This window comes from Heptranchias perlo, chromosome 15 (assembly GCF_035084215.1).
Source record: "Heptranchias perlo isolate sHepPer1 chromosome 15, sHepPer1.hap1, whole genome shotgun sequence".
NCBI lineage: Eukaryota > Metazoa > Chordata > Chondrichthyes > Hexanchiformes > Hexanchidae > Heptranchias > Heptranchias perlo.
This window is the reverse complement of record NC_090339.1, coordinates 57,988,350-58,049,297: the sequence shown is the minus strand read 5'-3', so window position 1 is coordinate 58,049,297 and position 60,948 is coordinate 57,988,350. Positions and strand designations below refer to the sequence as shown.

The 60,948-nt window shown below is 39.6% G+C and overlaps 1 protein-coding gene across 1 annotated transcript; it reads left to right on the top strand.

Moving 5' to 3' along the window:
* Positions 1–5,997: 5,997 nt before the first annotated feature.
* Positions 5,998–34,258, top strand: fam199x (family with sequence similarity 199, X-linked). Its single transcript, XM_067997297.1, has 7 exons — positions 5,998–6,108; positions 20,409–20,607; positions 23,144–23,372; positions 26,874–27,026; positions 29,393–29,554; positions 30,915–31,169; positions 32,118–34,258. Exons 2-7 carry the CDS (start codon positions 20,441–20,443, stop codon positions 32,286–32,288), a joined length of 1,137 nt encoding a protein of 378 aa, XP_067853398.1. The 5' UTR covers positions 5,998–6,108; positions 20,409–20,440; the 3' UTR covers positions 32,289–34,258.
* Positions 34,259–60,948: the final 26,690 nt, after the last annotated feature.

Below are 60,948 nucleotides of genomic sequence, written 5' to 3'. Positions count from 1 at the left end.
ATGAAAAGAAAACTATATTTTCTCTCCCAGCAATTGATTATTTGCTGCGAGAGAAATAAGTTACAATACAAAGATATGTAATTAACTCCCGAAGAACCAATAGAGAGTAATTTTGGATAAAATTCAGAAAATGTCTATTTTTAAGTGAAAAAAAATTGCAACGCCAGCGTTTATTGTGGACTGCTCCTTAGGATGTTTTACTACATTAAAGGCACTATAGATGTTGTTGTTTCTAACATAAAGTATCAAACAAACAGCCTTAGTTACAGTGTTCATTGTTTTCACATGTTATGAGTTGATAATCAGGACACTTTTGAGATGTCCATTTTCTTGAAGCTTTTTCTCATTTTCCAGGTTGACCTATTGTGTGGGTTGGACACTACATGGAATGGAATGCAACTTTGGTCTAAACTTTGCTCAAGGGAGCCATTGCGGCCTCCAGTACTTTACCTGTAACAAGCTACTGCCTGTTTTGTTCCTCGTCAAGGTACTGCAGTTGATGTTACAGTTCCCATTTATTCCCAGTACTTTTAACTTGTTGTCATAGCAGCCAGGCAGTTTCCAGAAGCAGAGTGAATGGAAACTGTGTGCTACAAGTGGGATAGCATGTGACAGGGTTAACAATTCTACTTGGAATTATATTAGGTGTCAAAGCAAGCCTCTTTAAGGATCAAATGATTTCTTCTCAGGCACTTAAGGTGTTAAGCAGTTTAAGTAGATAAAATGTGAACTGGAGCCTTCTGACCATGGAATATCCATTTGTTTTTAAAACCTGACAACAATACAAACTAACTTCATCAGATTGGCATGAGATGGTGTTAACATACTTTAATGGACAATGGCTATTTGTATCAATGAAAGAAAAAGAACTTAAATATGTAGTGTCCTTCGTACCCTCAGAATTTCCCAAAACATTTCGCAGCCAAACAATTACTTTTTAAGTTTAGTCACTGTTATTATTTGTGGGACCTTGCTGTGCACAAATTAGCTGTCTGTTTCCTTTATAACAATGACCACATTTAAGAAATACTTCATTGCGCTTTGGGACATCTTGACGCTGTATAGTGATGAAAGTTCTTTTCTTCCTGCCACATTTGCTTAGATGTCAAGAGTGAATACGCTTTAAAAGTAATTAATTAGATGTAAAATGCTTTGTGATGTCCCGAGGGTGTGATAAAGCACTAAATGTATGCAAGTTCTTTCAATCTATATATTTTAGGTAAGGATTGTACATTTTGGTTGCAACAGCTTGTAGGAGAAGTGGATGGATGAACTGGACTCTTGCATGAAGGATTATTATTCTTGCATTGGTTATTCTTGTATTAAGGATTCTTGTATTAATGATTATTATTGTATTGGTTATCCTTGCATTGAGGATTATTGCATTAAGGATTATTCTTGCATTAGTTATTATTCCAATATTAATAATTATTCTCGCATTAGTTATTATTCCAATATTAATAATTATTCTTGCATTAGTTATTATTCCAATATTAATAATTATTCTCGCATTAGTTATTATTCCAATATTAATAATTATTCTTGCATTAGTGATTATTCCAATATTAATTATTCTCGCATTAGTTATTATTCCAATATTAATAATGATTCTTGCATTAGTGATTATTCCAATATTAATAATTATTATTGCATTAGTGATTATTCCAATATTAATAATGATTCTTGCATTAGTTATTATTCCAATATTAATAATGATTCTCGCATTAGTTATTATTCCAATATTAATAATGATTCTTGCATTAGTGATTATTCCAATATTAATAATTATTATTGCATTAGTGATTATTCCAATATTAATAATTATTATTGCAATAGTGATTATTCCAATGTTAATAATTATTCATGCAATAGTGATTATTCCAAAATTAATAATTATTCTTGCAATAGTGATTATTCCAATATTAATAATTATTCTTGCATTAGTGATTATTCCAATATTAATAATTATTCTTGCAATAGTGATTATTCCAATATTAATAATTATTCTTGCAATAGTGATTATTCCAATATTAATAATTATTCTCGCATTCGTGATTATTCCAAAATAATATTTATTCTCGCATTAGTGATTATTCCAATATTAATAATTATTCTCGCATTAGTGATTATTCTCATTAATAATTATTCTTGCATCAGTGATTATTCCAATATTAATAATTATTCTTGCATCAGTAATTATTCCAATATTAATAATTATTCTCGCATTAGTGATTATTCCAATATTAATAATTATTCTCGCATTAGTGATTATTCCAATATTAATAATTATTCTCGCATTGGTGATTATTCCAATATTAATAATTAGTCTTGCATCAGTGCTTATTCCAATATTAATAATTATTCTCGCATTACTTATTATTCCAATATTAATAATTATTATTGCATTAGTGATTATTCTAATTAATAATTATTCTTGCATCAGTGATTATTCCAATTAATAATTATTCTCGCATTAGTGATTATTCTAATTAATAATTATTCTTGCATCAGTGATTATTCTAATTAATAATTATTCTCGCATTAGTTCTTATTCTAATTAATAATTGTTCTCACATTAGTGAATATTCCAATATTAATAATTATTATTGCATTAGTGATTATTCCAATATTAATAATTATTCTCGCATTGGTGATTATTCCAATATTAATAATTAGTCTTGCATCAGTGCTTATTCCAATATTAATAATTATTCTCGCATTGGTGATTATTCCAATATTAATAATTATTATTGCATTGGTGATTATTCCAATATTAATAATTATTCTCGCATTGGTGATTATTCCAATATTAATAATTATTCTCGCACTAGTGATTATTCTAATTAATAATTATTCTTGCATCAGTGATTATTCCAATATTAATAATTATTCTTGCATCAGTAATTATTCCAATATTAATAATTATTCTCGCATTAGTGATTATTCCAATATTAATAATTATTCTCGCATTAGTGATTATTCCAATATTAATAATTATTATTGCATTAGTGATTATTCCAATATTAATAATTATTATTGCATTAGTGATTATTCCAATATTAAAAATTATTATTGCATTAGTGATTATTCCAATATTAATAATTATTATTGCATTGGTGATTATCCCAATATTAATAATTATTATTGCATCAGTAATTATTCCAATATTAATAATTATTCTCGCATTGGTGATTATTCCAATATTAATAATTATTATTGCATTAGTGATTATTCCAATATTAATAATTATTATTGCATTGGTGATTATTCCAATATTAATCATTATTATTGCATTGGTGATTATTCCAATATTAATAATTATTATTGCATTGGTGATTATTCCAATATTAATAATAATTATTGCATTGGTGATTATTCCAATATTAATAATTATTATTGCATTGGTGATTATTCCAATATTAATAATTATTATTGCATTGGTGATTATTCCAATATTAATAATTATTATTGCATTGGTGATTATTCCAATATTAATAATTATTATTGCATTAGTGATTATTCCAATATTAATAATTATTATTGCATTGGTGATTATCCCAATATTAATAATTATTATTGCATTCGTGATTATTCCAATATTAATAATTATTATTGCATTAGTGATTATTCCAATATTAATAATTATTATTGCATTCGTGATTATTCCAATATTAATAATTATTATTGCATTGGTGATTATTCCAATATTAATAATTATTATTGCATTAGTGATTATTCCAATATTAATAATTATTATTGCATTGGTGATTATTCCAATATTAATAATTATTATTGCATTAGTGATTATTCCAATATTAATAATTATTATTGCATTGGTGATTATTCCAATATTAATAATTATTATTGCATTCGTGATTATTCCAATATTAATAATTATTATTGCATTAGTGATTATTCCAATATTAATAATTATTATTGCATTCGTGATTATTCCAATATTAATAATTATTATTGCATTAGTGATTATTCCAATATTAATAATTATTATTGCATTAGTGATTATTCCAATATTAATAATTATTATTGCATTAGTGATTATTCCAATATTAATAATTATTATTGCATTCGTGATTATTCCAATATTAATAATTATTATTGCATTCGTGATTATTCCAATATTAATAATTATTATTGCATTAGTGATTATTCCAATATTAATAATTATTATTGCATTCGTGATTATTCCAATATTAATAATTATTATTGCATTAGTGATTATTCCAATATTAATAATTATTATTGCATTCGTGATTATTCCAATATTAATAATTATTATTGCATTCGTGATTATTCCAATATTAATAATTATTATTGCATTAGTGATTATTCCAATATTAATAATTATTATTGCATTAGTGATTATTCCAATATTAATAATTATTATTGCATTCGTGATTATTCCAATATTAATAATTATTATTGCATTCGTGATTATTCCAATATTAATAATTATTATTGCATTCGTGATTATTCCAATATTAATAATTATTATTGCATTAGTGATTATTCCAATATTAATAATTATTATTGCATTAGTGATTATTCCAATATTAATAATTATTATTGCATTAGTGATTATTCCAAAATTAATAATTATTATTGCATTAGTGATTATTCCAATATTAATAATTATTATTGCATTCGTGATTATTCCAAAATTAATAATTATTATTGCATTCGTGATTATTCCAATATTAATAATTATTATTGCATTCGTGATTATTCCAATATTAATAATTATTATTGCATTAGTGATTATTCCAATATTAATAATTATTATTGCATTAGTGATTATTCCAATATTAATAATTATTATTGCATTAGTGATTATTCCAAAATTAATAATTATTATTGCATTAGTGATTATTCCAATATTAATAATTATTATTGCATTAGTGATTATTCCAAAATTAATAATTATTATTGCATTGGTGATTATTCCAATATTAATAATTATTATTGCATTAGTGATTATTCCAATATTAATAATTATTATTGCATTAGTGATTATTCCAATATTAATAATTATTATTGCATTAGTGATTATTCCAAAATTAATAATTATTATTGCATTCGTGATTATTCCAATATTAATAATTATTATTGCATTCGTGATTATTCCAATATTAATAATTATTATTGCATTCGTGATTATTCCAATATTAATAATTATTATTGCATTAGTGATTATTCCAATATTAATAATTATTATTGCATTAGTGATTATTCCAATATTAATAATTATTATTGCATTAGTGATTATTCCAAAATTAATAATTATTATTGCATTAGTGATTATTCCAATATTAATAATTATTATTGCATTAGTGATTATTCCAAAATTAATAATTATTATTGCATTCGTGATTATTCCAATATTAATAATTATTATTGCATTAGTGATTATTCCAAAATTAATAATTATTATTGCATTAGTGATTATTCCAATATTAATAATTATTATTGCATTAGTGATTATTCCAAAATTAATAATTATTATTGCATTAGTGATTATTCCAATATTAATAATTATTATTGCATTCGTGATTATTCCAATATTAATAATTATTATTGCATTCGTGATTATTCCAATATTAATAATTATTATTGCATTCGTGATTATTCCAATATTAATAATTATTATTGCATTCGTGATTATTCCAATATTAATAATTATTATTGCATTAGTGATTATTCCAATATTAATAATTATTATTGCATTAGTGATTATTCCAAAATTAATAATTATTATTGCATGATGATCACGTGTTCCAGTATCTGGTTGGCGAGTGAGAGCGGAAGTGAGGGAAGCAGCGGGCGGAAGTGAGGTGTGTGTGTGTGTGTGTGAGTAGTGGGGGGACGGGCCGGAGCCGGCGAGGGAGCGGGAGCGGGAGCGGGGGCTCGAGTCGAGTCGAGGGAGAGGGAGAGGGAGAGGGAGCGGGAGCGGGGGTTCGAGGGTTCGAGTCGAGGGAGGCGGCGGGAGTTCGGGGTGAGGGAGCGGGCGTGGGTTTTACTTCGAAGCCCAAGGTGGAAGAAGAAGAAGAAGAAGCGGTGCGGCCCCGAGTGGGAGGCTGCCGGCGGCCCGAGGTCAGTGTGTGTGTGTGTGTGCGCGGGCCCGGGGTGGGGAAGGATCCTGTCCCTCTCGCCTGTGTGAGGTGAGGTGAGGGGGGGGAGAGCTGCAGCCTGTAGCCCGAGGCCGGGCCGGGCCCTGGGGTCTCAGCAAATGTCGGAAGGACCGGGGGGGGGGGGGTGGTCAGTCAGTCACCTGGTGTGACTGGGTCCACAAGCCATGAGACTGGGTCCACAAGCCATGAGACTGGGTCCACAAGCCATGAGACTGGGACCACAAGCCATGAGACTGGGTCCACAAGCCATGAGACTGGGTCTTGGCAGCAGTTGAGCGACATTTACTGAGCTCAGCTCCAGCCTCAGACTCCAGCTGCCCTTTTTAGTATCGAGGAAAAAACAATTTGGTGCGCCGGGCAGTGAAGCTGATGGTGTGGGTGGCAGCTGCTGTCGTCCTTGGCTCAGTGGGTAAACTCTGAGTCAGAAGGTTGTGGGTTTACAAGTCCCACAAGTCTGGGGCGCAGGAGAAAGAGCAGGGGAGTGGGACTAATTGGATAGCTCTTTCAAGGAGTGGGCACGATGGGCTGAATGGCCTCCCTCCGTGCTGTCGGATTCTGTGACTGCGACTTGAGCGCGAAACCCCGGCTGAGACTCCAGTGCGGTACCGAGGGAGTGCTGCACTGTCAAGAGGTGCCGTCTTTCGGATGAGACGTTAAACTGAGGTCCTGTCTGCTCCTCTCGGGTGGATGTAAAAGATCCCACGGCCACTATTTCGAAGGAAGAACAGGGGAGATCCCCCGGGTGTCCTGGCCGATATTTAGCCCTCAAACAGCAACTGAAAGCTATGATCACCTTTATTTCATTGCTGTTTTTGGGACCATGCTGTGTGCAGAATTGGCTGCTGCATTTCCTACATTACAACAGTGGCTACATGTACAAGTTTCCTGCACTTGCTCAGAGGCTGGCTTCAAATTATGACCAGATTTTCAAATACAGCAAGAAAGTCACTTTTCTGGTGTTTGCAATTTATTTGAGCATTTTCAAAAATTGATCCTCACTGAGACCTGATCTGTGTTTTCTGTTTCCTTGAATGTATTCTTACGGCATAAGTCATCTAAAAAATTGTAAAGCTTCCCCGATTGCAGGTTCCTAAACCTGCTGTGCCTAATGTACATGATTGTAAACAATTTTACAACACCAAGTTATAGTCCAGCAATTTTATTTTAAATTCACAAGCTTTCGGAGACTTCCTCCTTCCTCAGGTAAATGTTTACCTGAGGAAGGAGGAAGTCTCCGAAAGCTTGTGAATTTAAAATAAAATTGCTGGACTATAACTTGGTGTTGTAAAATTGTTTACAATTGTCAACCCCAGTCCATCACCGGCATCTCCACATCATAATGTACATGAATGATGGTTAAATGTGTTGAAACTTAAACTTCCATACTTAAGGAAGAAATATATGCTGTGAGTTTGGCGCTTTTCTTGGGCCTCATTTGTTTACGCTGATTTACACCCCTTTTACAATTGGGCATTTTCTAATAGAATTTGAATGTAACTTGACGTCGGCAGAATGGGCGCACTTTTGGGTCTAACTTTGGGTTGTGCCCACGGAGGAAATTCCAGGCCATTAAATCTACCTGTTACTAGCAGATTTCCTGTGGTGTTGCTCGTGGTGACTCCGAATAGGCCAAAATGTGACTGGAAGTAATTGTGACGCTTACAAGAAGTGTGCACTCGCTGCAAGACTTATAATGTCCTAAGAGATATAGAAGGTGGATAGATGGGAGGGTAAACGTCGATCTGGTTGCTCATTAACTTTTTACCAAGAGATGCAATTGTGAGCAGGTGTGGTGTTTTTTCCTCTCTTGAGTTTGATTTGGGGATACAGGTGAGAGGAAAGTGAACCTTAAGTTGCTTTCTTGAGATTTACTGGTCTAGAAGGAGTTCACTGAAAATTTCTTTGAGAAGTGTTCCGATTTTATAATGGGCAAAGTGCTTATGGAATATTAGTGAGGTTATGTTCAATCCTTATCTGGATGTGGATAAGGAATTAGCTGAAGGAAGGAAGGAAAGTAGTGGGTACTTATTAGGGAGGGGTGGTATCGGGGGAGTTGGGTTTAGGGTCCTAATCTGCATTAACAACGTGGAGTTGGAAACTGAGCAAATTGGTCAAATTCGCAGATGATAAACCGAGGAGAGGCAGCCAATCTCAGAAGCAATCACAACAAAAGGAGTTAATTAAAATCTGCAAATGAAATTCAACAACGGTTCAAATGGCAAATGAAATTCAACACTCAGTACAAGGGACTGCATATTTAAAGGGAAATTGGGTGTCATAAGTGTACAACGGGTGTTAATAATGTAGCTAAAGGTGAAATGGAAAAGTGGCACTTTGCACATCAAATCGTTATTGAACAGCGATAAACAAAGGTACTTAATATTGCTGGATCAGTAGATTAAAAGGCAGAAGATGTTATGCTAAAACTGTACAGTGCCCTGGCCAAAAACAAACCTTGAGTAATGTGTTCCGTTTTAGTCACCAAGGCATGAGAGAAACATTCAAGCCGTGGAGGCTGTGTAGAGGAGAAACAGGTCAGCCGTGGCTCAGAGGTAGCATTCTCGCCTCTGAGTCAGAGATTGCAGCTTCAAGTCCCACTTCAGGGATGTGAGCACATAATCTAGGCTGACACTCCAGCACAGTGCTGAGGGAGTGCTGCACCTTCTTTCGGATGAGACGTTAAAACTGAGGCTCCGTCTGCCCCCTCAGGTGGACGTTAAAGATTCCACAGCACTTTTTGAAGATGATCAGGGGAGTTCTCCCCGGTGTTCTGGTCAATATTTATCCCTCAACCAAAACCTAAACCAGATTATCTGGTCATTTATTTCATTGCTGTTTGTGGGAGCTTGCTGTGCTCAAACTGGCTGCTGCATTTCCTACATTACAACAGTAACCACACTTCAAAAGTACTTTGTCACTTGAAAAGTGCTTTGGGACGTAGTGAGGTCGTGAAAGGTGCTATATAAGTGCAAGCTCTTTTTGTTTTCTTTATGTGCTTGATCCCTGGCATCATAGATTGAGTTACAAGAGAGAGACTGTGACTGTTTAGACATGAAAGGAAAGATTTGATAGAAAAATGTATGATTTTAAATGGTATAGATCAGGTAAATCTGGAGCCCTACTTCAAGGTGAGAGTCAAGGAGCCATTGGTTAAAAGCTGAAAGGTCAGTTTAGGACAGGTGGCAGGAAGTACTCCTTCATACAAAGAATGATCAGCAGTTGGACCGGTTTTCCAGATAGGATGGTGTAGATGGAATTCCTAGGGTTCAATTAAATGAATTGTTTGGGCAGGAGAAATGTACATTTATTCCAGCTGGTTAAATGGGCTGAATGGCCTCCCTCAGCTGGATGTAGCTTGTGATCAACGGTACCCCTCTCCCCTTAAAACAGTGGGCCGCAGGTTGTATTGTGCCCAGAGCTCGACGCACCTGATTGTTCACAGTCAGCTTGTGCATTTCTTCAACTCAGAGCTTGAGACCATTAATTGCGCAGCTTCCTATTCTTTCCCCATTACCTTACTCCCCATGCCACTAGGCCATTGCTCTGAACCCATGTGTTGCACAAGATTAGCCTCATGGTACTGGGGGTAATGTATTATCATGGATTGAGAATTGGTTAACAGAAAACAGAGTAGGGATAAAAGGGTCATTTTCGGTTTGGCAGGCTGTAACTAGTGGGGTGTCGCAGTGATCAGTGCTAGGGCCTCAGCTGTTTATATAAGAACATTACAAAATAGGAGCAGATGTAGGCCATACGGCCCCTCGAGCCTGCTCCGCCATTCAATAAGATCATGGCTGATCTTCCACCTCAACTCCACTTTCCCACCTGATCCTCATATCCCTTGATTTGCTTAGCGTCCAAATATCCATCGATCTCAGTCTTGAATATACTCAACGACCGAGCATCCACAGCCCTCTGGTAGAGAATTCCAAAGATTCACAACTTTCTGAATGAAGACATTTTTCCTCATCTCGGTCCTAAATGGCCGACCCCTTATCTTGACCCCTAGTTCTATACTCTCCAGCCAGGGGAAACAACCTCTCAGTATCTACCCTGTCAAGCCCTCTAAGAAATGTATATGTTTCAATGAGATCACCTCTCATTCTTTTGAACTCCAGAGGATGTAGGTCCATTCTGCTCAATCTCTCCTCATAGGACAACCCTCTCATCCCAGGAATCAATCTAGTGAACCTTCGTTGCACCTCCTCCAAGGCGAGTATATCCTTCCTTAGAAAAGGAGACCAAAACCATACACGGTACTCCAGGTGTGGTCTCACCAGAGCCCTATATAATTGCACCTTATCTATCCTGCTAGTTACACCCTCCTTACTCTTATACTCCAACCCCCTTGCAATAAAAGCTAACATACCATTTGCCTTCCTAATTGCTTGCTGTACCTGCATGTTAACTTTGTGATTTCATGTACAAGGACACCCAAATCTCTCTGACTACCAGCATTTCTTAGAATTTTTTTAAAAGATGAAAGACTGCTTTTCTATTCTTCCTACCAAAGCAGATAATTTTACATTTCCCCACATTATACTCCATCTGCCACCTTCACGCCCACTCACTTAATCTGTCCATATCCCTTTGCAGTCTCTTTGTATCCTCCTTGCAGCTTACTTTCCCACCTAGCTTTGTATCGTCAGCAAACCTGGATACGTTACACTTGGTCCCCTCATCTAAGTCATTGATATGGATTGTAAACAGCTGAGGCTCACGCACTGATCCTTGCAGCACCCCACGAGTTACATCCTGCTAACCTGAAAATGACCCGTTTATTCCTACTTTTTTTTTGTCCGTTAACCAATCCTTAATCCATGCTAACATGAGCCCTAATCTTGTGTAACAACCTCTTGTGTGGCATATTACCGAATGCCTTTTGAAAATCCAAATATATTACATCCATTGATTTCCCCCTATATACCCCGGCTAGTTACACCCTCAAAAAATTCTAATAGATTTGTCAAACACTATTTCCCTTTCATAAAACCATGTTGATCTGCCTAATCATATTATGATTTTCTAAGTGCCCTGTTACTACATCCTTAATAGATTCTAGCATTTTCCCTACTACTGATGTCAGGCTAACTGTCCTATAGCTCTCTCTCCCTTCTTTTTTGAATAGCGGGGTTACATTTGCTACCTTCCAATCCACAAGGACCGTTCTAGAATCTAGGGAATTCTAGAACACCAAAACCAATGCATCCACTACCTCTACAGCCACCTCTTTTAAAACCCTAGGATGTAGGCCATCAGATCCAGGGAATTTGTTGGTGTTTAGTCCCAATAATTTCTCCAGTACTTTTTTCTTTTCTAAAATCTTAATTACTTTAAGTTCCTCATTTTCATGAGACCCTTGGTTCCTCAATATTTCCGGTATGTTTTTTGTGTCTTTTTCAGTGAAGACAGATGCAGAATATTTGTTTAACATCTCTGCCATTTCCTTATTCCCCATTATAATTTATCCTGTCTCTGTCTCTAAGGGCCCTGTGTTTACTTTCTCTAATCTATTCCTTTTTACATGCCTGTAGAAGCTCTTAACTGTTTTTATACTTGTGTATTCATTGAGAATTATGAATTATTTCTTTAGATGTTCGCCATTGCTCATCTACCGTCATAGCTTTTAATCTAATTTCCCAATCAACCTTAGCCAACTCGCTGCTCATATCTACGTAATTGGCTTTGTTTAAATTTAAGATCCTAGATTCGGACTTTACCACATCACTCAAACTCAATATGAAATCCATCATGTTATGATCAGTCTGCCCCAGAGGATCCTTAACTATAAGATTACTAATTAACCTTCTCATTATACAATACTAGATCTAAAATAGACTGTTCCCTAGTTGGTTCCTCGACATATTGTTCTATAAAACTGTCTTGAATGCATTCCATGAACTCTTCCTCCCATCTACTTTTGCCAATTTGGTTTGTTCAGTCTATATGAAGATTAAAGTCCCCCATGATTATTGTATTAGTCTTGTTACATGCTCCTCTAATTTCCTGATTTGTACTTTGCCCAACACTATAATTACTGTTCGGGGGCCTATAAACTTCTCCCACCAGTGTTTTCTGCCCATTGTTATTTCTTACCTCCACCCATCCTGATTCTACATCTTGATCTTCTGAGCTAAGATTCTTTCTCACTACTGCCTTTTATCTCATCTTTATTATCAGGGCTACTACCCTGCCACCCTCCTTTTCCATTTTGCCTATCTTTTCGAAAAATCAAGTACCCTGGAATGTTTAGTTCCCACTCTTGGTCACCCTGCAACCACGTCTCAGTAATGGCTACTAAATCAAGCCCACTTATCCCTATTTGTGTCATTAATTCACCTATCTTGTTACGAATGCTTCGTGCATTCAGATAGAGCGCCATTAATTTTAATTTTCTACTATTTTTCCCTGATGTGACCTTAGTCATTAATGCCTTATTACCTTTGTTAAACTCTGTCCCTTCCTGACACACTTTGCTTGTTTTTATCCAAACCGCTACTCTGCTCATAGCCTTGATTTTTCCCTTTAGACTTATAAAATTACCCTTACCTGAGCACCCTTCTCCCCCCGCCCCCCCATTAGTTTAAAGCCTTATCTACTGCCCTAGTTATTCGATTCTCCAGAACACTGGACCTCGCCTGGTTTAAATGGAGCCCATCCCAACGGAACAGCTTCCTCTTTCCCCAATACTGGTGCCAGTGCCCCATGAATTGAAACCCCTGTTTCCCACACCACTCTTTCAGCTACACATTTAACATCTAATCTGTTTGTCCCTATGCCAATTTACATGTGGCACAGGTAGTAATCCAGAGATTACTTCCTTTGAGGTTCTGCTTATTAATTTAGACCCTAGCTCCTCAAATACCCTCAGCAGAACCTCATTCCTATGTTGTTGGTTCCTACACGGGCCACGACAATTGGATCCTCCCCCTCATGCTCCAAGTTCCTTTCCAGCCTCAAGGAGATGTCCTTAACCCTGGCATTAGGCAGGCAACACAGCCTTCGGGACACCTGGTCCCCTGACTATACTATCCCCAACATGACTACATTCCATTTTACTCCCCCCCCACCCCCCCCACCCCACTTGAATGACCCCCCCCCCCCCCCACTTGAATGACCCCCCACTGGTGCCATGGTCAATTTACCCATCCTCCCTGCAGTCTTTGCTCTCATCCATACAGGTAGCAAGCAACTTGTACCTGTTGGACAAGGTAATGGCTGAGGCTCTTCCACCACTATCTGGGATCCCCTTACCTGCCTGACTCGCAGTCTCATCCTCCTGTCCCTGACCACTAACCAAATCTGAACAATCTATACAAGATATACTAATGACCAAATCTATACAATATATACCAGTGACCAAATATATACAATATACATCAATGACTTAGATGAGGGGACCGAGTGTAATGTATCCAAGTTTCCTGATTTATGCAAAGCTTGATGGGAAAGTAAGCTGCGAGGAGGACACAGGCTGCAAAGGGATATAGACAGGTTAAGTGAGTGGGCGAGATGGCGGCAGATGGAGTATATTGTGGGGAAATGTGAAATTATCCACTTTGGTAGGAAGAATAGAAAAGCAGAATATTTTTTAAAAGGTGAGACGAAGAAATGTTGGTATTCAGAGGGATTTGGGTGTCTTTGTGCATGAATCACAAAGTTAACATGCAGGTACGGCAAGCAATTAGGAAGGCAAATGGTATGTTGGCCTTTATTGCAAGGGAGTTGGAGTATAAGAGTAATGAAGTCTTGCTGCAATTATATAGGGCTTTGGTGAGACCACTTCTGGAGTACTGTGTACAGTTTTGGTCTCCTTACCTAAGGAAGGATATACTTGCCTTTAGAGGGGGTGCAACAAAGGTTCACTGGATTAATTCCTGGGATGAGAGGGTTATCCTATGAGGAGAGATTGAGTAAAATGGGCCTATATTCTCTGGAATTTAGAAGAATGAGAGGTGATCTCATTGAAACATATAAAATTCTTAGAGGGCTAGATAGGGTAGATGCTAAGGCTATTTCCTCTGGTTGGGAGAGTCTCAGGGTAAGGGGTTGGCCATTTAAGACCGAGATGAGGAGAAATTTCTTCACTGAGGGTTGTGAATCTTTGGAATTCTCTACCTCAGGACTGTGGATGCTCAGTCATTGAGTATATTCAAGACTGAGATCGATAGATTTTTGGACATTAAGGGGATCGGGCGGGAAAATGGAGTTGTGGTAGATGATCAGCCACGATCTTAATGAATGGCGGAGCAGGCTCGAGGGACCATATGGCCAATTCCTCCTATTTCTTATGTTCTTGTATGACTTTACAACTGCTCCTGAAAGCCAAGTGCTCTCATATCATTGATGGTTTATAGTCTTCAATCTGACGCCACCTTCTCTATCTTTGAAGACTGTTTCCATCATCCCTCTTGTCAAAAAAAGGACCTATGACACCTCTTCTCTCAACCTATCGCCAATATCCCATTTTTTTCATGTCCTCGAATGTGTCGACACTACCCATTTGTGCCTACCTCTCCCATCACTCCCTGTTCAAATCCCTTCAATATGGTTTCCCATTCTCTCTGTAGCACCAAGACTGTCCTGATTAAAGTCACCAATGACATCCTTTGTGTCTGTGAGCCTCTTGTGTTATCCCTCCTTGACCTGTGAACCCATTCCATCCTTCTCCACCATTGGTCCTTTTTGCCATTGCTTTTGCTTGGTTCCATTCCTCCTTGTTTCGACACAACTAGTACATCTCCTGTGAAGCTTTCTCCTCCTGCTACTGCGGTGTCACCTTGGGTGCCCTAAAGCTCCATCTATAGGCCCTGTCTTTTCGTTGTCTGCGTGCTGCCCCTTAGTGATAGCATTCATAGACATGGGTCAGCCTTCACATGTATGCTGATGACACCCAGTTTTAACTCTGTACCATCACCCTGAACCTCCTCGACCACCACTGTGCTGTCCGTCAGCTTAGCTAATATCAAGTCCTCGATGAGGAAGAACTTCCTTAAACTCAACATCCATAAGACCAAAGACAGCTTGTCTGACTCCCACCAAAAACTCTGCACTTCAGCCCGTGACTCCATCCCTCGGCCTGGCTGCTCACTCAGATTGAGGCTGACAGTTCACCATCTTGCTGTCCTGTTCGACTCTGAGTTGAGCTATAAATCCTGCATTCTAGCCACCACTAAGATCTCCTATTTCCACTTAGAATAATGGAATCATACACCACAGAAGGAGGCCATTCGGTCCATCGTGCCGTGCCGGCTCTTTGAAAGAGCTATCCTATTAGTCCCACTCTTCTCCCCCCCCCCCCCCCCCCCCCCCACCCTCTCACTCTTTCCCCATAGCTTTGTAAGTATCTCCTTTCCAAGTATTTATCCAATTGTCTTTTGAAAGTTACTATTGAATCTACTTCCACCACCTTTTCAGGCAGTGCATTCCAGATCATAACTACTCGCTGTGTTTAAGAAAAAATTCTCCTCATTTTTCTCCTGGACTTTTTGCCAATTACCTTAAATCCGTGTCCTCTGATTACCGACCCCTGCTGCCTGTGGAAACTGTTTCTCCCTATTCAATCTGTCAAAACCTCAAACTTTTGAACACCTCTATTAAATCTCCCTTTAACCTTCTCTGTTCTAAGCAGAACAACCCCAGCTTCTCCAGTCTCTCCACATAACTGAATTCCCTCATCACTGATAACATTCTGGTAAATTTCCTCTGCACCCTCTCCAAGGCCTTGACATTGTTCCTAAAGTGTGGTGCCCAGAATTGGACACAACACTTTGGGAATATTGCCTAATTCCATCCCCTACTTCACCATTACTGCAGTTGAAATGCTTGTCTACATCTTTGTATCTAAAGATTCAATTACTCCAATACTCTGCCGGCCTCTTGGGTTCTGCCCATCACTAATTGCAGCTCATCCAAAACTCAATCTGTCGTGCTGTAAGCTCTATTTTCCTGTTGCCCCATGTGCTTGTCAACCTTCATTAGTTTCCTGTCCCTAAATCTGTAATCTCGTTTAGCCCTGTACCCTCTGCTATTCCAACTCTGGCCTCCTTTTCACCCCCTTCTCTCCGCTCAAAGCCACCAACTGCCTCGGCCCCTCGCGCTGGAAATCTCTCTTAAACCCCTCTGCCTTGCTTCATCTCTCAACTCCTCAAACCTACCTCTTTGATCTTGCCTTCAGTCACCACCCAAATCCTTCCATCTAGACTGCTTGATGTCTGGCTATTTTTTTTTTTTATTCGTTCACGGGATGTGGGTGTCGCTGGCAAGGCCGGCATTTATTGCCCATCCCTAATTGCCCTCGAGAAGGTGGTGGTGAGCCGCCTTCTTGAACCGCTGCAGTCCGTGTGGTGACGGTTCTCCCACAGTGCTGTTAGGAAGGGAGTTCACCTCTGTAAAATGTTTTGGATTTGTTGTGTGCCTTAGAGGTGCAGTATTGCCCGTCTCTGCTATTCCAATGATCACTTGGCCGGTCTCCCATCTTCCACCCTCTGTAAACTTGAGCTCATCCAAAACTCTGTTGCCTGTATCCTGACTAGCACCGAGTCCCGTTCACCCATCACCCTTGTGCTCACTAACCTACATGGGCTCCCGGACCAGCAAAGCCTCGATTTTAATGTTCTCATCCTTGTGTTCAAATCCCTCCAATCTCTGCTCTCCTATCTCTGTAACCCCCTACAACCCTCTGAGATCTCAGCGTTTCTCCAATTCTGGCCTCTTGTGCATCCCCAATTTCCTTCCCCCTCCATTGGCGGCCATGCTTCAGCTGTCTAGGCCCTAAGTTCTGTAATTCCCTCCCTAAACCTCTCTGCCTCTCTACCTCTCCTCCTTTAAGTCACTGTTATAAACTCCTTATGTGGCTTGGTGTCAGTTTTTGTCCGAACGCTCCTGTGAAGTGCTTTAGGATGTTTTACTACATTAAAGGCAAGGTGTATATATATTTTGTTGAGCAAGGAACCCGTCATATAGTAATACCTCCCCCGCCCCCAAGGAATTGTTTGATGCACATTTACCTGCCTGCAGTTCTGAAGAGTACTGTGTTCTCAATCAGACGTTGTCTGACATTCCCTACTCTCAAGATAGGAATCTATTCTGCGGATTGTATTCATTAATCTCCCTTATGAACAAATTTGGGCTGTCATGTCTCTAATGCAGTAATCTAAAACATAGATATGGTTCCTGAACGGAAGAAATCAAAGTCTCATTTTTAACAGTAAATGTGATGCCATATCTTTACAAGTGGAAGCAACACATCAACAGAGTGTACAAATGGACTTGACACTGAAATCTAACTATAAAAGCATAATAAAGTCTGGCACGTACAAAGTCCTGATCTTTTTCTGTTGTCATGTTCAACCCGGACTAACCCTTTGTTTCTTGTCCATCAACACAACTTTGCATCCGTGCTGCTTACATGATACACAATTGATGTGGGTTACATCTAATTTCACTAAAGATGTTCCCACTAACGTAAATACTACTTCTTGATCATTACCAGGTTATTTTTGGAGGCTGTGCAGAGAGAATTTCATGAGATTTTTGTAAACATCACCTTTTTATGGAAGTGGCTAGATGTGCAATGTAACACTAATGGTGCAATAGAAACTGCAGCATGTTACAAGTGTTTTCAGTTTGATTTGAAACAAATATAAGAAATCATAGAATCGTTGCAGCACAGGAGGAGGCCATTCGGCCCATCGAGCTCATGTCGGCTCTTTGTAAGAGCAATCCAGATATTCCCATTCCCCCGCTCTTTCCCTGAAGCCCTGCAATTTTTTTCAGTTCAAATGTTTATCCAATTCCTTTTTGAAAGCCACGATTGAATCTGCTTCCACCACCCTTTCAGGCAGTACATTCCAGATCGTAACTACTTGCTGCGTAAAAAAGTTTTTCCTCATGTTGCCTTTGGTTCTTTTGCCAATCTCTTTAAATCTGTGTGCTCTGGTTCTCGACCCTTCCGCCAATGGGAACAGTTTCTCTTTATTTACTTTATCTAAACCCTTCATGATTTTGAACACTTCTATCAAATCTCCTCTTAACCTTCTCTGCTCTAAGGAGAACAACCCCAGCTTCTCCAGTCTATCCACATAACTAAAGTCCCTCATCCCTGGAACCAATCTAATAAATCTTTTCTTCACCCTCTCTAAGGCCTTCACATCCTTCAAATGCGATGCCCAGAATTGGACACTACTGCAGCTCTGGCTGTACCAATGTTTTATAAAGGTTCAACATACCTTCCTTGCTTTTGTACTCCGTGCCTCTATTTATAAAGCCCAGGATCCCGTATGCTTTTTTAACCACTTTTTCAACCTGTCCTGCCACCTTCAAAGATTCAAAATAGGAGCAGGAGTAGGCCATACGCCCCTCAAACCTGCTCTGCCATTCAGTAAGATTATGGCTGATCTTCTACCTCAACTTTACTTCCACCACCGCCCCCCCCAAATCCCTTGATTCCCTTCCAAAAATCTATCGATCTGTCTTGAATATACTCAACGACTGAGCATTCAGAGCCCCCTGAGGTAGAGAATTCTAAAAATTCACACCATCTGAGTGAAGAAATTTTTCCTCATCTCGGTCCTAAATAGCCGACCCCTTACCTCGAGACTATGACCACTAGTTCTGGATTCTCAACTTTGATGAAAGGATTTCATTCAGTGGAGAGGGAGAGAAATGAATACATTATAGCCACCGATTTAGACACTGAGCTTTGTCTTAACTGTAGATTGATATCAAGAGAACATGCGAAACAGCCTTGCATAGTTTGATGGAGACTGAAGATTTTTGGCTTGATGTGTATTTACTCTGACTTGCCGTGCCATGGGGACAGCGCCATCTAGCCAGGCACTGCCCCACAGAATGAGGGGCAGGGAACATTGTCAGATGAGACGTTCAAGGCCACCCTCCCAGTAGATGTTGGTAACTGAATAATTTTAGCATGGGTTTGGGGACAGGACGCCTGCTCTCTCACCTTTTCGGCCTTGATATGTTTGGCATGGACAGAAAGCATAAAAGAACTTGTAAACAAATAACTTTGTTTTCTTTAAAACCATGTCCAGTGCAGCATTTTAAATTAGCAGTACAGCTTACCCCTCTAGTCCTTATATTTTGAAAACCATTTCTGTTAAAGGGAAAGTCTGGGAGGGGCAAATAGTTTCCCAGTGTCTGTTTTTAAAAAGAAAACAATTTTTTTAAAAATGTAAATTCCTTTCCAGACCTGCCATTTTGGATCTCCTTCACTCTGTGCTGGCAATGTGGGGAGGAGCAACTTGCTCCTGGAGTGTCTCCATTCTTTTTTAGTGGTTGCCCCTGGAGTGTCTCCATTTTTTTTTGGTGGGTTTGGCAATTTTTGGGCTGGCCTGGGAGCTGATCCAGAGCACCTAACACTGAAAAGCGCACTATTACTGTACCTTGATTAAGACTAGTGTTGCTTAGAATACATGATTGGCCTACGTGATTCAATGGGACTGAATTTCTGAGCAAGTTATTCTCAGTAGAGGCAAAATAATTTTTTAAATTTCCAATGTAGAAACTGAAAGCTAGACGACCAGAATGATATGGGTGATATGTCTAACTGCTAAGAATGTGTGATCCAATACGTGCTTTCTTACAGAAAGACTTACATTAGTATAGCGCCTTTCACAATCTCAGGATGTCCCAAAGTGCTTTATATCCAATGAAGTACTTTTGAAGTGTCGACATTGTTGTAATGTAGGAAAGGCAGCAGCCAATTTGCGCACAGCAAGGTTCCACAAACAGCAATGTGATAATGACCAGATCATTTGTTTGTGATGTTAGTAGAGGGATAAATATTGGCCAGGAGACCGGTGAGAACTCCCTGCTCATCAAATAGTGCTGTGAGAGGGCGGATGGGGCCTCGGTTCAACATCTTATCCGAAAGATGGCACCTCTGACAGTGCAGCACTCCCTCAGTACTGCACTAGAATGCCAGCCTAGATTATGTGCTCAAGTCTCTACATAGACTTGAACCCAGGACCAAGAAAGGTGCTAGTTCACTTATTCGGTGTCAAGAGCTTGGACACTTTCCCAACAAGGTCAAATTGCAGGTCAGAAGGCTCTTTTGAAATTGGTGCATAAGCGTATAATCATGATAGTGGGAAGGAAATGAGCAGGAAGATGGTTGTGGATCCTCATGGTCTTTTATTGTAAAGTGGCAAATGTTTTGGAATTAACGTTAGCACCTCAAGGCTGCACGTTAACAGTTACAGCATCAATGCAATGTATTAAATAATCACTTTTTTTTGGCAGGTTTTATAGCCGTATATCACTTCTTATAAAAGATGTCAGATGATTTATATGGCAAGTTCCTGGCACCAGATGAGCCATTCCCCTTGTTACCACAGAGGGGGCACACCAGTGATGTCGCCAGTCTCGACGTCAGTGATTTTGGCTGCCAGCTTTCATCGTGTCACAGAACTGACCCGTTGCACAGACTCCATACCAACAGGTGGGTAATATCAATCAAATGGTGGTGTATTACCTTTGGCTATAATAGGAGTGATTTTATTGCTCCGCTGATTGTCCATAATGTGAGTTGTCGCAATTGTTTGGTGCTCATTTAAACTGTGACCTTGTGTAGTGTTGTCCTCCTTTCTTCCCCCACCCCCAAACAGAAGAAGTGACTTTTTTGATATTTAAAATCCACTGGGAAATCTGACTTGTCTGAACTGTCATTCACACTAAAAGTGTTCCTCTAAGGCAGAGTTACTTTTTTAAAAAAAATTCTCACTGCTTTCTCATAAAGCTTATTTTCTCACCCCTGGAAAAATGGCTAGCCCTTGAGAACATATTCACTGTAAAATATTTTAATTTGGAAAGGTTTTTCCTTGCCTTCCCACCCCCCGCTCTCCCCCTCCCCTGCCCCCCCCTTTGAGTTGAAGTTATTATTTCCCTGTGGTGTTCATTGGAAAGGTTTTCCCCCAACAGTTTGAAAGATGGATTTACATCAGCACACTTTGCTTCTTCCTTTGGCCCCTTCCCAGTTTGTGTGGGGAGAAGGGGTTAAAAAATGTTCATGCAACCTCAACTTGAAACATAACTTTTGTAAAAAAAAAATCTTTACTGAAGCTTGGCAATATGCAAAACTCACCGATCAGAAAGCAAGGAAATTGCAATGCAAGTAGATCTTGGCAATAAGTCATAAAATTTATCACTTACCATTGCTGCTTTCTACAGTGACTATAATGCATTTCCACTCTCCCCTTCAGAAAAGAAAGCAACTTTCAGTGTAATCAGGGGTCCCCACAGTGTAACTTAAAGTTAAAAGCTTATATCCAAGACTATTTGTTTAAAGTGACAGAATAAGTCAGTTCCATTTCTGTTACATGGATTCCAGGATTTTTATTGGTGTTTTGAAGTTCACATTCCATGGATCTATTTATAATGAGGCCCATTGCTTTATTGGAGCGTGACAAAATCAAATCCCATTTTTGATACATGAGATTGAGATTCTCCATGGTTTTGATGTGGTGTTTTGGGGGTCACATTTTGCACTTCCGTCCATTTTCCGTGAAAGTTGCGAATCAATGGCCTGTCTTGTAAGCACACTGTTGAGGAAGGATTAACACTGAGAATGTTTCTGCTTATACATCTTGGTAACTGTTAACCATGGAATATTTGTTCTGAAATCCACGTGCATCCAAAGCTACGAAATGTGCACAGTAAAAAAAAAAGTCAGCAATTGTGTTGCTTCTGACCCAGTTGCTGAATTGGAGCTACAACAGGCAGTCCAGCTCACTTATGAAGTATTTAGCTCGGGCATTGTATTGTGGAACTGAAGGCATATTTTGGATGGCCCACCACAGACCTTTCATGGAGCTTGCTGATTTGAGCCAGCAGATCAGATGGTCTCGTGTGGTCTGTCTGCCTTGAGCCTTGGTCCACTTCTCACTGGCTTGCAAGGATGCCCTAAGTGGTGTGACCCATCTTCGTGGCGTGGGGTTTCCTGGGTTCTGGAATAAGATGGCATCTTTGACGATCCAGCAGTTATCTTTGCTTTCTGGCCCGGAGCTGTTTGCAGCAAGAAGAATTAATCTGTATTGGTTGATGTCACTTTTTGGAAGCCTTTGTGAGCTTTGTATTCCTCTGAAAGCTGCTGGTGGGTACACATTGCATTTGGGGAGCTGTATTTGTGGTGAAGAGGTGCTAGTGCCCAGCACCACATGTTGGAGCAGAACCTTGTAGATTGGGGGTAGTTACTTTTTCCAGCTTGATCATGGAACCCAATGTATGCTGGTCGGTACAGGGGTTTGTGGTGCTTGTTCCTCGAGTAGCAATGTGGTTTCTGTCCTTTTCTGACTATTGGTGGCAGGCAAACGTGGCCTACGGATCACTGCTATAGAGGTTGAAGCTGTTAGCGAGCTTGGTGTACAGGGGTGACGACAGTGCGATCAGCATTGTGGAATCTGCTGATGGTAAGTGAATATAGAATGTAATTAGTGCCATTGTTTTTGCTTGAGACTGCTCCACCTGGCAACAGTGCTGTGCTGCACACGCACACTGCAGCTCTGTGGTAACGGTGGCTGATATTGCGATCCAGTGCAGTGGGCTGAGAGCAGCAAAGATTCCGCACTTGACTCTTGCTTTAGTTTTATAGGGTGGCGTCTCAGTAGTGATCTCTAGATCCTTGGGTGCAGGATTCAGTGAGTACTGGACTGGGTACGTCGTGTGAATTATGAGGGAGAGGAAGGAGAACAGTTTTTTCGAGTAACAGCAAAAGGGAATTCCCACTTTTTTTCCGTGCTCTCCTGGACGGTTCTTGGCGTAACTCTGGCTTGTACTTTTATTCTTGTTCCTCCTCTCTGGATAATATTGCAAGGGAGTTGTTGGCAGAATCCAGAGCTCCTGTTTTAAGCACCTGACCAGGTCATGACCAGAAGCAAGCTAATGCATTTAAGCTGCATTGTTTTTTTTTACTGCATGACACTGACTGTCTTTTCATTAATACTTCCAAGAAATTAAAACACTTTTCTGTTCAAACGCAGATGGAATTTGACTTCCTGTGGAACAAGTGTAGCGAGCTCTGAATGCAGTGAGGAACTCTTTTCATCTGTTTCATGTGGCGATCAGGAGGACTGCTATTCCCTGCTGGACGATCAGGAATTCACTCAGAATGCATCCTTCGACCTCTTTCCAGAGGGTAGTGTTTGTAGCGACGTGTCTTCATCAATCAGTACCTACTGGGATTGGTCGGACAGTGAGTTTGAATGGCAGGTGAGCTTAAGTAGTTTCTCTTACCTGCGATCATAGATTCGTACAGCACAGAAGGTGGCCATTCGGCCCATCGTGCCTGTGCCGGCTCTTTGAAAGAGGTATCCAATTAGTCCCGCTCCCTCACACTTTCTCCATATTTTTCCTTTTCAAGTATATATCCAATTCCCTTTGGAAAGTTACTATTGAATCTGCCCCCGCTACCCTTTTAGGCAGTGCATTCCAGATCATAACTTGGTTTTTTAAAAAAAATTCTCCTCATCTGCCCTCTGGTTCTTTTGCCAATTATCTTAAATCTGTCCCCTCTACTTACTGACCCTCCTGCCAGTGGAAATAGTTTCTCCCTACGTACTCAATCAAAACCCCACATAATTTTGAACATAATATCAGTCAAATTTGTTGATAATCAAGTAGGCAGGTCAGAAAGTTGTGGCTTGCCGAACGTTAAGTAATATAGCAACTTCCTGGACGTACGTGAATTTTGTTGGTCGTTTTGTGAAACGTTTATTTTCTGCAATCTACCACCTGAATTCTTTGTAAACACACATCTTGATTCATTTTCTAAATTGTGCTCAGTTGCACTGATGCTATTACTAGGTCAGTGTCTTGGTGATCTGTGATTTTGGCCTCTTGTGCTCACATTGATGAGCTCAGTAAAATGAAACCAGAGCTGAGAACTGTAAAAGGACCAGAGGGGCGATGAGGAATTTTATCCACAGAGTTGTTATGATTTGGAATGCACTGCCTGAAAAGGAGGTGGAAGCAGATTCAGTAGTAACTTTCAAAAGGGAATTGGATAAATACTTGAAGGGGAAAAATTTGCAGAGCTATGGGGGAAGGGCAAGGGCCTGGGACTAATTGGATAGCTCTTTCAAAGAGCCAGCACAGGTATGATGGGCCGAATGGCATCTTTCATTGCTATAATTCTAAGAGGATAACCAGGAAAGATAAAGGGGCCAGATTCAGATAACTGGTTTGGGGGGAGGGTCAAATGGTGAAAGTAAAAACAAACAAATAAAGGGGAGAAAGGTGTGTGTGCATTAGCATTGTCACAGCAGTGGGATGCTAATACATTATATGCTGCAATAAATCCTTCCAATATGGTATACTTTTGTTTTTCGCTGTCACAAGCGTGAAAATTTCAGATTTTAATTATAATCTATTTTTGTTTGTGTGTTGCTGCAATGTGGACTAGACACAGAGTTGTAGTGTTACTTTCTCCCTAGTTGGGAGTGCAAGAAAGAAAAAGCTTGTATTAATTCAGCATTTTATCATGTTCTCAGAAAGTCGCAAAGCACTTCACATCCAATTAATTACTTTTGAGTTGTAGACATTTGTGAATAAGCATAGCAGTCAGTTTATACACAGTAAGAATCCACAAACAGAAAATGAGATGAATGACCAGTTAATCTGGTTTTGGTGCTTGTTGAGGGAAGAATGTTGGCCAGGGCTTTGGGAGAGTTCCCTGCTCTCCTTTGTAGTGCCAGCAATGAGAAATTACTGCTATGAAGAAGGGCTTGAAAAATTGACACTTTTTTCATAAGGGGATTAAGAGACTAATAGAAGTTTTCGGTTTTGAGAGACTAAGCGGTGAATGAATGGTTCCATTGGTTGGTAAATCAGTAACTAAGAGAATAAACTGAGAATGAACACTGGTAGGGCAAAGGGCACAGTCAGAAGAAACGTTTTCACGAGGTTATTCGAGCATGGAATGCTTTCAGTGCAGTAACTGAGGGAGTGCTGCACGGTTGGAGCTGCCGTCTTTCAGATGAGACATTAAATCAATGCCCTGTCTACCCTTTCTGGATGCAAACGATCCCATGGCACTTTTCGAAGAAAAGCAGGAGAGTTCTCCTGGTGTCCTGGCCAACATTTATCTCTCGACAAACGTCTCCAAAAACAGATTATCTGGTCATTATCTCATTGCTGTTTGTGAGCCTATAGTAACATTTAAAAGGGAATTGGATAAGTATTTGAAAAAGAAGCATCTAAAAGAATACAGGGAAAATACTCAGTGAGAATGTTACGACTAATAGCACATACTGTGCTGTGGCCTATTTTTGTACTGTAATTTCTAACATTCTAAAATGATATCAGTATTTTCAATGAGTGATGGAGTTGTGAATTTGGAGGGTTTGCTTTATGTTTTCCTGTGGGCTTTAAAAGAGTAAGCTTTTGATTGAGTCAGTACTGCCATTCCAGAGCACTTGTTGCTTACTGCTGTTATATGGAGTTCCTGAGGCAGGTATTGATCTAGCAAATCAAACTTCTGCTTGAAACATAAAATGTTTTCTCTTCTATTTTTTTCCCTGCTGCTCCTGCCCCCCTTTTCTCTTTCCTCTCTTCCTTCCCCCCCGCCCCCCACCAAATAAATAAATCTGTTTTTTAATGCTCGGTATTCAGAATATAGTCAGTCACTACCAAATTTTGCCAAGCAACATATATTTTAGAAGTGTAGCTATACATGAAAATGTGTGTTGGATGCATTTTTTTTTTAAAAGAACCAAACAAATAATAATGTGGTCCATAGAACCTTCAAACAACCTCCCCTGCTTTCTCAGCAAGTTTTATCTAGTGAATAACTAAATCTTTGCAGATCAGGAGGATCCCAGATACAATATCTAGTCTGTTCTGAGTTAAGATTTGGAATTGATTTGGAATTGAGAGAGAGTGTTGGTGGCAGACATGTGGTGCTCTTGCTGTCGACCTCAATCTCGTACAAGAAGCTGACGTTTTTGTGGCTGTCTCAAACTGCCATTTAAAACTAAACCTCTCGAGTGGATTCCTGCCTATGGTAATCACAGGCATGTAATGGTCCTTGATTTGGAGCAGTACCTGTAGCTGCCTGGACGCTACAATTGACCTCCGCAGCACCCCTGGGTTAGCGAGAGAAAATCGGTCAGGTTTCCAGCTCCTGGTTGCTGTTCACGATCCCTGCTGGAAAGTGTTCACGTGTAGACATCAGGTGAGATCGGGGATCAGCTGTGAAACTCCTGTGGTTGAATAGCCCGCTGACTTCCAGTGTCGAGGCTTGCACTTGGCAACAGCCACCTGTATCCCAGTGAGGGATCAGCATCTTCAAAAAGATGAGAAATTTAGCACCATGGTGGGGAGAAAGAGAGAAAAAAGATATCGACCATGCTGCTTTTTGGAAAATAAATACGCATTAATTTGGATACGGCAAATCGCCACTACCCTGTGACTATCCTTTCGGAATCATGTATTGAGCATGTTCCTGTAACTTGCCGAAGGCGCTTGAACCTTAACCTTAGCTGTTCTGAAAAGTTGAGATGTTCCTCGAAAATCTGATGTGAATAATTCATATCGTAATTGTGCCATTTGTTGAGTTTGCAATTGCTTCCTGAGATGAAGCGCATTAAATGTAAATGCAGGCACCGTTCTTAATCATAAACATGAGGTCCTGACTGCATGTTTTGTGTGTCAGTGCTTTGTAGCTACCTCTTGTTATTAATTTGCTCTACGGTTTTCTGTCTTCTTTCAAAGTTGCCTGGCAGTGATTTTGCAAGTGGCAGTGAGGTCTTGTCTGATGTGGTACCCAGTATTCCAAGTTCCCCTTGCCCTGCTCTGAAAAGAAGAAGCAAGCAACACAGAAGTTTGGACGAGCTCCCGTGGAGTGCAATGACGAATGATGAGCAGGTATTTGGGGGGTGATTTTTATTTTGAAGTTTACTGTGTAGTGCAGGGATTACTGGGTAATATGCGAGATTATACCAGCTGTATTTCAATGTACTGAGAACAGCTTAGACCACTTTATATCCTTTTATATTTTTAAAGAGTATTTCTATATCGTATGCCAATGGAGTTTTTATTATAACATTTTTTTTTCCCAGGTCAAGGCCTCAGGTGCAGTCACGTAATTTGATTTGCTTACATAAATAGTTAAAGATTTCTCCCAGCAGACCGTGTTTCGCTATGCTTTTGTACACTGTTCCACTTTTTAAAATTAATTTATGTATGTTAAGGTGTAATGAGACCTTGCTGCTGTCATCTCTGTCAAAGAAACTAATGTCTGGGTGCACGTGGGATCTTTGGGTATTTAAGTAACCATTATTTCTATTGTGCTTACTTCATTACTATAAAATGATCCAAGTGTGAGATTTGTATTTTCAAATATTATTACAAATAAGTCATTTATTGACATCAGTTTACCAGTGGATTAAATATCATATATTTGAACCACTATAAGCTGCAGCTTATATGATTTTGTTTTTTCCATTTTTAAAAAATGCAATCCTCCTATTTTGTGCATCCTTTATGAATGTTTATTCTTGGAACAATTGTTTCGTGGAAAATTTATATAGTCTATATTGGTTTATTTACTAAAGAACTGAATTATCCAGTTATTCAAACTGAAAAACTTAACGCACAAATGCTAAAAAAAAAAATTAAAATATCTAGTAATTCGAATTAAATAACTTCAGATTGTCGATTTGCAGCATTTGAACTAGCTAGATTCCTTAGTAGATTAATGCATTTCTAACTCCCAATACCTCAGGTTTTATAGTAAAAATGGTAAATTCTCCCTGTCTTGAAGATTTCAATTCAACTTCGTTTAACTGTATACATAGAATGACTATCGCAAGACTTCAGCTATAATTGGATTTGTAAGGTTTGTTGCTCGTGAAACAATAATGTCCCTGACAAAAATGAAATATGACTGATAGTTACATTTTTGTAACACTGAAGATTTTCATACCTGATTCAGATGCGACTTGAAACCGATTCCAGCTCCTTCAGCATTTGCAGTGGTGAAAATGCTAATTACTCTACTGCCTAAAATTACTTTAGTATCGATGGAATTCAAATTAATGTACTTTAGCAAATATTGTCCTCTTTATACAATTAATTGTACGGTTTCCTAGAGAGTAAAGAATTGCGCTTCTTAAAAATCAGAATCCTTAATGAAGTGAGCTTTAGTTGTGCTTAAAAAAAAATCCTCAATTATTAAGTCTGAAAGTTGCATGACTTTCAACAGCTGAGATGTTCTCCCGATGTCCTGACTGACATTTTATCCCTCAACCAACTTCACTAAAAATACAGATTATCTGATCATTATCACATTGCTGTTTGTAAATTGGCTGCCGCATTTCCTACATTACAGCAGTGACTACACTTCAAAAGTCATTCGCTGGTTGTAAAGCGCTTTGGGGCGTCCTGTGGCCATGAAAGGCAAGATATAAATTTCTTTACGGGGAAGCCCAGTAGGGGTCTACAGCTCACCGGTCTTGTGTAAATGAGGCCCAATATTGGGTGTGCCTCGGGCCTACCCGTTACAGAGCAGGAATCATTCACAGGCCAGTGCGAACCAATTTCTAGGCCTACATATCCCAATTATTTGATTTCTTTTCTCTTTTTTCCCCCCCCACCTCCCCCCAATATATTATAGAACAAGGTGTGCATAATTGAATATTGCACTGGTAATACTTTTATCTATCTCCTTTTTAAATTTCACATTTTGTAGAAATTTCTGCACTGCATTTTGACCCCTCAATCTGAACCTGTTTATGGGGTCGACTTTAGTTACTGTTCGCAGTATCTGCAGGTCAAATTTCTACAATATTGTGCTTGCAAAATGCGTGAATTTGGCCATTCTAATAGCCAGTGCAACGTTCTCTAGCACGTCTGAATAGCTTTTAACCAGAATGTTACACAAGTTAAATGTTGCACTAAACCCACAGCTAAATGCAGATTTTGGGGATATTTTCTATTTGGAGACTTCAATCCATGAATAAAGTCCCTGGCCGTTTTCATTTGAGGTACTGTTCATATTTTAATGACAACTAGCTGCTGTTGTGTTCATCTGTTAGCCACCCCCTAGAACTGATTTGAAATTCATGAGCTTGATGAGTACAAACAGAAGAGAGTAAATCATCAAAATCAAATTTGTCACTACATAATTACATGTAAATAGAAGATTATAGGGTCAGATCAGTTTAAACTATTGTATATTAATTGCTACTGGTTGTAAAAGTTCACCAGCTTATCATTTCTACTTGTTTCAGGTTGAATATATTGAATACCTGAGTCGTAAAGTCAGTACAGAAATGGGACTAAGGGAGCAACTGGACATTATTAAAATTATTGATCCGAATGCTCAGATTTCACCTACGGACAGTGAATTTATAATTGAGCTGAACTGTCTGACAGATGAAAAGCTAAAGCAGGTAAATCTCAAGATCAAATTTAATTTTATGTAACAAAAGCCATAGTGTGTATCCATGTACGTGAGAATTGATGATTGTATAAATACTTTGTTTTTACTTTAATATGAAGATGGGAACTTACTTGTATTTTGTAAACGCATAGCATTTGTTTTCTTCCGATGATTTTAGTTTGCTACGGTAATTACGTCAATTTTGTAATATAAATTTACATTTTACGTTCTCGTTGTAGTCTATTTTCTACTTACATTCGCTAATTAGAATTTAATTCTCTTAGCAGCAAGTGAATGCAAATGATAAATTTCATTATGCAATTGCAAACAATTATTTTAGCAAACCTGGTTTTAAAAAAAATCAGCAGTATGAGTGTCACTCGTACAATTGCTGTAATCTGATTGTTACATCAATTTTTGAAGGAACATTTGAAAATGTTGAGGTTAATCTTGTGCCACAGCATTATCAGAGTATGCTGATCTTACTGCACCATCTTGAATCTGAAGCTAAAATAGATAAAGACCATGTTTATGGATTAGTCTCTAAGGTGGTACACAATCTAGAACGATGTCATGTCATGCAGCCTCATATCTTTGCTTTTAACTTTATTGAGTTGCTACAACCATTGTTATGTAAGAACATGGCAACATAAGAACTACTAGATGTAAAAAGACCAAGGTCCATCTTGTTCGTCTTCTGCCTGCCTGATAATCGCATGATACTATGATAATGGAGTAGTTCCGTGGCATTAGATGTGCGTTGACCATATAAATATACAAAAATTTCCAGTTAAACTACTATTCAGCAGCGCATACATTATACAAGCAGATTGGAATGGTGCTTGAAGGGCACAGTTGCATTCTCAAGTTACAATCTGCCGTACTTGAGTGCCATGTAGCTTTAAACATTTGATTGTATGGTGCTTTCAGGAGCATGCAATGGTACGTTGAATTTTTTGCTATGTTTATGCTTAGTGCTTGTTCAAGGATTGAAGCAGTTTGTTCTTTCCCTGTAAGGCTTAGTTGAGATGGGAGGGAAAATATTTTTTTGCAGGCTATTTTGTTTTTTAAAAAACTGGTAAATAATAGCTCCCCAAAAAAAAAATCTACAAATGCACCATTGGTGACTTGTTTGAAATGGCACCTGTATTCTTTGAGCGCATGAAACTGGAAAAACACAGGATCGATGCCATTCAATTGACTTCTTGCTGGAATAGCAGAAAAATGGAAACCCTACTTGTAAAGATTTATTGACTTTTTAGAAGCCGCAGCAAGTTTTTAGTGGAAATGCAAATTTAGTACATTCTGTGCATATTTTTGGTGCAAAATGTTGGTGGCCTGGTCCAATTAATGCATGGTATCCCATTTAGGTAAGAAATTACATTAAAGAACATGGCGCCCGCCAGCGATCTGTGCGTGAAAGCTGGAGGAGAGGTAGTTACACTGGCTGCGGTGTCAGTGGTTTGAGCGGTGCCAGTAGCAGCAGTGCCAGCATGGTGAGTTCAGCCAGCAGCAGTGGATCTAGTGGCTGTAACTCTGCATCTGCTTCGAGTGCCAACATGAGCCGGGCCCACAGCGACAGTAACCTGTCCACAAGTGCAGCTGAGAGAATAAGAGACTCGAAGGTAAGAGCTTCATGCATTGAAAATAATCGTATTTACACAGTACTTCCAACTTTAGATGTTACTTGTGGGTAGTGTGTACTTCTGATTTTCACTGGTGCTGGATGTAATGTACAATTTGTCTTTTTGACTGGCTGACTAGTGCACTACACTGAACTTTGCAGTTTCTGACATTCAAGTCTGACTGAAATTATTTAATGTTTCGCCGTCTTCCACATACATCAGTGCAGTGGGGAAAATTGCTAGGAATCATGACTTTTTTTTAAAAAAGATTTTAGTTGGATTGCAATATTGCTAAATCAGAGGGAATTGTTTAAAAACTAGAGGCTTGTCTCGCAGTTAGAAGGATCAAGCCAGAAACACATGTACAGTCATCCCACAGGTTCTTTCTCTCTGTTTTCACAAGTAAAGCAAAGAAGTGGTATCAGGAAAGATGTGACTCAATTTGATACCTCAGTCTAAATCTGAATCGGCATCTGCTCCTTTCGACACCAAACGCTAACAAGTCAGCATGTGCCAATGCCACGAGGAGCAATATCACTCCAGTCCTAGGTAGCAGTAGCACTTCCTGGTCTTTTGAAGAAGAAAAACAGACCTGTTATAAAAGAAAAAGACATGGGGGTATGCATCTGAAGGACTGATGAGTTGTATGGTGCAACATGGAAACGTTTTAAAAGCAGCATGGCGCTCAAGCATTATCTGTCTTATTGAATGTCCCATTTACCAGTAGTATACAAAGGATAACCAAATTTGATCGTGAGAGTTACTCTGCCTTTTGCCTTAAGTTGATGTAAAATAATGGATAACAAAAGGCATGTACAATCTCTACTCCCTGGTAGACTCGGTCCTTTGGATGACATAATTCACAAATCTTAAAAATAAGTGTGACAACTCTTAACTTTCTTTCTTCCCTTTCTCTCTTATTCCCCCCGCCCCCCAATTGCTTGACAGAAACGATCCAAACAGCGTAAACTGCAACAGAAAGCCATGCGGAAGCGTCAGTTGAAAGAGCAGCGACAAGCACGGAAAGAGAGACTGAGTGGCTTATTTCTGAATGAGGAAGTACTCTCGGTGAAGGTGGCAGAGGAAGACCATGAAGGGGACGTGGACATTTTAATGTGACCAAATGTAAAATAGCAATGTATATTGAATTTAAAAAATAATGAGTTATAACACTAGCTAGCTTGAAAATTGGGAGCTGAGATGAAAGCTAAAGGGGACGATTTCTGTTTACAATTTAACATTGTGTACCTTTTTTTGTGTTTTTAAGATAACTTGGTAATTCTATTGAAGCTGCTGAAACACTGATTTGTATAGAAAATGTTAAGTGTAGTCCATAAGGTATCTAAATGGCTTGGCGGCAACAATATGCATTTGAAACCATATATATTCCTATAGCACTAATGTGAAGTGCACTATTTTAGTAGAAATATATTTCATTTTTTTTGTGCATCGCTGTGGTTTTGAAATATTGCCTGTGGAATATATATATATGTGTATTAAGATATTTCATGTTTTGATTCGTTACCTGCGTAACAGTTATTGTGCAAATCCTTTGAAACATTGATTATTTGGCAACATTTTAACAATTGCCATCACCGGTGCAGAACTTATCGACCATTACCAAATTGCATGATTATCTTGGTCAGTTTTTGCCATTTTTATAGAAATGATGCATTGTGTTCTGGCCACTATTTATCCAAATTGCATATATTTAATCCTGTTGTATGCAAAAGGTCAGGATAAACAAATTGCTTAAGAGGCTAATGACTTTATCAGAACAGACTTAAAAGGAGAGGGAAAGTCTAGCAGGAGTATTTTTTTGTTGAAAGTAACCCTCCCACCTCCTGTTTATAAGGGGAGAAAAAATAATAATTGGGACAGAATTTTGTTTAAAAGGTATTGGCATGGAGGCGCCAGAGCAGAGTTTCCCACACGACCAGACTATTCGTGATGTCGCCAATGGGAAGAACCTGAAGTGGCTCCATGGAACGCAAAGATCCATGCCTTCAGACTGGCCCGGGACCTGCTTCAGAGCCGTGAGGACCCTGTGATATTCACACATCCCGCCTGGGGAAATCTGCACTCCCCCCCCCACCCCCCCGTTCCCCCAGCCTGTTTCCCTGGGTCATCGAAGCTTGGGAGTGATACTCGGGACAGTTTGAAGTCACAACTTCCAGTGGAGCCACCACAGAATATGTGGTGATGTCACCAAACTGGCCGAGAGCACAGACCCAGTTGGTGGGCCTCGATTCCAAGAGGAAAGTCAACGCTTGTTTTTTTTTAAAAAAAGGTAAAAGAAGAAACTCTTTGATTTTTCTCCTCTAAGAATATTCCGCTTCCTCCTCCTCCTCCTGGCCCCCAGCTTTCCTTTCCTTTTGAGTAGTTCACTACAGTACTGTGTAGGATGCAGTGCAAGGGGGGGGTAAAAAAGACTTAATATCCTCTGTGTACAATATTTACTGCAAATTTTATGGTGGGTAGATATATTCCAGGCAGTGCTATACATGGAAGGATTATAAACTGGGTCGTTGCCTTCTTGCAATGAGAAGGAAAAGAATGTCGATAAGTGCGTTACATCCAATATTACACGTAAGGGAATTAAAATAGTTTGTTCTTGCATACTTTCACGTGTGAAAGATTAGATATGCAGAAGCGTGAGTGGATCACGTCGGATTTCAATTGAACAAGATAATTAACGTGCTCCAAAGGGCAAAAATTTGTGGCCTTTTCCACTATTTTTTAGTTTACTCGCAACTACATTGTTGTAAAAAAAAATCTTTGCGGCCTTGTGACTTTTGTTGCACATAACTGATATCTGTTTGATCTAAACAAAATGACTGGCCAAAGGGATGAAAAATTGAAATTTAAAAAAAAAGACTGGTTTTACATATGGATTTATCTGTATCATAATTTCTTGAAAGCTGGATGTATATGAAATTCATACTTTTGTATGGTTATTTTTGTGTTTGGATTTAAGACTATCTAATTCCACGTTTTCTTCAAAGCATTATGAAGATGAAACTTGGGACAGGGGTTGTATGTGTACATGTGTGAGAGAGAGATATAAACAATCTGATTTTGAAAATGCAGTAATTTGTGTGCAAGAGTTGAGAAGTTATTTGTGTGTGTGTATTGCACAAGTCGGTAAATAATGTAGGGAGGTGCAACATGACGTTGATCCTCGAGATGTTCATGAGCCTGGTACCTTCAAGGGAGTGTTGCATGTGAATGTTTCCCTCCCTCCCTTCCCTCCCCCTCCCTCCCTTCCCTCCCTTCCCTCCCCCTCCCTCCCTTCCCTCCCAAGCACAAAAATAAAGATAAGGGTTACTTGGGTGAAATTGCAGTAATGGGAATGGTGGATATTCTAAGTTATTTGGATTGTATTTAAAAAGCCAAACCAGTACCACTTGAACGATGCAGAACCACTATTGTAAAAGTCATGTCTTGTGGTATGAAATAGATTGGCATGAAAGTTCCATCTTGCAGGGCTGTACGTAAAATCACCTCTTGATACTTTAACGTCATTTTTGTGGCCCTATAGAATACGCGAAAATGTGACTGGAAAAATAGTGGCAATGACTGATTTCTGTGGCAGTGTTTAAAGATGGGTCATTCCATTTTACTGTATCTGCTGCTTGTGTCTGTTTGTTCAGAATTGTACAGTGGTCATATTTAACAACAAAACATTACAGAAGGAATGCAGTTTTTTGATTTAATTTTTGCATTGCAGAATCTTTTGAGTTCTGCAGGTTACTCTTTTCTATGAGTACATTAAAATTATTTACATGTCAACAAAGGCTGTTTAGCATTTATAATTTCGATGATGTGGAGATGCCGGTGATGGACTGGGGTTGACAATTGTAAACAATTTTACAACACCAAGTTATAGTCCAGCAATTTTATTTTAAATTCACAAGCTTTCGGAGGCTTCCTCCTTCGTCAGGTGAACGATGTTCACCTGACGAAGGAGGAAGCCTCCGAAAGCTTGTGAATTTAAAATAAAATTGCTGGACTATAACTTGGTGTTGTAAAATTGTTTACAATTTATAATTTCAAGGAACTTTCAGATATTGCACAATGACATTTAAATATTCATACAGTCAGGACGACTGTAAAATAGTCTTCATCAATTTATTGCTATTTTCTGACTTGAACTTTGGTGAAAATGGCCTGGCAAAAGCCTGGATGGTGGTGTAATTAAAATCTGAAATTAGCTTAAAATCTTATGGTCGACTTGTAAATAAAAATCTAGTGTACTGTCATTTTTATTGGCAATCTAATTTCATTCTAACTTGGAATATAAACCGAAAAGAGTACCGTTCTTCATTTTGCCAAAAGTTTCGGCTGAGTTTTAAGTTGCATGTGTTTTTGATTCTTTCAATAGTTTTATTGTACATTTGTAAAGTGAATGCATCCTGCTTTACAAAAGAAAATCTAAAGTCTTAGTACCTTCCTTCACATGCTTGTGGAAGAACATTGACTAAATGGTACCAGCATCAAGGTGGTTCTGTATCTCCTGCAGGTGAAAATTTGGGTGTGAAATCTTTTCGGTTGATCATGATCTGGATGTTCAACAAGTGGATGGCTAATATATTGAATGAGTTAGGCCTGGAACAGAAGATTGAAGATCTTTCCTATGTGTTCAAACTAGCCATGATGTGGAGATGCCGGTGATGGACTGGGGTTGACAATTGTAAACAATTTTACAACACCAAGTTATAGTCCAGCAATTTTATTTTAAATTCACAAGCTTTCGGAGGCTTTCTCCTTCCTCAGGTGAATGTTGTGGAAATGAAATCCTTGAAATGAAATCGCATTTATAAATCACAGAACAATGCTTGGTGATTACAGACAGTCTTTTCAACTGTCCGTTGCCAAGGCAATCAGTGTGCAGACAGACAGGTGTTACCTACAAGGTCTCCGAATATACAAACCACCAAAAAAAAACAGATAGAGAGGTAGAAACATAGATAAGACAGCAACTGACCAGTTATATTAAAAACAGATAACATTTGTTCGCTGGTGGGGTAACGTGTAGCGTGACATGAACCCAAGATCCCGGTTGAGGCCGTCCTCATGGGTGCGGAACTTGGCTATCAATTTCTGCTCGACGATTTTGCGTTGTGTGTCTCGGAGTACGCTTACCCGAAGGTCGGTGGCTGAATGTCCTTGACTGCTGAAGTGTTCCCCGACTGGGAGGGAACCCTCCTGTTTGGTGATTGTTGCGCGGTGTCCGTTCATCCGTTGTTGCAGCGTCTGCATGGTCTCGCCAATGTACCATGCTCTGGGGCATCCTTTCCTGCAACGTATGAGGTAGACAACGTTGGCCGAGTCACAGGAGTATGAACCATGCACCTGGTGGGTGGTGTCCTCTCGTGTGATGGTGGTATCTGTGTCGATGATCTGGCATATCTTGCAGAGGTTACCGTGGCAGGGTTGTGTGGTGTCGTGGACACTGTTCTCCTGAAAGCTAGGTAATTTGCTGCGAACGATGGTCTGTTTGAGGTTGGGTGGCTGTTTAAAGGCGAGTAGTGGAGGTGTGGGGATGGCCATAGCGAGGTGTTCATTGTCATTGATGACATGTTGAAGGCTGCGGAGAACATGGGGTAGTTTCTCCGCTCTGGGGAAGTACTGGACGACAAAGGGTACTCTGTTGGTTGTGTCCCGTGTTAGTCTCCTGAGGAGGTCTATGCGATTTTTCGCTGTGGCCCGTCGGAACTGTCGATCGATGATTAGCACCCCAATACGCCAACGTTTTCATGCACAAGTTCGAGCAGGACTTCTTCACTGCACAGGACCTCCAACCAACACTAGACACCAGATACATCAATGACATTTTATTTCTATGGACCTACGGTGAGGAATCACTAAAGAGACTACACTATAACATCAACAAGTTCCATCCCACCATCAAGCTAACCATGGACTACTCCTCATAATCAGTTTCTTTCTTGGACACACGAATCTCCATCAAAGACAGGCACCTCAGCACCTCACTCTACCGCAAGCCCACGGACAACCTCACGATGCTCCACTTTTCCAGCTTCCACCCTAACCACGTCAGAGGCCATCCCCTATGGACAGGCCCTGCGAATACACAGGGTCTGCTCAGACGAGGAGGAACGCGATGGACACCAACAGACGCTGAAAGACACCCTAGTAAGAACGGGATATGACGCTCGACTCATCGATCAACAGTTCCGATGGGCCACAGCGAAAAATCGCATGGACCTCCTCAGGAGACTAACACGGGACGCAACCAACAGAGTACCCTTTGTTGTCCAGTACTTTCCCAGAGCGGAGAAACTACCCCATGTTCTCCGCAGCCTTCAACATGTCATCAATGACAACGAATACCTCGCTATGGCCATCCCCACACCTCCACTACTCGCCTTTAAACAGCCACCCAACCTCAAACAGACCATCGTTCGCAGCAAATTACCTAGCTTTCAGGAGAACAGCGTCCACGACACCACACAACCCTGCCACGGTAACCTCTGCAAGACATGCCAGATCATCGACACAGATACCACCATCACACGAGAGGACACCACCCACCAGGTGCATGGTTCATACTCCTGTGATTCGGCCAACGTTGTCTACCTCATGCGTTGCAGGAAAGGATGCCCCAGAGCATGGTACATTGGCGAGACCATGCAGACGCTGCGACAACGGATGAACGGACACCGCGCAACAATCGCCAGACAGGAGGGTTCCCTCCCAGTCGGGGAACACTTCAGCAGTCAAGGACATTCAGCCACCGACCTTCGGGTAAGCGTACTCCAAGGCGGCCTTCGAGACACACGACAACGCAAAATCGTCGAGCAGAAATTGATAGCCAAGTTCCTCACCCATGAGGACGGCCTTAACCGGGATCTTTGGTTCATGTCACGCTACACGTTACCCCACCAGCGAACAAATGTTATCTGTTTTTAATATAACGGGTCAGTTGCTGTCTTTTCTATGTTTCTACCTCTCTATCTTTTTTTGGTGGTTTGTATATTCGGAGACCTTGTAGGTAACACCTGTCTGTCTGCACACTGATTGCCTTGGCAACGGACAGTTGAAAAGACTGTCTGTAATCACCAAGCATTGTTCTGTGATTTATAAATGCGATTTCATTTTGAGGATTTCATTTCCACAACATTCACCTGAGGAAGGAGGAAGCCTCCGAAAGCTTGTGAATTTAAAATAAAATTGCTGGACTATAACTTGGTGTTGTAAAGTTGTTTACAATTGTTCAAACTAGAGTATGATCCCTTCGAATAACATTGTTTGGCTGCAAGTTGTGATGAGTTTCTTCAGCTTGGATCAGCAATCTAAGGATGGAACCAAAAGTTGCACGTATTGGAATTAAAACCAGGAAACTGGCAATAGATAATCAAGTTAAAAAAAACACCTTATTTGTAATCCCTCTGAACCAAAAAACACAATGTAGCATTAAAAATAATCCATGGCTGTTGAATGATAGTTGGAGAAGTTACCAATTTTTAGAAAACTATCCCCTAGTTCCTTATTGAGGAGGATTGCTTCTGACCCCTTGGAAGATTGGTCTGTAACTGGTCAGGAGAATATGTCACGGACACCCCTTCCCCCTCCAAGAAAAAGTCTAGAAAGGCACTGCTTTTCTAAGATCGGTAACATAAATGTGCATCCTCTCCAGTTTAACATGCTGATAACCAAAGGAGCGGGCCACATTAATGGCTTTTGTCTTGCTACCGATATATGCAAGATATCTTTGCAATAAAAAGACTTGCATTTATATAGTGCCTTTCATGACCTCAGGACGTCCCAAAGAACTTTACAGCCAGCTAAATACTTCTTGAAGTGTAGTCACTGTTGTAGGGGATGCGGCAGCCAATTTGCGCACAGCCCGGTCCCACAAGCAGCAATGTGATAACCGGATCATCTGTGTTGATGTTGTTTGAGGGATAAATATTGGCCAGGACACTGAGGAAAACTGCCCTGCTCTTCGTCAAATAGTGCCCTGGGATCTCTTACCTCCACCTGAGAGGGCAGATGGGGTTAGTCAGATTGAAGAGGCTCCAGCGTGAAATGTCGCTCTTACTAAATACGTGGCTAATCTCGAGGCTGCTGAAAAGTATTTGAAATCTGTAGGATGATCTTCATTCTCTCACATAAGACTTCTTGATATGACCTTCAGTGGGAAATGCAACCTTGCTGAAAGGATTAAGTCTAAATTCTTCTTTAGCAATGACTATTTTTGGACCTTGTACAGCCTATTCCATTCTTGGTGTGTATTTGTTCTATCTGAGCAATCCTACTTCCATTTTATAATCACCTTTATGCATGGTAATTTGATGTTGTCCTGAACAATATGAGGAGTTATCCTCTGATCGAGCAATGTGTTATTTTGTGACAAACCTTTACAGAGACTTGAGCTGGAAAAAAAAAGCCCTTTGTGGAAAACTGAGAGGTCAACATTCTAAATCTACTCCTAAAGAATTTTCATTTAGGTTACCTCTATAGTTTGTTCATAGCTGAATTTCTTTGAAGCTGAATCCGAACTGATATGGTGCTGGTGCCTCACATGAGAGTGTGAACTCAAGAAGGGAGAGAAGAAACCTCCTTGCAGGATATTGCAAGCTTACCATTATCTAGCTTAGACACAGGAAACTAGGTTGTCACTGGTGATCGAGTGAAACCTTGAGAGTACTAAATATCTTCTTGGGGATACAAGTACAGTTTGGAAACAGTAGATTATAGAGTTGAAAACCAATGTCTGAGACAAATGCTGCCGAGGGAAAACTTGGAAGAAACATGCGGAGGCCGCTGACAGCAGCCTCATCCACACCAGCATCTAACCAGTCTCGCTTATGTCTTATGTAAAGGCTTTGCTACAGATAATGAAGTCATGTTTGCTGGCAGTTCACTTTAAGGTTGTAGAGTGGATAGCATAACTAAAGTTTAAGATAAAAACAGAAAATGCTGGAAACACTCAGCCGGTCAAGCAGCATCGACGGAGAGAGAAACAGAGTTAATGTTTCAGGTCGATGACCTTTCATCAGAACTAAAGTTTAGCCTCACTGAAAGGATTAAGTCTAAATTCTACTTTGGAGACAGCTGTACTGGAGACACTAAAGCTAAAAGTTCAGTGTACCTTGAAATAAAATTATATCTCCTTGTTTAGCTCTATCCTTTTTATTTTGGCTACGCCTCTTGGGCATTTTGCTGTGTTAAAGGTGTTATGTAAGTTCAAGTTATGAGGTTTTGTGGATGGTTTTAGGAGTTTAATGTTCATGTTTCTAAAGTTGTTAGTTTCTGTCACATTCCTGATCAGAATGCCACTTTGTAATTTTTAACCAGGGTGCTATGTGGGAGGTTGAACATGTACACCAAAGACGTCTTCATCTTGATTCTATGTATTATGATGTTTTAACCATTACAGGTCATTCATTTTCTTTCTGAAGAGGAACAAGTGGTGAAGTACAATGAAGTATACCCTGTGTCAACAAGCCCTCAACAAAGATCAACAACCAGTGATGGTGAACATAGGAACAGGAGTAGGCTATTCAGCCCCTCGAGCCTCTTCCACCATTAAATTACGATGTGGAGATGCCGGTGATGGACTGGGGTTGACAATTGTAAACAATTTTACAACACCAAGTTATAGTCCAACAATTTTATTTTTAATCCCACAAGCTTTCGGGGGCTTCCCGAAAGGAAGAGGGAAGCCCCCGAAAGCTTGTGGGATTAAAAATAAAATTGTTGGACTATAACTTGGTGTTGTAAAATTGTTTACAACCATTAAATTAGGTCATGGCTGATCTGTATCTTAACTTTATCTACCCACCTTGATTCTGTAACCCTTGCCTAACAAAAATCTATCAATCTCAGTTTTGAAATTTTCAATTGACCCCCAGCCTCAACAACTTCTTGGGGGAGGGAGTTCCAGATTTCCACTACACTTTGTGTGAAGAAGTGCTTCCTGACATCACCGCTGAACGGCTTGGCTCTAATTTTAAGATTATGCCCCTTGTTCTGGACTCCACCAGAGGAAATAATTTCTCTCTATCCTATCATCTCCTTTGATCATCTTAAACACCTCAATTAGATCACCCCTTAATCTTCATTTATATTCAAGGGAATACAAGACTAGTCTATGCAACCTGTCCTCATAATTTAACTATTTTAGCTCCGCTATCATTCTGATGAATCTGTACAGCACCCCCAATCTAAGAATTCCTTCTGATGTCACTAGGGTGCATTGGCTTGGTAATTCATTGCTAAGTGCCTTGAGCTCTGGAGCAGCCATCAGATACAGATTTCCAAGACAATTCATTTTGATAAATAAAAGATAACTATTTGCAGCACATTAAGGGTCAAGTAATTTAGATGTAAAGTTCCATCCTGTACAGTTATCCACCTTTTAGCAGTTGCAGCCTAGTAAGAACAAATGTTTGTATGTTCAGAATTTTGATTAATAAGTCATATTCACCTGAATAACCATTACTCAAATATAGAGTAGACTGAGACTTTCGCTGAATGTGGACACAGTTCTGCACACTCTAACCATCATGCTTTGTAAAGTCTTAACAAAACAAGATAATGATGATTTGATTAATCACAACATAATAGGGAAAGAAACTGCGACTGCTACTGTACACAAACTACAGCACTAAAGATCTTCAATCTGGTTTGAATGTGTTTAGGATAGTGGAATAATGTGATTTATTAATCGTCAAATCTATACTGCCCTACTTTGGCACAGCTTTTATCTGCATGAAATACTTAAATGAGAAGCCACTGTTCTTCCTAAATATGAAAACAAATTGCGTCAACTCTTATTTTCAATGAATCCTAATTTTCCCTTAATTATAGAAAATGCTAATGGAGTGACGACAACGATAAAAAACCATACCTTGTGCATGCACCACACCAGCAGGAAATTTGTGTATGCGCAGCCCCACGGTGTATCGAGTTTGCGCATGTGCAATTTGGCCTTATCAGGCCCCCCCACCCCCCCCCATTTGCCGCTCCATTTCCCCTGCGCCATGTCCGCAACAAATTCGCGCATGTGCGGCTCCGTGCAGCAACATCAGCGTGCATGCACAGTTGCCCGATGCTTTGGTGTGATCTTTGAACAGGGAGACTGCATCAAACGAAAACATAAGAACGTAAGATATAGAAGCAGAAGTAGGCCATGTGGCCCATCGAGCCTGCTCCGCCATTCAATAAGATCATGGCTGATCTTTTACCTCAACTTCACTTTCCTGCCCAATCACCATATCCCTTGATTCCTTTAGCATCCAAAATCTATCGATCTCAGTTTTGAATATACTCAACGACTGAGTATCCACAGTCCTCTGGGGTAGAGAATTCCAAAGATTCACAACCCTCTGAGTGAAGAAATTTTTCCTCATCTCAGTCCTAAATGGCCGACTCCTTATCTTGAGACTATGACCCCTAGTTCTGGACTCTCCAGCCAGGGGAAACAGCCTGTCAGCATCTACCCTGTCAAGCTCTCCAAGGATTTTAGATGTTTCAGTGAAATCACCTCTCATTCTTCTAAACTTACAGAGAATATAGGCCCATTCTACTCAATCTCTCCTCAGGACAACTCTCTCATCCCAGGAACCGATCTAGTGAACCTTTGTTGCACCCCCTCTAAGGCAAGTATATCCTTCCTTAGATAAGGAGACCAAAACTGTACACAGTACTCCAGGTGTGGTCTCACCAGAGCCCTGTACAATTGCAGCAAGACCTCCTTACTCTTTTACTCCAACCCCCTTGCAATAAAGGCTAACATACCATTTGCCTTCCTAATTGCTTGCTGTACCTGCATGTTAACTTTCTGTGATTCATGTACAAGGACATCCAAATCCTTCTGACTACCAACATTTTAGTCTTTCACCTTTTAAAAAATATTCTGCTTTTCTATTTTTCCTACCAAAGTGGATAATTTCACATTTCCCCACAATATACTCCATCTGCCGCCATCTCATCCACTCACTTAACCTGTCTATATCCCTTTGCAGATTCTTTGCATCCTCCTCACAGCTTACTTTCCCAACTAGCTTTGTATCATCAGCATATCTGGATACATTACACTCGGTCCTCTCACCTATGCCATTGATACATATTGTAAATAGCTGAGGCCCAAGCACTGATCCTTGCAGCACCCCACCAGTTACAACCTGCCAACCTGAAAATGACCCATTTATTCCTACTCTCTGTTTTCTGCCTGTTAACCAATCCTCAATCCATGCTAATATCTCACCCCCAATCCCATGACCCCTAATCGTATGTAACAACCTTTGTGTGGCACCTTATCGAATGCCTTTTGAAAATCCAAATATACTACATCCACTGGTTCCCCCTTATCTACCCTGCTAGTTACACCCTCAAAAAACTCTAATACATTTGTCAAACATGATTTCCCTTTCATAAAACTCTGCCTAATCATATTATGATTTAAGTGCCCTGTTACTACGTCCTTAATAATAGATTCTAGCATTTTCCCTACTATTGATGTCAGGCTAACTTTTTTTTATTCATTCATGGGATGTGGGCGTCACTGGCGAGGCTGGCATTTATTGCCCATCCCTAATTGCCCTTGAGAAGGTGGCGGTGAGCCGCCTTCTTGAACCGCTGCAGTCCGTGTGGTGACGGTTCTCCCACAGTGCTGTCAGGAAGGGATTTCCAGGATTTTGACCCAGCGACGATGAAGGAAGGGCAATATATTTCCAAGTCGCGATGGTGTGTGACTTGGAGGGGAACATGCAGGTGGTGTTGTTCCCAGGTGCCTGCTGCTCTTGTCCTTCTAGATGGCAGAGGTCGCGGGTTTGGGAGGTGCTGTCGAAGAAGCCCTGGCAAGTTGCTGCAATGCATCCTGTGGATGGTACACACTGCAGCCACAGTGCGCCGGTGGTGAAGGGAGTGAATGTTTAGGGTGGTGGATGGGGTACCAATCAAATGGGCTGCTTTGTCCTGGATGGTGTCGAGCTTCTTGAGTGTTGTTGGAGCTGCACTCATCCAGGCAAGTGGAGAGTATTCCATCACACTCATGATTTGTGCCTTGTAGATAGATGGTGGAAAGGCTTTGTGGAGTCAGGAGGTGAGTCACTCGCTGCAGAATACCCAGCCTCTGACCTGCTCTTGTAGCCACAGTATTTATGTGGCTGGTCCAGTTAAGTTTCTGGTCAATGGTGAGTGTTTTCTCTCTCCTTTCTTAAATAGCGGGGTTACATTTGCTACCTTCCAATCCGTGGGGACTATTCTAGAAACGAGGGAATTCTGGACGAACAAAACCAATGCATCCACGTTCTCTGCAATCACCTCTTTTAATAGAATGTAGGCCATCAAGGGATTTGTCGGCTTTTAGTCCCAATAATTTCTCCAGTACATTTTTTTTTCTAACTTAATTACTTTAAGTTCCTCACTTTCATTGGGCCGTTGGTTCCTCAATATTTCCGGCATGTTTTTTGTGTCTTCTACTGTGAAGACAGATGCAGAATATTTGTTTAACATCTCTGCCATTTCCTTATTCCACATTATAATTTCACCTGTCTCTGCCTCTAAGGGACCCATGTTTCCTTTGCTAATCTCGCTAAATATGGTGGGTTAAACGTTTAATTTCCCTCAGTTTGTTTCGGTGATTGGCAAGGAGGCCTGCGTAGTCACTGCAGGCAGCAGTGTTGCCAATATATACGTCCAAATTCTGAAATGCTACAGCAGCTACTTATGTTAATTTTAAGAAATAACACATACAACATTGTGTTTCCCAACCAGACATGGCAAACAAAAGCTAAGTGGGAAGTAATTGATTCCAGCCTCCATCTTTGCAACCACATTAATAGATGTTTTTTTAAGGTAGAAACCTCTGGCCCTATTCTGATTATTTGTAAGAATATATCACTTCTGTTGACACACTCATTCATTGCTGAAGAAACTCAGCATTTGATGCGATTTGTTAATTACTTCTCAGCTTTATCTCAGTTATAACAACACATTAAGCCTACTCTTCTCTGATTTTAATCTGAAATACCGGCTGATAAGGCAGGAATCATTTCAGACGAGATTGCCAAATTGGGCTTTCGTCATCCTTGCAAATGTATTAGTGATGTATTTTTTTTTACCATATCTGCTGATAGGTTCGACATGCAGCAGACTTGTCCTTCGAATTGCTGTAATTTGTCTTGAACACATGAATTCATATGTATATTTGCACAGCGCAGTGATAGATGCTAAAAGTGCTTGGATATGGATTGTGATTTTTTTTTGCTTTATTGCACACAGATTTCCTGTGTACTTTGATGGTTTCTGTTTAGATTTGTAGGCTAGAAATGACATTAGCTTGAATAAACCCATTATTCCTTTGAGTCCTGTTAACCTGATTTTTTTTTGTAATGAAAGCATGGCCTTTATATGTAACTTGGTAACATTGATTTTTGACCAGTCTTTATGAAGTTGGAAGCTGTGACTCACCTGCCATTAGTACTATTATACAATGACTCTTTTTTCCACATTTGTTTAACTTCATTGACCCAATATATTCTATGTGCATAAGGAGTGCATTATTTCCATTATACAAAAAAGTCAAAACCCCCCTGATAATGTTACCGTTATTAATGGGCTGTTTTCTCTACTGTGCTTTTTTAGTGGTAGATCTTTGCTATGGTACCACCATTTTCTGTGTATAAATTTTGGGAGCATCATCATAAAATGGTAAGGAAGGCCAGGAGCAGACTCCAGATTGCAGTATCACACATCAGTGTAAGAAATATATTTATTTCAAAGGAACAGTATTCTACTAGTAAATTTACTCTTTTTGTTACTAGTTTTTGCTTTTTTTCTGTTAAAACCACACTTCGCTTGGCAACGTATGCCATTTAGGTTCTCATACCATTCTTTCCATGCCGAGAATCTTTGATAAATAGTATCACTGCAGCACTTACACTTTCCGTTACTTGAAGTTCTTGTAAAGGCTGCCCTCATGACGCCATTCTGATTTTAATAGTTAAACGGATGCTCTGTTATATTGAGGGAAGGAGAGAAGTCAGTAGAATAAAGAGTTTATATAGAAATTGTATCCTCTATTACATAACATTTCCACAACACTCATATGCAAAAGAGGTCATGGTAAGTCTGGTGATCAGCAATCAGCCTCTTTTAGCTGAGATTTTAGCATTTGAAATAGCAATGATACTTATATTTTGTAGCATTGCATGTTGCCTACTAATTGAAAATGATAATGTAGCAAAGAAGGTTAAGGGGAGATTTAATAGAGGTGTTCAAAATCATGAACAGTTTTGATAGAGTAAATAAGGAAAAACTGTTTCCAGTGGCAGGAGGGTCGGTAACCAGAAGACACAGATTTAAGGTAATTGGCAAAAGAACCAGAGGCGAGATGAGGAGAATTTTTTTACACAGTGAGTTGTTATGATCTGGAACGCACTGCCTGAAAGAGTGGTAGAAGCAGATTCAATAATAACTTTCAAAAGGATAAATACCTAAAGGGGAAAAAAATTGCAGGGCTATAGGGAAAGGGCAGGGGAGCGGAGCTAATTGGATAGTTCTTTCAAAGAGCCGGCACAGGCATGATGGGCCGATTGGCCTCCTTCTGTGCTGTAAGATTCTTATGATTCTATATGTCCACTGAACCATTGCCAAGATGGCGTAGTGTCATTGCTGAATTGAGCTGGAATAGAATGCCAACAATGGTGCTTCACGTACCACTTGAGTGCAGTTTCCTGCTTGCGCACAGATTGTAACGATCGGCTGCAAAAACCCTGTGCCCTAACTAAAGGAGAAAACTGACAAAATGAAAAATTGGCTTGACATCAAGCAGCAAACAATGTAAAGGGAATTTGCCAGATTCCTGATATAACAGTAAGTAGAGGGACATGGACTTGGCAGCAGGGCAGGAGGGTCTTGGAATGAGAACCTAAATAACTGGATGCAACGAGTGACTTTTCCTCACTTCTATTTTCCTACATCCTGTGAAGAACCAGCCTTTGGAACTTGTCGGGTGACATATGAAATTGGCGATCTCACAATCCACCCCAATTATTGAGAATAGTTCAGTTCTTCCTGGACCCGCGATGTTAAGCTTATACAGTTTACAACAGTAATGTTTACCTTGGAGTTGTTTTTGGCCGGTGTCACTTAGAACAGTTGCATGCTGGTTATCCCCAGAGACTTTACAAATTAAGTCATTCTCGACTCCCACCACCACCACCACCCCAAAATAGTTAAGGCAGCCATAGTTTGGTCAAAGCTTGAAATCGATAATGGTTTGCGCATCAGTTACAGTACTGTAATGTTATTTTTCATTTCTGCACCAGATGCTTTTTTCCCTTGCTTTCTGATTCAGTGATTTGTATAAAAAGTATTTTCCTACATTACAACAGTGGCTACACTTCAAAAGTACTTCATTGGCGAGAAAACATTTTGAGACACCCTGAGGTTGCGAAAGGCCCTATATAAATGCAACTTCTTTCTTTATATGGAACATTTCACCTACTCAGCAAAATTTTCTAAGTAAGAATTTACTGCAGTAAAAAGCAGACTAAATATTGAAGCAGTGGAAGTAGATAGTGTGGGATTATTTTAAGGGACAATTGGATAGGTATTTGAGGAAGTTGGTGATTGAGAGGTATTCATTTGATGGAAGGTGTCGTCGACAGTGCTATCAAGCGGCACTTACTCACCAATAACCTGCTCACCGATGCTCAGTTTGGGTTCCGCCAGGACCACTCTGCTCCAGACCTCATTACAACCTTGGTCCAAACATGGACAAAAGAGCTAAATTCCAGAGGTGAGGTGAGAGTGACTGCCCTTGACATCAAGGCAGCATTTGACCGAGTGTGGCACCAAGGAGCCCTTGTAAAATTGAAGTCAATGGGAATCAGGGGGAAAACTCTCCAGTGGCTGGAGTCATACCTAGCACAAAGGAAGATGGTAGTGGTTGTTGGAGGCCCATCATCTCAGCCCCAGGACATTGCTGCAGGAGTTCCTCAGGGCAGTGTCCTAGGCCCAACCATCTTCAGCTGCTTCATCAATGACCTTCCCGCCATCATAAGGTCAGAAATGGGGATGTTTGCTGATGATTGCACAGTGTTCAGTTCCATTCGCAACCCCTCAAATAACGAAGCAGTCCGCGCCTGCATGCAGCAAGACCTGGACAACATCCAGGCTTGGGCTCATAAGTGGCAAGTAACATTCGCGCCAGATAAGTGCCAGGCAATGACCATCTCCAACAAGAGAGAGTCTAACCATCTCCCCTTGACATTCAACGGCATTACCATCGCCGAATCCCCCACCATCAACATCCTGGAGGTCACCATTGACCAGAAACTTAACTGGACCAGCCATATAAATACTGTGGCTACGGGAGCAGGTCAGAGGCTGGGTATTCTGCGGCGAGTGACTCACCTCCTGACTTCCCAAAGCCTTTGCACCATCTACAAGGCACAAGTCAGGAGTGTGATGGAATACTCTCCACTTGCTTGGATGAGTGCAGCTCCAACAACACTCAAGAAGCTCGACACCATCCAAGATAAAGCAGCCCGCTTGATTGGCACCCCATCCACCACCCTAAACATTCACTCCCTTCACCACCGGCGCACTGTGGCTACAGTGTGTACCATCCATAGGATGCACTGCAGCAACTCACCAAGGCTTCTTCGACAGCACCTCCCAAACCCGCGACCTCTACCAGCTAGAAGGACAAGAGCAGCAGGCACATGGGAACAACACCACCTGCACGTTCCCCTCCAAGTCACACACCATCCCGACTTGGAAATATATCACTGTTCCTTTATTATCGCTGGGTCAAAATCCTGGAACTCCCTTCCTAACAGCACTGTGGGAGAACCGTCACCACACTGACTGCAGCGGTTCAAGAAGGCGGCTCACCACCACCTTCTTGAGGGCAATTAGGGATGGGCAATAAATGCCGGCCTCGCCAGCGACGCCCACATCCCATGAACAAATAAAAAAAAAAGGACCAGCCAAATGCACTACAGAGCTTTCTTGTTACCTGTACTTCCCTATGTTTTGAATTGTCATTTATGAATGATGCAATTGGTTTCTCACACTTGTAAAGAAAGCATTATATACAGGTGGAGAGTTCTTGACTTCATTAAGTACTGCTGTATTAGTTTCTTCCCACACTTTCCCCCATTGTTATGCTGTTGTGTTTGTTCAGGGAGAGTGCAGCAGGACAGTCCAAAGACATCTTTATTATTGCCATCATGCTGATCCTTACTCTGCCCACCAGGGGGCACGTGTGAACTGAAAATAAATTGACTGGAAGTTTTATCCTGCTCTCATAGACAGTCTGGCTGAGACACACCGCGGTAAATCTGTCCTCTAAGGAAATCCGAGGTACAAATCTCAGGAGTTTGAACTTGGGACCCTATTCAGGAGTTCAGTAATGAGGTAGCTATGGTCATGTTGTTTAGTTATTTGTATAATCGAACACTGCTTTGAGTATTAATTGAATATCTGAATACATTGAATGTATAAATGTATAAACACCAACTTTCACCACACGGACTGCAGCGGTTCAAGAAGGCGGCTCACCACCACCTTCTGAAGGGCAATTAGGGATGGGCGATAAATGCCAGCCTCGCCAGCGACGCCCACATCCCATGAACGAATAAAAAAAACATACACACAGATGATTATTCTTTTGCTAAAATTGTTGTTGGATTGAATCCATTTCATTTACAAAATTCTACATTGTTGTGTAAAAAACTTGCATATATATAACTTTTCACAACCTCAGGACATTCCAAAGCGCTTTACAGCCAAGTAAGTACTTTTGAAGTGTAGTCACTGTTGTAATGTAGGAAACGCAGCAGCCAATCTGCACACAGCAAGGTCCCACAAACAGTAATGTGATAATGACCAGGTAATCTATTATAGTGATGTTGGTTGAGGGATAAATATTGGCCAGGACACCGGGGAGAACTCCCCAGCTTTTCTTCAAAATATTGGGATCTTTTATGTCTACCTGAGTGGGCAGGCAGAGCTTCGGTTTAACGTCTCATGCGCAAGATGGCACCTCCAACAGTGCAGCACTCCCTCCGTATTACACTGGAGTGTCAGCCTAGATTATGTGCTCAAGTCTTTGGAGTGAGACATGAACCCACATCCTTCTGACTCAATGGTGAGACTGTTACACACTGAGGCACAGCTGACACAAAAAATATAATAATGTTACATAAACACTAGATAAAAGTGACAACACAAACCAGAATACAGACCTGCAGCTAACTGACATAAACCATATTAAGAGTTAACTTTACAACAAACAGAACTTTGCGCTGTCCCATTCTGAGGGCATCTTCATAACTAGAACTGGCTGATGAAAGGGTTAACAATGTACAGGGTAATGTGTTCAGGTCATAGCGAATTAGCTGCAGCTTGTTAATATTCAAGTTTCCTCAGGCAGTTTTATATCCGTGAGCTGTCAAACTCATAAACAAAGATTAAATTTACAGACCAGGTATGCTGTTATTAAGACCTGCCAGCAGTTTTTGAAGAACAAGCTGATTAGATGTGTATATAATATTGTATTGTCCCTGTACCAGTTACCTGTCAAAACAATGATTTAATTAATTAAATGCACAAGTTTTATTCACACAATCTGCATTCTATTTTCAACATTTCTTATGGTAAGCTAATCATATTTGACTTGAAACACACATATGCTCCACTTAGCCCATTATAGGGAGCGAGGAAGTAATGACTATTATTGTACATTGACATGAAGATCGGTTATAATTATATAAATGATTTTAACTTGTTAAACCAATATGGGCGATATTTTTAAAATTCATTCTCGGGATGTGGGCATCGCTGGCAAGGTCAGCATTTATTGCCCATCCCTAGTCGCCCTGAGAAGGTGGTGGTACAACTGAGTGGCTTGCTAGGCTTCAGAGGGCAGTTATGAGTCAATCACGTTGGTGTGGGACTGGAGTCACATATAGGCCAGACCAGGTAAGGACGGCAGGTTTCCTTCCCTAAAGGACATTAGTGAACCAATTGGGTTTTTACGACAATCCGATAGCTTCATGGTCACTGGTACTGTTACCAGATTTTTATTTCCAGACTTTTAAAACTGGATTCAAATTCTCAAATGTTCTTTGGATTGTTAGCCCATGCCTCTAAATTACTAGTCCTGTAACATAACCACTACACTACCGTACCCATGTTAAGAGAATACATATGTCTTACATTTGACAATGTCAAAAATAAAACGTCGTTATAATAAACAGGAGCACATGATATGTAGAAGATAACTAGTGTCACTTGTTTGTGGAGTTATACTAGCAGATGTAAGTTGTTACTTAACAGCGTTGCTTTCAATACAGTGGGTTATTATTTTCGATGGGTTAAAAGCCAAGTATTCCTTGGGGAGAGTTTGTGATGTAAAGCAGTTAATGAGGTGCTGACTGACAAAAGAGCTCACAGTGTGACTGTGATTAACACTTAGGCACTCAGGATCCTCGAGTGTTAATCTTCACAAAAATCATGACGACAAACATAAGACTTCAAACACCAGTGTTGACAAGGCAAGAATCCACTTAGTTAAAGCCTAGTAGAATATATACACTCGAGCTATGCAAGACAAAATAATTGATTTAAAAACAGATCTTTTTTCAGACTTTTTTTGTTGCTTTTTATGCAACAAAAGTATCTAATTATTTCCCTCCAGTTTGAAGATAAATTGTGGGAAGAGAGTGGGTTGATGTAGCTGAAGGGTTGACAATTAACAAGAAATAGTGTCCTTTGCTCACTAATGCAACTTCAAGTTGCCCAAAAATTAGTTAGTATTTTTTCAACAAAAAATTGCTTTGTCTTCCCAAATTGTGATTTTTGTCCCTTTTCTAGAATTGGGTGTCTGTGGATTTTTACCACCTAACGAGAGGTCCATGTGACCTGTTTCAAGGTGTGCATCAATAGCTCTTTGAACCCCATCGTGAGGAGCTGCCCAAGAGGACTTCAAAGATTCTTTTCTGTGAAGAAGCATCTGACATCCACTAATTCCTCCCCTTGTCCCTCCCCCCTTCCCAGTAATTTGGCCAAGATCAGGAACTCAGTGATGTGGGGGGTTCTCTGGTGTGAATCGAGGCCTCGCCACTCCCTGGTGCTCAGTGACCAGGTTTTCTGAATTACATTTCTCTGACTTTTTTCTAACTACAGTACTTACTCTCCAGCATAAAATGATTCAGTTGATGCCACTTTAAAAAGCTCGAGATATTAGAATTTTCTGCCTTGTTAGCCAATGGCAAAAAAAATCTTTTGTTCAACAATGCAAATTTGCTTGTTCCAAAATTATTGTCTATTCATATCTCTTTGGGCAATATCTGTGGCGCTGTAATCACAATAATGTAATTCTCGTAGTTATTAGAAGTTATTTTTGTAATTTTCTTTCTCCCAAGTCAACGAATCCACAGAATACTCTCCGCCAACAGTCAATGCTGCTTCATGATCAACTCGCCAAAAGTTGTGTAATCGCGATCAGCCCTTTTCTCCTGCCCCATACTCCTAGATAAACTGACCAAGACTAGCAGACTTACGCCATAGTGGAATTGACGACAGAAAAGATTGGGCCTAATGGATGGAAGGAGACTTTTCAACGCACAGTCTCCCAGCCCTATTGATACTTAATATTTATCAGTTTCAATTCAGTTCTACAGCTGATGATCCATAAATAGGTTACTGTGAGGAATTCAAAAAAACAGATTAATTACTTCAATAATTTTACACAGGGAAGATTGACCCTCCACTCTGATCTAGAATTCGATACAGATCTATACAAACGTCCAGAAAAGGGGTGAAGAAACTTTAAATGTGTTACTGTAGTTTTCGTACTTCTCCTTGATGAAGCATTTTTGAAATTCTAATGAACAGTCTTCTGTGTCTGTAGTTCTGGATGATTCGGGCATCTCTGCTCATGCAAATGTTCACAGTGTTCCATCTGCTGCACTACATTAAATTGAATGAACAAAGATGGACAATTGACCCTTTATAAGATTGGAATTTTACAGATTAGTCATTAAATGTTATGAATGAAGCAATGGGCTAAGGTTCTTTCATTTTACTTCACAATGTCCAAAATCTTTCAAGATATTGTATCATGTAATGCACCACCTGAAACAGCTTCAATAATAACTTTCAAAAGGGAATTGGATAAATACTTGAAAAGGAGAAATCTGCAGGGCTATGGGGAAAGAGCAAGGGGAATGGGACTAATTGGATAGCTCTTTCAAAGAGTCGGCACAGGCACAATGGGCCGAATGGCCTCCTTCTGCGCTGTATAATAAAGTGCATCTTTCAGAGGCTGCAAAATTCTTGAGTATTGAAAGGGTTAAAGAATCTATCTGGTGACTAAGGCCTGAAGAATGGATGTTTGATCTCCAAGATGAAATATGAGGATTTGTTGCAGATTCTCTTAATTGTAATAAATCAACCTAAACATTGCAGAGTAGGTTGCTTTTCTGATTGTTAGTATCAATTTTACATTCTTTTCAGACAAAGCAAATACAGTTTGTTTGTTCATTTGTCCAGCAGCCTTTGACTTCAGCTATTTCTGAAATTGATGATACGGTGAAAGAAATAAGTATTTATCTAGCTGTAATTCAGGTCACCATGGTGTTCTACAAATTGCTGCAATTATGTTCACCACATAAGTTGCCGCTGGCAACAGCAAAAACTAATAATATTGGTTTGAACTGAGGGTCAACACATTGAATAGCGATAGTCTCTATTAACCAGAAGATGTGCTGGATGGAAATGTTTTGCTGTCATTCTGTGAAAGGCCTGAATTTATATAGAGCAATGCATTTAGTAATTGCTAATGTAGAAAAGGGTTGGAATAACATCTTATTGTAATGAAGCCACTACATATATATTTAGTTCCTATTATATATATACAGTTCTTATGTTCCTATATATATCCTATGTTCCTATAATATATAGTTCCTATGTCCACATATATATATATATATATATTTATATGGTTCCTATGTTCCTATATATATTAGTTCCTATGTTTCTATTGTGTATATATATATATATATATATATGCATATACAGAGCATGAGTAAGAAAGATAATACAGTAACAACTACTTCAATTTTCATTGTTTATATTTGTGTATTTTTCATGTGTTTCTTTCTATATCTTAAACATTTAATTTTGTGTTTGCAAAGCTGCCTGGACCAATGAGTTACCTTTTAATGTAAGTGACAAATAAACAATTTCATTTATTTATTACAAGACTGTAAACGCATTGCTGAAACATATTCAAAATGTTATCCCGTCTCTGAAATTTGAAATGCTTCATTTCCTTTTTTTTATTCATAAGAACAAAAATGTGACTTTCTTTCCCCCCTTTCTATTTCTACACCTATAACCTCCTTTCTCTATTCATGGGCAGTTCAGAGAGAGGCATCGGCCCTTCTCTTGGGCACATCAATGGATGTCTTCGATGTCATTGCTCTCCCAACAGCTGGCATGCTTATGCGCTCCAGAAAGACATCTTTATCTTTCATTCCCACCTTCCCAAAGACCAGTAGGAAAAACATGCCTTTTGGAATCTAGGGGAAGTTTGAGTGCAGCTACAAGTCACGTTGAAGGTTTACATTTTGGTTTGTTTGGTGCTCTATGATTGTATCTGCCGGGAGATTAATTTTACCATTCATTTGATGCATTATTTTGTTCAGAATTTTATTATATGGGGCTCAGACTGTTGGAACATCTGCTCTCAAAAAACAAAGAAATCCTTTAGTCTCCAAAGGATTGAGAGGATTCCTCTAATTAGTCTAAAACGATATGGTATAAAATAGACTTTAAAGAGTTAAAACTTGATTCACAGCTCAGACAGGATCAATATTCCAGGGCAAAAAAAAAAGTCCAATAAAGTGGAAAACAATGGGATTCAGTCGCACCGAGTTCTTGGGAAAAGTTATTAGGGGAATATTGCATGCTTGTCTGCTACTGATTGTCTGAACGTTGTGAAGAGAAAGAGGTCTGAAGAGACTACGAGAGACTTGAACAAACTTTGGCAACTTTGGGCCTTATACATTCTCCATCACCTAGCAACAAAAGCAAATAATTTCTTATTTACTGAGCTTTTCAACACTTTCTTCACTTATTAAAGTTCTTTCTGAAAGAATTGACCTTTGAAACCAACCCTGAGATCTTTTCCGTAACTCAGTCCCTGTGAACCAAATATAAGAACTGTTCAACTTCAGAATAACCCTGATCTAAATTTAATAACAATTTGATTTAACTGATTATAATACCAGCGCAGAGTGATACTTCTACTGGACAAAGAATGGTAAAGTACAAAATAATTATTTCACGGATGATAAGTAACAGTTTAATGGTTGGCAGCAGCGTTTAGTGTCCCCAAATTAATTTTAATTTAGACATATCTAATGTTCTACCCAGAAGAGTATGTCAATGGAACAAAGATGCATCTCATCAGTGACAACGATGTTCCTCCATCAGTCAAAAGACACACTTGTAAAGGAAATGCTACAATTCCCCATCATTAGTGAGGTATCCTCTGTAATAGTCCATTTCATTGAAAACACTGAAAGTATTGTAGGGTTACGATATAGTACTTTCTTTTAAAAAGTAATACTCTTCACAAATGTCTTAATAAGTAAGGGTAAAACACCTTCGATAACAAATCACATCTTGAAAAGAGGAGAGTCTGAGCTACAGATTAATTTTATTTGTTGAAATTGATTTTTTGTAAAAAAAGCTTACATATGTATTTTTTACAGGAAGGTTTGGTGGAATTTTTTTAAAACAAATTCAAAGGCACAAATCATGCTATTGGGACAGATCTTGCTGGAAAAATAACGGCGTGTTAATGATGCACACTGTAATTAATGCACAATTCAGCCAACAGGTTCGGGGATTAAGAGATATGCCGTAAATTGCGAATGTCCAAAACTTGCTGCTTGATTTATGCCGCTCCACCATTTGTTTAACACAAATGGCATCTTGTCCTTAGCCTGCATGTTATTTTTAAGAATGTTCTAGATTAATTGCCCATTAAACTCGCTGCAGAAAGCCAGGGCTGGAACTTAACATTGTAAGTACCTTTTTAATGATGTAATAATTGTTATTGCAATGCCAATCAACTTCTCTGGCTCAGAAAGGGAACAATTTAAACTGTTCAATCTCATTCCTGCATGTAGTCAATTGTTAGAGATTTTAAAAATGTCAAATTTAATTTTTTTTCTTACTTTTCCTTTCTGTCTCTTTTTTTCTCTCTCTCTTAATCCAATCTTTCTTTCCCTCTCTTTATTTCTCTTTCTGTACCTGATTTGACTCTAATTCACCCTCCTTCCTCTTCGTTCCTCTGTTTCTTTCTAAATCCTTAAATCTCATTGGTTAAGGAGATATACTGTTGGTCCCATCATTCATTAAGATCCCAGATGTTCTGTTGCCCTCATTGTGCCGCTTTCGACTCGCACTTCCAGCAAGTTCCAGCGCAAACTATTTTCGAGCTGAAGTGTGCAGAGAAAGGTCTAACAGTGAGATGTCTCACTCCAGCGAGATCTGGCCCATTGTTTCACTGATGTAGAAGAGTAGCATAATTACTGCCTGAGAAACTTACAACCTAGTAAACCAGTCATCTACTGTCATGAATTGGTGGAATGTAGGTTTGACTCTGTCATTTCTCATTGATCTCAGACGGTTGTTTGAGAGAGTGAAAGGGTGCAGGGAAATGGATGGGTATGTCAGTCTCAAGGGTAGACATTTGAAGAGAGGGCATTGGTAGCAACTTAGGAGCAGGCCATTTGCCCGATATCGTGGTCGAGGAATAGCATATCGCATGAGAAGAGGCCAGCATAAATAACTTAGAAAAGTGGAAACATTTTAAAGAGAGTCCCAGGACTGGAGAACTTCCATGGGGTTCTTTAGCATTGAACAGATTAATAATGTAATATCAAGGTTATTATTTACTCTTCTATGATTGCTGTTGAAATTTGCAGAGCAGCATATTTGATTGAAGATTACTGCTATGTTTTGATTTAACTTTGCCTTTTAAAAAGATAAAATTGTATAATATATTAAAGCAAGTTGTTGTTGTCACATATTCTCCTTTTGGACAGTTGACCTGCTGAGCTACTGAAAGGTGTGTTTCAGTTGTGTCATTGTACTAAAAACCATACTTCGTATAAATTGGATGGTGAACGTCAAAAGTATGATGTCACATGATGTGCCTGGCACCTTGTAATGGTTCAAATCATATCCAAACAGTAAGTCCGCCTTTATATTTAACCATACTTTTGGCTGTGGCCAAAGTGAACAAGTTTACTTCTCACAGATTAATAAATTTAGTTCAGCTTCCCCATAGATCAGAATTACACTGTCGTGATCCATCATATAATCTAATGGTTCATTAGTCGTCTTCTGATATTTTCCCTTTTGCCTGAGAAAATTTGAATTTTCTCCCCTTTGTATTAAAAGATTTTACTGAAAGTCATGAGAACAATTCTGAAGCATCTTGGACAATGTAAGAGACTTCTAAAATATATATTTCACCAATCTTCATCGCTCTACCATTGGCGGCCGTGCCTTCAGCTGTCTAAGCCCTGGAAGTCCCACCCTAAACATTCCTGCCTCTCTACCTGACCTCCTTTAAGACGCTCCATAAGACTACCTCTTTGACCAAGCTTTTGGTTGCCTGCCCTAATATCTCCTTAAGTGGCTCAGTGTCAAATTTCATTTGATAACGGTCCCGTGAAGCACCTTGGGACGTTTTACTACTTTAAAGGCTCTATATAAATGCAAGTTGTTGTCTGATTTCTGTGGGTAAGGAACTTTGCGTTTAGTAAGTCCAGGCACTAAATAATGTACAGACTCGTGAAAACGGGCTCTGATTTCTCCAATTTTAAAAAAAATCCTGCTGATTTTATTGGAAGAGAAAGTTAATGATATATAAATCAATAATATTGTTTTGTGTCTAGCACATGTCCATCAAGCTGCAAGGTGCCAAGTATATTTAGAAAAAAAATGTAATTTTAAACTGGTTTCTTCTGCAGTGGAGCCAGAAATTTTAAAGCACCTCCCAATCTGCGACTTTCCCTCTCTAACAATTTACCTCTGATTGACCTCAGGATTTACAGCAATTAAACTTAAAGGAACAAGACAGCTTAAACATACTCCATTTTAGCAGCAGAAAAATGCACTGTACGTTACATGATGAAGCATTTCAGTTGCTACAAAACAGTATATCATTTGACTTACCAAAAACATTTTCATAGGAGATCCAGAAATACAGATATATAATATGGATCTCTAGAGATCATTTTTCATGTTGATTTTTTACAGATTGCCATAATCTTGGACAGCTGCACTTGAGTTGTATGCAACCATGCAGTCGCTCTGAAAAGCTGATTATAGAAGAAAAACTTCTATTACGAAAAGTGGAAGACTGCATGTTAATTTGTTGCAAAGATAACAAGCAATTTTACTTTGCAACAAGAGAATCTGGGGGTAATTAAGAGCCTTTCAGATGGAAACTAGTACATTCATGTTAGCATTAAGCAAGCCCATTTATTCACTAATTGGTCTTTAAACTGTTCACTTTTGGAATAAAACTCTTTTCATAATCTCGCTCAAGTGCATTTCACAAAATCACAGCTCTCTGAGCAAAGATAATTAAAATCAAGCCCTTTTCAAAGACAAGTGACATTGTAGTGTGTATAATTGAAATTAATGTAATAGTGTGGATAAATGTCGTCATGCAGCAGGCACTTGTAATTTTCGCTGGTCGGAAAGGAACTGCACAATAAAAAACAATTGTGACATTAAGTGACTACTTAAGTTGTGACCATTACAGCTGTTTGCTGATAAAGATTTTGAGTATTCTGGCTTTTATAATATTGTCACGAACAGTTCAATCACACTAATATAACCACCTTTAGCCCACCACACCACTATGAACAGGTGTTTAGCCTATTGCAGTGGGGAGAAAGCCAACAGGGCTGTTCTAACCCTCTCCATGGTGAGGAAAAATCAGGAGTGCTTTCAAACCTTTTTGAAATACAAACGGAGAAGGCGCTTTTGTTACGTCTTTGCTGCTTGTAGTTATAAATTTTAAACACCATCAAAATCCGTTCGAGTACCATAAAATCAAAGTGTATTTTTTTCTGTTTATATTCAAGTATTAGAGATATAGTCCCACAGCAGACACCGGCCATTCTGAACAGAAATGAAAAATTGTGTCTGGGAGACATGTGCTATGTAGAATTATATAGGACAGCGGGAGGCCATTCAGCCCATTGAAAGAACCATGATTGCCATTGGAATTTGCAGTGCAGGACGTTTGATTGGCGATCCCTGCAATATTTAAATTTAAGTTTCCCCTTTAAAAAGATAAAGTTATTACAATGTTTTCTTTTTGGACAGTTGACCCATTGACCTCTGGAGCTAAAGACTTTTTTAAGCATTTGTCTCAAAATCCCAATCCTGTGGGGATGGGAGGGGAGATGATTTTCAGCAGGCAATTTCATTACTGTTTTTTAATGGTAATATCACTGTGCAATATAAATCGAGCAATGATTTATGACTCTTGTGATTGATTTATGTAAATTGCCCTGGAAACTTAAACAATTATTAAGAGGGGTTTTGATAGTGTAAATAAGGAGAAACTGTTTCCATTGGCAGGATGTTCAGTAACCAGAGGACTCAAATTTAAGGTAATTGGCAAAAGAACCAAAGGGGAGATGAGGAGAATTTTTTTTTATGCAGTGAGTTGTAATGATCTGGAAGGGTGTTGGAAGCAGATTCAGTGTTAACTTTCAAAGGAGAATTGGATAAATACTTGAAGGGGAAAAAATTGTAGGACTATAGGGAAAGAGCAGGGGAGTGTGTCTAATAGAATAGCTCTTTCAAAGAGCCAGCAGAGGCACGATGGGCCGAACGACCTCCTTCTGGGCTATATGATTCTATGATATAATAGAAGAAACATTTTTTTTTGCATGCTGTTTTTTTCTTCTGACCTGGAACTAGGAATTTACAGTTAACCTTCCAATCTATAAACTTCCCTCACCAACAATATCAAGCTATCAGGCTATGTTCACTTATGGCAATGAAATTTTGTGGCTTTACAGGGACAGGGCAACTTAAACACAGTTCTGCCTTAGTAGCAGATTAATACAATGTGCATTACGTGGCATAACACTGCTGTCATGGTAGAGCAACCTAGGTTGTCAGCCTTCGCTCAGTGGTAGCACCATTGCCTCTAAGTCAGAAGGTCCTGAGTTCAAGACCCACTCCAGCGACATGAGCACATAATCTAGGCTGACACTTCAGTGTAGTGCTGAGGGAGTGCTATGTTGTCGGAGGTGCCGTCTTTCAAATGAGATGTTAAACCAAAGCCCCGTCTGCCCTCTCAGGTGGATGTAAAAGATCCAATGACACTATTTTGAAGAAGAGCAGGGACGTTCTCCCAGTGTCCCGGCCAATATTTATCCCTCAACCAAATGTCGAAGAGGGAGCTGGCGTATTTTGAATAAAGTGGTATACTTAGAGTCTTGGCATGAAACATTCTAACATATTTCCGTTAAAATTGAAATAAAGGGCCCGATATTACCAGGGCGGCGGGTTTGCGGCGGGGGGGCGCGATTGGGCGCTGGGTATCGCGCCCGGTGAAATCAGTCTGCCCCGCGCGCAATCGCAGCCTGATTGGATCCACTTACCTCTTGCTCCGGGTTCCCCGCTGCTGAGCTGTGCGTCAGGCGGGCTGCGCATGTGCAGTAAGGTCTGTCAG

Coding starts and splice junctions, on each gene's coding strand:
- fam199x (XM_067997297.1), top strand. CDS start 20,441: ATGTCAGATGATTTATATGGCAAGTTCCTGGCACCAGATGAGCCATTC. Junction 27,027..29,392: donor CAATGACGAATGATGAGCAG/GTATTTGGGGGG, acceptor TACTTGTTTCAG/GTTGAATATATTGAATACCT. Junction 31,170..32,117: donor AGAGAATAAGAGACTCGAAG/GTAAGAGCTTCA, acceptor ATTGCTTGACAG/AAACGATCCAAACAGCGTAA.